Source organism: Rhinichthys klamathensis, unplaced genomic scaffold, assembly GCF_029890125.1.
Source record: "Rhinichthys klamathensis goyatoka isolate OS25496 unplaced genomic scaffold, OSU_Roscu_1.1 h1tg000748l_1, whole genome shotgun sequence".
Classification (NCBI taxonomy): Eukaryota; Metazoa; Chordata; class Actinopteri; order Cypriniformes; family Leuciscidae; genus Rhinichthys; species Rhinichthys klamathensis.
This window is the reverse complement of record NW_026607157.1, coordinates 693661-756456: the sequence shown is the minus strand read 5'-3', so window position 1 is coordinate 756456 and position 62796 is coordinate 693661. Positions and strand designations below refer to the sequence as shown.

At 40.6% G+C, this 62796-nt stretch overlaps 1 protein-coding gene across 1 annotated transcript; it reads right to left on the bottom strand.

Moving 5' to 3' along the window:
* Positions 1-2318: 2318 nt before the first annotated feature.
* ntsr1 (neurotensin receptor 1 (high affinity)) lies at positions 2319-37949 on the bottom strand. Its single transcript, XM_056242737.1, has 3 exons — positions 37143-37949; positions 22261-22462; positions 2319-2407 (listed from the first exon to the last, which is right to left on the bottom strand). The coding sequence occupies exons 1-3, from the start codon at positions 37809-37811 to the stop codon at positions 2319-2321; spliced, it is 960 nt and encodes a 319-aa protein (XP_056098712.1). The 5' UTR covers positions 37812-37949.
* Between the last annotated feature and the right edge of the window lie 24847 nt (positions 37950-62796).

Sequence of the window (62796 nt, the reverse complement as noted above, 5' to 3'; positions counted from 1 at the left end):
GGAATTAATCCACAATTACATATTTAATTAATAACAATTCATGTATGAACTAATAGATTAACCTTACAGACTCTTAATTAGTTCCTAATGTGGTAATCATTAATGAATAGCTTAGATAATCATTAGTTACACATTAATTCAGTATTATCTGTGCATTAGTTAAGCATTAATTAATGCTTATTAGTGCACCCGTATTGTAAAGTGTTACCCATTTTCCTTTCATATGTTCACTCCTCATCTTCTGATTCTTTCTGCTTTACTAAAACATCAAACGTACTACAACATCAAGTACTGCCTCAGCTCACTGGCACACATTAAAGGACTCCTGTAAGAAAAAAAGTAACCCTTGCAGGTAAAAAGTACAGATGCATCTCATACCTATAATCAGCACACCAAACCACTCAGAACACAATATCAACCACATAGCAACACACTAAAAACCACCCTGAATACCCTGGCAACTGCATAAAAACACACAATTACCCCTCAGAACAGCATTGCAACACAGTAAAACTACCAAGACCACAATAACAAACTAATAGAAAGACACAACTCCACATAGCAACACGCTAAAAACTACCCTGAACACTCTAGCAACACGCAAAACGTCTTAGAACATCAAAGCAACCACATAACAACACGCTTAAAAACATCAACAGACAACGACCACTCAGAAGACCATCTCAACCATAGATACGTATACGTAGACCCATCTTGAAATGATTAACATGACGCGGTTCATCACGCACATTACAAATCAATGAATTTTCATAGAGAATGTCACAGGATTGAATAGCCTTTGACTGTAAAAACCATGGAATATAAATTTCAAAATTTATAAATTTTAAATGGCAACAAATAGAATAACCTTATAAGTGAGAATGAGCTGGTGTTTTTTTACCTTTTTTGACAATTGCTAAAACACAGTTCCTAACACCTTCACCCATTTTCTCACAACATTAAACAAAATAACCAAACCTTCAAACTACATTCACAAAACCCCTGACTCTTCTGGCAAAATCTAAAAACCATTTTCTCTCTCTCTCTCTCATTAACCATTTCAGTCGTATCCGACTCTTGGTGATTCTATGGCCATCTCTCATCATACACGAGAGACTTTCCATGAATTTTCTTGGCAATGTTTTCTTCTGGGGTAGGTTGCCAGGTCTTTCCCCAACCCATTACATGACTTGGGACTCACACACATTCACACCTATGGTTTCACCAATGCTTTCAGATCATTCACACAGCCAATATATAAACACTACAGATCATTCATTAGACACTACATAACAAATGGAAAATCTGGTGTGCCAGATACTGCCTTGACAACACTCCACACCTTACTCTTCCTCATCCTCATCCTCTTTCTTCTCGTCCACCACCTCTTACACATACCCTTCCTCCTCTCCCTCTCAGATTGTTTCCATCCATTGTTGGTATCAACATTCAGTGCACCAATGCTCTCTGAGCTGGCTTATATTTTGTACAGTTCACATCATTAGAAACAACAACCACTTAGAACACCAAAGCAACTGCATAGAAACACACTGTAGTTTTTATGGGCAAGTACCATTCATATTTCTAAATCTAGTTGTCATTACTGTCAAAACCAATGCATTTTTGAGCAAGGGTTCAAATGTCATGCTTTTCTGGATATTGGAATTCCACTGAGGTGAACTGTGCATCGAATCATAAAAATGCCCCATCACTCATCAGCATATGGTTTAGGAAGTTCACGCAAGCTATGCGTGACAACCACAACATAAATCTGTGTGCAGTCAGCCACTGAAAAAAAATCACATGTACACGCTCACATTCAGATTAGTTTGCTCCGTGTATGTGGTGCTCTGTATGAATTATAAGATGAGTGCAAGAGCATGTTTCACAGATTTATCGATTCACCCCTTGAATCATAGAAGAACACTCACAGAAATCTCTACCACCACCAGATGCATCATGATTTATGTGCACTGCTGTTGGTGGGCGCTGCCCAGAACAAAGCATTGATTTGTGGAGCTATAATGTGCGGTGAGCTGGCTACAGGCTATAACTTTTCATCTTTTGTGCCTTTGTATGTTATTTATAAGCTACTTTGTATGTTATTAATAAGAAGCTCATGGACTTCAGCAACTCGGTCTCTAAAAACAGAGGGACATCAGTCGTGAATTGCAGTTACACTTTTTGTGCATCTATACTCTCAGCGTGTGTGCATTGTCCAATAAGAGAGTGCAAATCCAAGAGTTGAGAAAATGTTTTACATTTGAAGTTTCATTTGATTTTTATTGTAATGTGTTGTGATTTTTTGAAACTGAAACTCACGGTGTCCATTCAGTTACATAGCAGTACATTAGTCTTCGAGCATGGTATGGCAACCAGCACACCACAAAAGCAATGACCACGGCACCTGTGGAGAATAAAATAAAAGAGAAATAATAGGTAAAACATTCATAATAAGGAGCACTTTCACCTTTGTGCAATTATATATGAAAACAGGTTTTAAGAGCACTGCTGGTGGCTTCAGCATGTAATAGTCACATTTGGTAGAAACAGAATTTGTTTCCTGACAGAAATAATTTTGAACTCTCACTCTTTTCTTTTACCGATCCCATTTCAATCTATCAACCCCTTCAGGTCTGATCCGAGTCAAGCAGGGGTTGATTCACTCATCTCTGTTGTATCTTTGAGGCTCTTGACTAGAGGCACAAGGCTATTGATCTCTCATATAGTGTGAGGCAGTGACAGCAAAATGTGCTTCCACCCTCTGTATCAACTTCATGTCCATTTCAAGGCGTTTAGATTTATTTATTTTGGCTTCAACATTATGGGACTTATTCATGAAACACAAGTATAATGCACTTGAGGAAAGAAATCAATACTTTTATTTATCAAGGACAGTAAAGACATTTATAATGTTACAAAAGATTCTATTTCAAACAAATGCTGTTCTTTTGAACTTCCTATTCATCAAAGAATCCTAAAAAAAAAAAAAAAAAAAAACTGTACGACAGACCAACAACTGTTTCAACATTGATAATAATAATAAATGTTTCTTGAGCATCAAATCCTCATATTATACTGATTTGTGAAGGATCATTTGACACTGAAGACACTGACACTGGTGATGCTGAAAATTCAGCTTTGATCACAGGAATAAATTACACTTTACTATATATTCACACAGAAAACAGCTGATTTACACTGGAATAATATTTAATACTATAACTGATTTTTGTTGTATTTTTAATTGTAAAAATACAGCAGCCGCACTCAAAACACTGTGCAAAATCAATTTACATTTACAACAATTTACACAAAAATACGTTGTATTTTTAATCAAATAAGCGCAGCCATGGTTAGCAGAAGAGAATTCTTTTAAAAGTATTTAAAATCGTACCGACCCCAAACTTTTGAACGGTGTATCTTGCAAAAGCAAACACATCATTCAAAACTATTTTAACTCTTCCAAAAATTGCGTTTTTGCAATTCTCTACACACAAACATCAAATGATTAGCCACATACACACTAAACTATACACACAGATGTGAAAAATGTAAAACACTACTCTCTTGTGTCTTTTGCTTGTTCAGTGTGAAGTGGAGTGTACAGGAGTTTGTCACACATACATGTATGTGCACAAATACTGTATGTATGCACAATTGATGAATGTTACAGTTATTGAACTGAACTGAATTAGTTACTATTGTGAAGCTGCTTTGAAACAATCTATATTATAGCTTGTATGTACATTCAATATATATATATATATATATATATATATATATATATATATAGTGGAGTTAGTTTTTCAATTTCAAACTGAGTGTAAAGCGTATAATGTGCTTGCAGTTTTGCAGACTTGGTTTGAAGATTAGATACATGAGTGAATGGTTTCTCTGAGTGGGCCACCTCAAGTTCCACTTTTAGTGTGTAAGCAATTTGAAAAAACTGTAATGACCTCCATGGTCATTCAAGAGGCAGTGTTCTAGTACAAACTTGTGTTAATTCATATTCTATATTTAGTTTGTTCAAACATGTTCAAAAGCATTTAGTAATCACCTAATGGTTAAAATTGTTAGTAATTAAATGAGAAATACCAATGAAAAGATAATTTCTTCCAATTGTATATTAACCTGTTGACCTATCTTATTTTATTTTATTAAAATAAAGAGTTTAAAGGATTAGTTCACCTCAAAATGAAAATTTCCTGATAATTTACTCACCCCAATGCCATCCAATATGTTCATGTCTTTCTTTCTTCAGTGGAAAAGAATAAGTTTTTTGAGGAAAACATTTCAGGATTTTTCTCCACACAATGGACTTCAACGGTAACCAAATTGTTGAAGTCCAAATCAATGGAGTTTCAAAGGGCTTTGAAGTGCTTCAAAGGGCTCTGCATTATCCCAGCTGAGGAATAGGGTCTTATCTAGCGAAACAATCTGTCATTTTCTAAAAAAAAAAAAACCAATGTATACTTTTTACCACAATTGTTCGTCTTGTGCTGGTCTGCGACGCGCCAGGCATTACATAATCACATTGGAAAGGTCACGCTGGACGTATAGGCGGAAGTACCGCCCCATTCTTTTTAACATCCAGGATACGCACACGAAAGAACCATTTTAAACAATAAACTGACACAAAGGCATACATATGTCATTCAACATACAATACAATTTGAACGATCCTCCTTCTCACGCTTGTAAACAATGGGGCGGTACTTACGCCTACGTCCAGCGTGACCTTTCCAACGTGATTACGTAATGCCTGGTGCATCGCAGACCAGCACAAGATGAACAATTGTGGTTACGTAAAAAGTATATAATTTTTTTTTCTTTAGAAAATGACAGATTGTTTCGCTAGATAAGACCCTATTCCTCAGCTGGGATCATGCAGGGCCCTTTGAAACTGCATTGATTTGGACTTCAACAATTTGGTTTCCGTTGAAGTCCATTGTGTGGAGAAAAATCCTGAAATGTTTTCCTCAAAAAACTTAATTTATTTTCCACTGGAGAAAGAAAGACATGAACATCTTGGATGGCATTGGGGTAAGTAAATTATCAGGAAATTTTCATTTTGAGGTGAACTAATCCTTTAACTTTGGCTGTGTTAGTGGGCCCTATGGTACAATTACAGTTTTTTTTTCGATTGCTAACGACAGTGAGCACAACTGGAGCTACATGTTCAAAACTCTAACTACAGTCTGCACAGCAGCAGTCCCCTGAGCTAAACAGTTCACGTCACCTGCAAAACTCATTCCAAGCAACACAACTCTTAACACACGGCTCAAAACAGGCTCATGCAGACAAACACTATGCACAACCCTCACTGAGATAACACACACTGTCACTCAGAACACACTGAGAGTAAAAACACTAGCATCAAACACCAAAACAGAAAATACTAACTTTTCATCTTTACAGTTTGAACAATTAAGTGACTTCATACAAAGTAATATTTTCTTCAAAGAAAAGAGTGACATTCTTTCACATGATTTATTTAAATTTTTAGAACATAACAATTCTTTAAGGTACATGAAAATTAGCAGTTTGCTTCAATAGTCTGTAGTAATTTATGGAATTACAGTAATGAGAAAAAAAGGTAGAAACTAAAAGTACATACTGTAATAATAATTGAGCCTTTCAGCTGAAATTGCAATCAGCAGTGTTTGAAAGGCACAAGGCTGAAATCTATTCTGTTTTGAATGTGTGGTTTTGCACAGCAGTGTGTTAGCATTTGAACAAAGTGCTGTAAATCCACAGTGTTGTGCAGGTTGTGGTTAAAGTCATGGGATAAGTGTGTAGAGTTTTGAAAACTGTGTTCAAGCACTGAAAACCGAACTAGAGTTTGGTCCACATGAACTGCTGCTGTGCAGACTGTAGTTAGAGTTTTGCACATGTAGCTCCAGTTGTGCTCACTGTCGTTTAGCAATCGAAAAAAACTGTAAACATTTTTTCAGTGTTGTGGAAGCTACTTTGAAACTATAATTTTTTGTAAAAAATGGGGGATACATTTTTACCTGTCGATTGACATAAACCTCCTGATCAAACCAATTCACTAGAATGAACCGTTTAGGGCAAACTTGTTGCATGTTTCTGATGTTTCTGATGTTTCTTCAAAACAGTTCAAAGCACATTCATGTTACTGAAAATGTAAGTTATTAGCATCAGCATCATTACTTTTACTTCCCAAAACTGGAATTTTGTCTGTAATGTTGACACAATTACTGTAAAAATTATATTCCATTATTTGGTGTGCAGCGAAATAGAAAATAATTTGTTGTTACAGTATTTACAAGAATATCAGCTTTGTAGGTGATTTCAAATCAGATTCAAGCAAATCCATTCTGCTCCACGTATTGTTTATCTCTCGGTGCCAAAACAGAGAAGTGCTAAAAACACAGCCATTTAATTTTTTCTGGATCAAACTAGTCACCCATTTGTCACACAGATGGTGATTTAAATGGCTGTGTGTGTGTGTGTGTGTGTGTGTGTGTGTGTGTGTGTGTGTGTGTGTGTGTGTGTGTGTGTGTGTGTGTGTGTGTGTGTGTGTGTGTGTGTGTTGTGTGTGTCCGAAGGAGAGAGATTTACGGAGGGATTCCTCTTCCCTTTGAAATGTCAGCAGAAATGCTGACTCATATAACCTCCGCTTTTGTGAATTATATCAACAACAGACCTTCTGTTTTGATCTGTTTTTCTTGAACGATTAAATCTTGCCCATGGTTTTTCTAGTTACCCAAATCGAATTTGTTTTTCCTTTTTTGAGACTAGAAGTAATTAAAAGATAAAGCCCCTGAGAGGGAGGCTGGAGACAGATAAATGTTGCATGGTCTCAGCTTGATTGTTTTGAAAATCTGTCTCAGTTATCGGGGGTTTCCACCATCAGCAATCACTGGTGTAAGTGTTGCCCTTTCTTTGGAAATATTGAACAGTAAAATAATTACAAGAGCAAAAATTGCTTATCAGAGGTCTCTGCCCCAGTACATTATAAACTTTTTCCTTTGATAATGTAATATTATTGTAAATCCTCCTCTGCTCGTTTCAGCCCACTGCAGTGCAATGCCAACTGATTTAGGCATTTTGGCTGTAACACTTTGACTGCAGTTTATTCAAATCCCTCACCAACACTCTAAATGATCTTGTTTTCTTTGATGAATTTCATTTTCTCCTCATTCCACCTGTCTATCTCCTTATCTTATCACTAATGGAGCAGTAAACGAGTAAGTCACCCTATATCTGAAACCCTAATGTGTCAGGACAATGTTGGTGCAGAGCCATGGATGAAATTTGTGAAATTCAATCACGAATACACTCTTGTCTGATTAGCTTTGAAATTAAAAGCCAAATGAAGTCATTTGGGTACACGCATGATATGATATATGTTTGTTTTTCAATAGTCAGTCAGTCTTTATTCTCAAAGCCCGGCTGATCCCACTCCTCACAAAAGCTTTGGATTTATAAAGAAACATAAATACAGATCTGCGACAGATCGCACAAGAGGATTAGGCTTCTACACAGCAGCAACAACATGAAGTGTACAGCAAACAAACACATTGGTTTGCTTTGCTAAGACCTAATTAGTTCCATTATTATGAGAATGCGTTGGCTATTGAGTATTTTGTCCATTAAATTGTGCCCCCAACCCACTTTAATTCTTTGGGGTCAGTCTCATTTAGCAGATTAAGACTCATTAACAAACTTGAATTATTCATGTAGCTTGTGTATAGCATATTTGTGAGAGAAACAGCAAATTATACAAAATGGTGTGTAATATCTTATCTTATGCGAAGCAATTATTAGCATTTGAAAAGGACCAGAGATGGTACTTCCTCTTCTCAGTCAGAGCAACACTTCCTGCTACAGTTCTTGCACAGGGTCAAGATGAGCACCTAATCACATTGCAAGCCAATGAGAATAGATCTTCTCTTTCACTCTCTTACAAAAGTGAATCCATATCTACTCTCTGTCTGTCTTACTTGTTGTTTGACTCCATCTCTCCTAAATGCTGTCCTACAGTCAGATCCCATCCTTCAGGACATTTGCATTTTTTAAATACAGAGTCACTGAGATGATACGGCAAGAGATATGCCCTCAGCAGTGAAATATAAAGTGGAGTATTGGAAAAAAAAAATGCTATGGTATCTTAACAACATTAAACATAACTTGACATCTGTCACGTTCCGTTTAGTTTTGTTCATGGACTTTCAGTGTGTTTTCAGCAGTCAAATGTTTCTATGTTCATTTCCCTGCTACTCGTCCGTCTCCTTGGTTACCGTCATTATTAGTTCATGTGCGTCAGCTGTGTAATAATTATCCTCTTGTGTTCACTTCTTAAGTTGTTCCTACTCCTGCACTCCTTGTCCGGTCACCGTAATATCTACTGTCGTGTTAATGTGAGTTTGCCTGCCTGTTAGCTGATTCTTGAGTTTTATTAATAAAGTGTTGTTAGGATTTCATCTTCTGAGTCTTCAGCCTGTTCCTGAGTACACAACACTGTTACAACATCAAGAAGAATGAGCCGAAACCAAGCAACTTTATATGTGACACATACTTTTTCATGGTTAGTAATACTTTAGAACTTATTAGCTCATAGCTAACGAATTAGGCAAATACAAATAAAAGTACAACACAATGAAGAAAAGTAAAGGTGCAGACTAATTATAAAACCAGCAGACTCGATTATAATGAAGAAAAAAAGGTCCAGACCATGACAATAGATGGAAAGGTTAAAATATAAATTACAATTTCTATGGCTATATATTTTTTTTGCATTATTTTCTTTTCTCTTCACATTTGACTGAGCACCACTGTTATTTTAATATTATTTATATACTATTTTAGTACATTTATTGACAGTATTTTTTACTTTTATATTTTATAAGTTAACTTTTATGTGCTTTTTATATTTTTTTATAATTTGTTTGTGCTTTTGACATTTTTTTTAGTTTTTTTGGTCCCACTTTATATTACGTGGCCCTAATACCTGTGAACACATGGTGACTACATGTGTACATATAGTATTGAACTACAGTGTAAGTACACATTGGTACATCTACAGCTGTAATATTTGTGTAACTACACATTTGTAACATGTAATGATATGTGTAAGTACAAATGTGTAACTGGACATTGGTAACAACTCTTTTTTCACTTCAGTAAGTACATGTGTAACAGGAATTATGTAGGCTAACTACAATTTGTAACAACAATATGTATTTACACATGTTGTTTCACTTCCACAGTCGAATGCCGCGTTCCAGGCAACCTGTAACCCGTGTTTTTCCAACCTTATACCCGTGAAAGTGCACTGGAACGGCAGTCAAACCCGTGACTTCCCACCCGTGAACTCGTACTAGATCGATGTACTCCCAGTTACGAGTTCTGACGTCACATAGCCCGCAAAACCATACAAAACAACAATGGCAGCCCCTACGGATGCAGTGTTTCTGCAGGCGGTACACAGTGAGAATACACTTTAGGACAATATAACGTTGCAGTCAAATTAATAATAATATAATAATAATGATAATAATACACACAAGATTATGTATTACAATGTCATGTGTCTGAAACAATAAGTATGTATATACACACACGATTATGTATTACAATGTTATGTGTCTGAAAAAATAAGTATGTATATTGCGCTCAGGTAGTTTGGCGTGACTGGCCTGGAATGCTACAAAGTCGTGAGTCGTGGTTTGAAGTAGAGCCCTGCACGGGCCTCAAATCTAGGCCCTAGCCCGGCCCTGCCCCGAGACGCTCAGGCCCTAGCCCGGCCCGTGTCCGACAGCTCATCAGAATGATCAGCCCGAGTCCGACCCGAGCCCGTAAAAAAAAAAATATATATATATATATATAAACAGCCTGACCTATGTTGCAGTCAGTAAACCAGATATATTTTGTTTTCAATGGCAAAGTATTTACCGGTAGGTTTATTTTCATTTCTTTATAAAGTTAATTAAGAAAAAACAAAAAACAAAATTTATGACGACCAAGCAGCCGACAGCGAGTTAAACATGTTTGATCCATTGATTGATTTATAGCCTCTCAAATCAACACTTTACTTGGCTACAATAAAATCCATAGATATAAAACAACTTAAGCATATCACACAGACAGTTAACGTTAGTTTAAACGTTTATTGTCATTTTTGAAAAGCTGAGGCAAACTGCTCTGCTGCTCAGTCGCAACAGCGCTCGCAAACTAAATGAATTTATAATATAGGCTACAATACAGAGAATGCAATCTAAACAAATCAAATAAATTACATTAAAAACAAACATGCAGGTTATCTTACCTCAAAAATCAAGTCTTCACTACAGAACATGGCCATTTCCAATAGTTTCCAACAGACTCATGAAAATAAAGTCCAATCAAACAAAAAACAACCTCCTCCTAACATGGCTAAGAACAGTCTCAGAGCATCGTGAAGAAAAAGCACAGCATCCACAGTGGAAGGTTTTAATCCAGTCGTACTTTTTCCAGCTGCGCTGAAGTCACGCTCGCTACCATAGCGGGACACTAGAACGAGCCGGTCGCGCGAATCTCAGATCGCGCCGCCGGGAAACCTGTGTGTGTGTGTGTGTGTGCGTGAGCGTGAGCATGAGCATGAGACTGTCATGTGTCAGTCTTATGTCAGTGTGATAGGTTATAAAACGTCTTTCTATGTTTGCTTTTCAATCGTCATCTTCTCATGTTTTATTTTAACTAATGTCTAAAATAGGCTATAAAAAAGATAAGCCTAAAACAGGCCCGAGGCCCGGCCCGCGTGTGAACAATGACGTGAAAATTGGCCCGAAGCCCGGCCCTAGGAGCATAAATAAGTCGGGGCCCGTCGGGCTCGGGCTGAAATGCAGGCCTCTAGTTTGAAGTCGGGATTTACGTGCTCAAAAACCTGCCTGGAACGCAGCATTAAATACTGCAGTTACCAGTTTGGAATACACTGAAAAGTTATGGAAACCATGATGATTCCTGTGTGTATACCATGTATTTATGACTGGCATGACTAATGTTGAATTACAACTAAAGTTTAACCTTGTGATACCAGTGTACTTACATGGTCACTCCCCAGGAACTGTCCACTTAATATAAAGTGTAAAATGGTCACAACTTACTGTGTAATATGCAAAACCTAAACATCTGTGTAACACTGTAATAACAGTGTACTTACATGGTAACTCTGCAGGAACTGTCCACTTAATAAAGTGTAATTGTTAAGGTAATTGTTGTGTACCATTAGTGTCGTTACATGATAATTTCATAGGAACTGTCCGCTTAAAAGTAATTTAACAATTGCATGGGTGAAATGCCCAAGTATTAAACCTTGATCACTTCTTAGTAAACATTGTATAGAGGACTGCAAAAAGAAGAAAAAAAAGGCAGTAAAGCTAAACAATGTTTATTAATACACATTACACTCAACAGTGTAACAGATTCTGAAGTAAAACGTACTCGGTTACTAACGTAACCTCGGTTCTCTCTAGAGAGGGAACGAGTACTGCGTAATAGCTTACGCTAGGGGAAAACCTCTTTTCCACGAGATATTGAAGCCAAAAATTATCCTTAATTTTTTATTAATGTAAAACGCTTTGCAGCAGCAAGCAGACACAGGCGAGACAGCTCGCGCGCCTATTGGCTGCTCTTGCGGCAAATGCAGCAGCCTATCGAGAGAGACTCTGCGTGACGTAATGACCAATGGGGGCAACTCGCGCCCATATCGTCACGTCCCGCCAGAAAGGGCGTGGTCTCACTCTATAAATATGCTCGTTAGGCTGGTACAAGCTGGTTTTCATCGCCGAAGCGAACCAGAGCGTATTCCAAGCACGGCAAGATACGCAGTACTCGTTCCCTCTCTAGAGAGAACCGAGGTTACGTTAGTAACCGAGTACGTTCTCTTACGAGAGTATCTCTCGTACTGCGTAATAGCTTACGCTAGGGGAACACAATGCAACACGCCGTGCGTACAGGGATCCAACACCAAAGTCCCAGGGGCCGAAGCCCAGGGCTCATATAGTGCATAATCACCATAAACTCACATAGAGTGGAGGAAGAGAGGCTGGAAGCGTCATTCCTTATAAAATAGCACCCAGCGGGGCTATCATATGACAATAAAACGCGCAGCCAGGGTGAAAGCTTTCAGCCTGATCTGGGTGGCCATACGTGTGTCAACACTCATGGGGCTGCAGTAAACTCAGCATCTGGGCCGCACAGCGGGGCAGATAGCACTGAATTTTTTGACCGCCAAAAGCTTAGCTTGTAAGGCGGGTACCTTCAGGTTATAGTATTTCATAAATGTAGACGGCGAGGCCCAGCCCGCGGCCGTACAGATATCTTGCAGGGAAACCCCGCTAGACCATGCCCACGAAGAGGTCACGCCTCTCGTGGAGTGCGCTCTGACACCCAAGGGGCACTGCAGGCCCTTTGCAGTGTAAGCGAGTGCAATGGCATCCACTATCCATCTGGATAGGCTCTGTTTTGAGGCGGCAAGTCCCTTGGAGCGCCCGCCAAACAAAACGAAAAGCTGCTCAGTCTGTCTGAAAACAGACGAGCGCGACACATAAGCTCTTAATACCCTGACGGGGCAAAGGAGACTCGCGTCCTCCTCCTCATTGAGAACCGGAAGGGCGGACAGGGAAATTACCTGGGCCCTAAACGGTGTATTGAGGGATTTCGGCACATACCCGTGCTTAGGTTTGAGAATGACCTTCGAGTCATTAGGCCCAAACTCCATACATGACGTGCTTACTGAAAGCGCCTGCAAGTCCCCTATGCGCTTCACTGAAGCGAGAGCCATGAGAAACACTGTTTTGAACGACAGGTGTTTCATGTCCACCAGCTGGATTGGCTCGAACGGGGCGCCTTTCATGGCCTCCAGGACCGTGGAAAGGTCCCACGTCGGGACTGAAGGGGGCCTGGGAGGGTTTAGCCTCCGAGCTCCCCTAAGGAAACGCACGACTAAGTCGTTCTTCCCCAGCGACTGGCCAGACACCGGTTTTGCAAACGTTGCTATGGCCGCCACATATACTTTGAGCGTGGATGGGGTCCTGCCCTTATCCAGTAGCTCTTGAAGGAAGGAAAGCACTTCCGAAACCCCGCATTCCACAGGTGAAAAACTCTGGGCTTGACACCATGCAGAGAAAACAGACCATTTCGAGGAGTAGAGCCACCTGGTAGACGGAGCTCTAGCCTGCGCGATCGTGTTTAACACTCCTTCTGGGAGGCTAGCGGGTACCCGTTGATGGCCCATGCGTGCAGGGACCACAGCTCCGGGCGAGGGTGCCAAATCGAGCCCTCCGCCTGAGAGAGGAGGTCTCTCCTCAATGGTACAGGCCATGGGGCAGTGCTGGTCAGCTGCATCAGGGCAGGGAACCACGTCTGGTTTGTCCAGAGCGAAGCTACGAGCAGCACTGGGCATCCGTTTTTCCTGATTCGTTCCAACACCTGAGGCAGGAGCGAGACAGGAGGAAAAGCATATAGGGGGCAGCGGGGCCAAACATGAGCCAGCGCGTCCTTGCTTTTCGAGAAAAACTTCGGGCAATGAGCGTTTTCGTGGGACGCGAATAGGTCCACCTGTGCTCTGCCGAATGTTTTCCACAGCAGCTGGACCGTCTGCGGGTGCAGCGACCACTCCCCTGCTGGAACATTGTTCCTGGACAGTCTGTCTGGTCCCACATTCAGGTGACCAGGCACGTGCGCTGCTCTCAGTGAGAGCAGGTTGTGCTGAGCCCAGACCAGGAGGCGTTCGGTCAGCCTGTGAAGGTTTCGTGACCTGACGCCGCCCTGGCGATTTATGTATGCCACCACTGACATGTTGTCCGACCGGACCAAGACGTGGTGGCCTGTTACCTGGGGACAAAAACGCCGTAGCGCTTTGTCGACTGCTATCATCTCCAAGCAGTTTATGTGAAGGAGCTTTTCCCGTTCTGACCACAGGCCAGCTAGCGGTCTGCCCTCAAGCAGCGCTCCCCACCCCGAGGTGGAGGCGTCCGTAGACACCACCTTCACACTCGAAGCGGTCCCCAGACTCACACCTGACTGATACCAGTCGGTTATTTTCCAAGGTTCCAGAGCTGAAACACACTGTAGGTCGACCCTGAGGCGAAACAGACCCGCTGTCCATGCCCTGGGTGGAACCCGCGCTTTCAGCCACATCTGCAGTGGGCGCATGCGAAGCAAGCCCAACTGGAGTACAGAGGCCGCTGAGGCCATCAGCCCCAGCATTTTCTGAAACCTTTTGAGCGGAACTATCGAGCCGTGGCGGAAGGATTTCGCGACGCGCTGAATATTTAGTCCGCGCTCTGGTGACAGGCGTGCCGTCATGGATAGCGAGTCTAACACTGTTCCCAGAAAGGAAATTTTCTGACTGGGAGACAGTGAGCTCTTCGCCCAATTGACTGTGAGGCCCAGCTCCTCGAGGTGCTCGAGTAATGCGGCCCTGTGTTCTATGAGCTCCGATCGTGATCGAGCTAGAATCGTCCAAGTAGTTCAGGACTCGCATGCCCTGAAGTCTCAGGGGTGCGAGCGCCGCGTCCATGCACTTCGTGAATGTACGAGGTGCTAGGGACAGGCCGAACGGCAGGACTGTGTATTGATATGCCTGGCCCTCGAAAGCGAATCTCAAGAATCGCCTGTGATGGGACGCTATTTGTATTTGGAAATAGGCGTCTTTCAGATCTATTGACATAAACCAGTCCCCGTGGCGCACTTGCACGAGGATTTTCCTGGTCGTAAGCATTCTGAACTGGCGTTTCACAAGCGCTCTGTTCAGCTGTCGCAGATCTAAAATGGGTCTGAGACCTCCATCTTTTTTCGGTACCAGAAAATATCTGCTGTGTAGGCCCCCTTTGCTCTGAGCTTGAGATAAAGGTTCTATAGCACCTTTGCTCAGTAGTTTCGCTATCTCGGCTCAAAGTAGATGAGATACTTCGTTTTCACCGTCGTCTAGCCGTCGTCGAATAGCCTCTTTTTATAGTGTTCAGCACCCATTCTGATACCCCAGGAAGCTGTGCCCACACTTTCGCGTGAACAGCTAGGGGTAGAATGAGATCTGGGCTCTGGCCGAGACATAGTGACGGCAAGGGAGCTCCGGCGTGCTGTAACGCAGACACTGTGTTTACAGTGTGTGAGGCGGGGGGCGCGCCGATCGCGGCGGGCAGCCTGGCCGCGCTCAAAACCCTTATAGCAGTTTGCTGAGGGAGAGAGAGCGGGGTGAGCCCCGTGGGGCTTAACATGTCTGTGAGTGAATGTGGGCGCAGGACAGCGGGCACATTTACTGCACTGAAAAACACCTTCGGCCTGAGCTGACTGAATGCGTGTTGGTTTCGTTTTTACAGAACCCGTGGGACATGTGGTGTGTAGTGTTTGTGGGCACTGAGACGTAGGCACATTCACTACATTTAGTGCACAATCGACATGAGGCGATTTTGTTTGTGCGAGCCCTGCAACTTTGCGGGCTGTGTTTGTGTGTAGAAATGAGCCCTGCGCTGTGGGCATTTTCAATACACTCATAACACCATCGGCTGTGGCCGGAATACCAGAAAATACACCGTTTATGTGATTTATCTGGGTCGCCGTGGGAACAGCATTTGTGTGCAGGCAAGCGGGCATGGTACTGGCTTGCTTACTGCAAAATACACTGGAACAGTCACATTTTCTGGAACTGAACGAGCGAAAATTTCAGTGGAAGTCTGGCCACGGCGAGACTGAAACACCGTCGATTTCCTAGGAGGCTAGGAAGACTTGTTTTGGTTTCGTTTTACAGAAACCGTGGTAGTGTTTGTGGGCACTGGGTTGTGGGCACATTCACTACATTTAATGCACAATTGACATGCGTCGATTTCATTTGTGCGAGCCCTGTACCGTGGCGGGCTGTGTTTGTGTGTAGAAATGAACACTGGGCTGTGAGCATTTTATTACACTTATAACATTATCGGCTGTGGCCGGAAAACCAGAAATACAATGATTACATGATTTTTCTGGGTCGCCGTGGAAACAGCCTTTATGTGCAGGCAAGCGGGCCGTGGAACCAGCTTGTTTACTGCAAAATACAATGGAACAGTCGCATTTTCTGGAACTGAACGAGCGAAAAGTTTCGGTGGAAGTCTGGCCGCGGCGAGACTAAATTTTGATCTGCTGCGAGAGCCGGGATCGAACACGGGTCTCTCGCGCGAAGGCTTCAGGTTCTGCCACTGGGCCACAGGGAGAACTACATTAGTGCAAGCAGATAAGAGATCGTCATCACAGTTTTGTATGTGTCGGCGTTTGTATGCAGGTGTGCGTGTTATACAACAGGCTCATTGCTGCAATAATGACATTTTCAGCCGCTCAAACTAGGAGCTGAGAAATTTTTGAGAAATGGAGATTAGTCCGGCCTCGGCGGGGACTAAAATACACTCTTTTCTCATTTGCCGGTGACGCACGCCCATGGGGGGCGGGGTAGATTTCTTATAACGTAAAGAAAGCTAGCCGCGGTTTTAGGGCTCGCGGTCTTGATGCTGGCCCGTTTCCCTGACGACTCGCGCGGCGGTTGCGCGGGCGCCTCCCAGTCGAGGCCGATGCTTTCCATGGCCTGAGAGAGCAGACGCATCAGCTCAGTCTCAATGCCGGCTCTCTTACCAGTGGTTCGGCGGGAAACGCTAGCGGAGGGGAGGTCGATGGAGCTCGCCCAATCCTCGCTATCAGATGCCAGAAGAGAACAAGCCTCGGTGGGTTCGTCGAACTCGTGGACGGACGCGGCGGCAGGCGGCGGCCGTTGTCCGTCAGTGAGCGACTCCAGCGAAGCCGGCGAAGCTGGCGGGCGAACCGGCGAGCTTTGGCGGGCTGGAGAGAGCTCGGGAGCGCGCTGGGCGCGGCGCTTCTTGCGGCCCGGCACCACGGCGGGCTGTGGTGAAGGCTCGGAGAATGATGCCAGGCGAGTCCTCAGAGTCACCATAGGCAAAAACTCGCAATGAGGGCATCCGCCGTCAGCGAGCGCGATGGCCGCGTGATCCTCACCCAGGCAGGACACACAGATGACGTGACGGTCCCCGTCGCTGAGTGGGGCGCGGCACGAGCCACAGGATGGCATCTTTAAAAAGACACAGCTCTTTTGTGATGAGAAGTGTGAGTCGCGTCAAGTAAGCGAGCAAACACTCTCAGCAGAGTAAGGATACAAAGTGATATAAAAGGATATAGAACGCCGGAAAGCGCAGCAGGTACGGCAGTTGAAGGCGGCGAGGCCAGCGACTCCAGAGCTCGTCCCGTTGAAAAGCTTGCTTCGACGGCGCGGCTTCTCACTCCGGATCCAGCGATGCGTGTGCTTCGCTGAAGAGATGAAAATCAGCTTGTACCAGCCTAACGAGCATATTTATAGAGTGAGACCACGCCCTTTCTGGCGGGACGTGACGATATGGGCGCGAGTTGCCCCCATTGGTCATTACGTCACGCAGAGTCTCTCTCGATAGGCTGCTGCATTTGCCGCAAGAGCAGCCAATAGGCGCGCGAGCTGTCTCGCCTGTGTCTGCTTGCTGCTGCAAAGCGTTTTACATTAATAAAAAATTAAGGATAATTTTTGGCTTCAATATCTCGTGGAAAAGAGGTTTTCCCCTAGCGTAAGCTATTACGCAGTACGAGAGATACTCTCGTAAGAGAACTTCTGTGTACCTGCAGCTGGGTTAACACTAGAACAGCACAGGGTCCTTTAGACTGCTTAAAATAAAAATAGAAAAACTCTGCCACTGTGAAAGGAAATCTGCTTTTAACATACTGACATGGTTGGAAATTAAACACATTTATCCAAACTGGTAACTGCAGTATTTAAGACTGCGTGTGGAAATGGAACAACTTGTGTAAATACATATTGTTGTTACAAAATATAGTTACATAATTCCTGTTACACGTGTACTTTCTGAAGTGAAAAAGTGTTGTTACCAATGTCCTGTTAGACATTTGTACTTACATATACCATTCCGTGGGTTGTTACATATGTGTAGTTAAACAAATATTACAGCTGTAGTACCAATGTGTACTTACACTGTAGTTAAATATGTACACATGTAGTTACCATGTAAGTTCACAGGTATTGGGGCCACTTAATATAAAGTGGGACCTTTATTTCAGTTAGGTTCAAAGACAACACTTATACTTTTTTTTATCTAATATTTTATTTCATTTTATTTTTATTTCAATTAAAAAAAGATTTTTACTAGATTTTGTTTCAGTTAACAATAACAACACTAATGAGCACTTATTTTTTTGTTGACTACACTAACATGGAGTTTTGTATAGAATGTGCTGTGGTTGTATGGCCCTAAACCAGCATACAAAACAATATCTTTCTCTCTTTCATTATAGAATCTAGAGCGTCACCATAACTTTGAAGAACTTGACTTCTCAAGATGTCTCACTAAGTGCCTGCTTTGGATCCAGTTCAAGAATGAAAGTGAGTAATTCTGTTTCTGAATTTTAACAGCACTCGCACAAATTCAAATTCAGTTGACGTAGAAGCGAGTTGAGCCAACGTTAGATAAATTGAGAAGACTGGATAAAAGTGCTGCCAACACTCTCTGACCCTGTATGAACCTGCTGGCCACAAGAAAGTGCCCTCTGCAGATTTGCCTAAATTAGTATTTTAGTCTGCAATTTGCAGGCTCTTACATCAACCATGGATCACCTCACACACTCATGCTGTCACAGTGACAGATTGTGTTTTATGGACAAACTCTGCTAGATCTATCAGTGCATGATAGGAAACGGAAATGGTGAGGATAGAAGGTGAACAACCTATAATGGTATATGGAAATGATTGTTTGAAGTTAGGTCAAGTGTGAGAGAACATGCATTTCAGTTGGGAAAACAAACTCCTAAAGGGGTCCTATTATGTTTTTTCCACTTTGTTTAACTTTAGTGTGTAATGCAAAAAAAAAAAAAAATCGGCAAGTTTACAAAGCTCAAAGTCCTCTCCAAAGGGAGATATTTTATTTAATAGAATCCACTTTTCAAGAACTACAACGAACGTCTCATTTGGACAACAACATGATTAAATGGTGGATAACATTGTATCTATAATGTATAAGATAAACATACACCTCTGAAACGTCCTGTGAAATCCGTGCCTGCAAAGTCTGTGCGTAAAATCCGTTCTGGATGATCCTCTTGTTTGTTAAACATAACATTGTCAGGGTCTGAATCGGGCTTGAATTGGTTTGAAATTGCTGCCATCCTTTATTTACACTAGAGTAGAGCTTGCTGTTATGGAGGGGTGGGACATTTCCTGAACACACGCTAAGCGCTGCCAATCACAACACACTAGGCCAGCTAACCAATCACAGCACATTTCATATTTCGGAAGGAGAAGCTTCATCGAAAAAGATGCGTTACACCAGATAATATTATTATTATTACCAGCTGTAATATTGTCAAATATGTGAAAAATAAAATCTTTTTTGAACAATCAAGCATGAAAGCATATTCTAGTACACCCCAAAAACAAAATCAAGACTTTGTAAAAGGGCATAATAGGATGTGTGGATCCACAGACTGTATTTCATTACTGATATAACTGAGCTTTTACACATACTCGCACATGTGCAGAAATGAGAGGTGTCTTTCATTTTTTTTTTTTTTTTTTGAGGAGGCATTAATGGCAGGATATGGCATAAACGCCTGCTTTTTTATTTATTTATTTATTTGTTTATTACAATCACTTACAGTATTAATTGGAAGCTGCATTAAAAATTCACTTCGTAAAAATTATAAGGAGACTTGAGGTTTGAATAGACATGGCACTATGGGACAATAAATCTGTCGATCGTTGTGGTGACAGGCTGGGCTCTGGGTCGGGTCTAATGTAAACGTAGACCGGACACTTGAGAACTGAAACAATATACTTATATAGGCAGCTGAAACAAATGACAAATCATATTAGTAACCATGATGATGACATACAAAGGGCCAGAAATTGAACAAAGGAAAACCAACACATTCTCATCCCAAGGCGTCATCTAACTGACACTTTTGACCATGCGTCAACATGGCGACGCACATGGTACCCTTTAAGCGTCAATATGAGACGCTCATCCTCGGGCGTCATCTAACTGACGCTTTTGACCATGCGTCTAAATCCGACGCACATGGCACCCTTTAGCGTCAGTTAGATGACGCTTCCGTTATGGGTAGGTTTAGGTCTGGGGTAGGGTTAGGGTTAGACCACTAGGAGGCGCGTCTCATATTGACGCTTAAGAGGTACCATGTGCGTCGGCATGTTGACGCATGGTCAAAAGCGTCAGTTAGATGACGCCTTGGGATGAGTATGGGCTGAGAAAAACAGGAACAATGAATACTGACTAAAAGTCCAAGAAAGTGAAACTAAGAACAAACATAACTAAATATCCATAACATTTCTGACCCACTTAAATAGGACTTAAGTACATCTCATCTTAATGGCCCGATTTCACAGACATGGCTTAGACTACACTAGGATTAGGCCTGAGTTCAATTAGGGCATTCAAGTAGCTTGTATATGTGTTTATAAACACAACACAAATATACTTTATGGTAAAACTTTTAATTTGCTTTTTAAAAGTGTACTTTGGTGTGTTAAGAAACACTGTCATGAAACTGTACTCTATTTAAATACAATTAAAAGCCTTTTATTTCATTAATACGGTATAATCTACAAGTTCAGTTTTTTATATATAATTTTAAGATTTGCACATTAACACACTACAAGGGAAGGAAGTGATGACTATACATTTTATTGACGATATAAAGCCCCTTGCTTTTGTCTTTTTGTGTTTGAAATGCATTGCAGTGTAACTGCATTTTGTCATGAAATACTGCATTTCATGTCGTGTAATTCCCTCAGTCCATTCAATTATTCAGGTTACACTTAGTACCCTTAAGGGGCTTCTGGCAGAAAACAACATCAAACAGTCTCTTATGATGCAGTAAATTATATGAACAGTAATGATTGTCTCCCCCATGGTGCTGAAAGCTGCTGTGAGAGCAGTCAAAAGTCTTACACCGGTACACTGACCCTTTAATGGAGGCTGCAGTCAACTGGCAAAACAAACTAACTCTGGATTCTTCCCCGGTGTACATCTCAACTGCATCTCTAATGGAAAAATACATGTTCTTCCTGTTTAAGTGATTTAAATGACTTTGTAAATTAAGTGAAATTGAATAGCTGTGGCAGTACATATTTTTAGCTCCCATCTTTCAAACCCTTGTTAGACCAGCACAAAACATTTTCTAAATCCAAACAATGGGATACAAATCATAATTTTTCAATTGCCTGTAAAATTAAAAAATGTATAAGTGTGTAGAGAAAATAGCTGTTTATAAAAGCAAGTGTACAGAGCCTTGCAGTGTATTCTGAGCATTAATAGGTGTTGTTTGTGACTCAGCCTTGTATTATCTATGAGGATATAAATACAATGCTTTTCACTCTTTCTGGTCATATTCAACCATAGAGAGACTGCATTGAATTAAATGAGAGAACCAAACTCTTATTAACTTTCTGTTCATTGATCAATACACTCAGTGGGACTCTGCACAACACTTGTCATGATAATAAAGACACACACACACACACACACACACACACACACACACACACACACGTTGGTGCAACAGCATTATGAGGACTCTCCATAGGCGTAATGGTTTTTATACCGTAAAAACTATATATTCTATCCCCCTACACTGCCCCTATCCCTAAACCTACCCATCACAGGAGACATGCAGCATTTTTAATTTTTTAATAAAACATTGTTTTTTATGTTTTTTAAGCCATTTGATTTATGAGGACTTTTGAAATGTCCTCATAAACCACCCATAAGTTGTAATACCAGTGTAATACACATGTCATTATACAAATTTGTGTCCTCATAAATCACATAAACCAACTCACACACACACACACACACACGCACACAAACATTCTCCAACAGAATGAAACCAGATGGCAAGTGTTTGTTAAAGGTTTCGACAGAATCTCTTTCATATAGGGGTAAATTGAAGCTGTTGCTCATGAAGCTGTAGCTCTAGCCATGTTCTATGTTTTAGTGGTGGGGATTTTGCTGGGAATCTGTCATTCAATTAAATTGGAAACCTCCACAGACTACAAAACATCCACACCTGCAGGACAAACAGTCTTGACTGTCTAGTGAAGACTGTTTGTCCTTCAGGTGTGGATGTTTTGTAGTCATTGTAAAATTATACATTGTAAATTAATTTATAATATAATATTGTACACTTGAAAAAAAACATAAAGGTACTCACGCAGCACCATGACTCCATGGCGCATTGATTGGGCACGGTTGGGTTCAACAGCAACACTAAGCATAGTAGCGTTGCCTCCGCTGATACAGATGCGATTGTCCTGGGCAGACTCCCGAAACATGCGCAGCAGCTGACTGGCTATGACTCCATTTAATGCAGAGATCAGTGCCATGGGAACCACAAAGGACAGGAAGGCATTCACCTTGAGGAGTTATAGGGAACAAAGGAAAAAGAGGGAATAAGTAGGCAAGTGGCTTTGACTTTTATGATGCTTTTTTGTTTGACGCAATGACTCTCTCTCTCTCTCTCCCTCTCACTCTTTTTTTTATATTTTTTAATTTTTATTTAATGTCACACTGTTTATGGTGTGCCTTTTTTTTTAGACTTGTGTAGACCCTGAAGAACTGCACAATTCTATCTCCATTTGACAAGACTTGCTAGGGAAATGTGTATGATAAAAGCCAGTCAGTTGAATCGAATTGAAAACAAATATATCCATATTTTTTATCAAAGCAGCACTGCAATTATTTCATGCATTCAAGTTATTCAGAACATTTTATCATTTCTTGGGAGTCGAACCAAAGTATGTCGAATAGGCCTAATGTTTTTTTTTCTTTCTTTTTTTTTCTTTTTTCTAATCAGTTATGTGTGCACAGCGTCATAATTTTTTTGATTTATTCTTCCACCTGGATAAGAAGGTTCTCTTGATACTTCTTAATAAACTCACCTACCCCAAAATGCGCGCACACACACACACACACACACACACACACACACACACACACACACACACACACACACACACACACACACACACACACACACACACACACACACACACACACACACACACACACGCACACACACACACACACACACACATATTGGTGCACCTATTATTATGAGGACATTCCATATAGGCTTAATGGTTTTTATACTGTATATTCTTTCCCCTTACACTAAACCAACCCCTAAACCTACCCATCACAGAAACCTTTCTGCATTTTAACATTTTTAATAAAAATTGTTTAGTATGTTTTTAAGCCATTTTAATTACAAGGACTCAGGAAATGTCCCAATAAATCACGTTTACGTTGTAATACCAGTGTAATACCTATGTCATTATACATATTTGTGTCCTAATAAATCATATAAACAAGCACAGACACACACACAGACACACAGACACGCACAATTATTACTGCAAGGTATGCAGGGCTCTTTTCTTGAACTGGTCACATTCCTAGATCTGTCATTAAACTGGTCTTTTGTTCCTTTCCTTTTTTTTTTTTTTTTTTTTTTTTTTTTTTTTTTTGCTGTTGCCAAAGCAAGTTAATCTCATGTGATCTGACAATTAAGATCACAGAGATTAAGCCAAGACTATTGAAATACTCCTCAGCACTAATTTAGAAGAACATAGTGTTGGTTTAGGCAGTCATGTTAAATTGGTGTTGAACAGATGACTGGAGTTTAAGAGTCCAGCACTGTTCCTTCCAGACTGAGAAACATAAAAGAGATCAGAACGAACATATCAAAAAACCATTGAAGGGAAAGAATATGTGAATATTTAGAGTCTTTTAATGAGGAAGGTCAGAGATGTTAAAACTGAAAAAAATTTTTTTTTTAAATCCAGAACCAGAGCTATTAATTAAATCCAAACAGGACTAATGCAAACACTCTTTAATCCATCCAAGTTAGTACACACACATTTGTAGCAGTGAGTATTGAACACACACAGCCGAAGCAGAAAGCAGCCATTTGCTGCGGTGCCCAGGGAGTGATTGGGTTAGGTGCCTTGCTCAAGGGAACCTCAGTCGTGGGTATTGAGGGTGGAAGAGATCGCTGTTCATTCACTCCCCCCACATTTTCCTGCCGGTATTGAGAATTGAACCCGCAATCTTCGAGTTACAAGTCTGACTCTAACCATTAGGCCACGACTGCCCCACAGAGGATGGGAATATCTTGTCTTTAATGAGGAAAGTTATAAATGTTAAAACTGTGTTCAAGCTTACAAGATGAGACAAGTATAATGCAATTATCATGACAATTGATGTTTAGACACATACAGATCAATATATCCAAATCACCTTTATTAATTTTAATAAATAAACCCGTTAAAGATGCCTACTACAGTTTTTTACAATCACTTTGTTACTATTTTCAGAACCTTGATGTCATTTTTCACAACTCTAGACACAAAACTCACAACCAATGATCAAAAAGCACATTTTTCAAAACTCTAACCCTTTTCTCAATTGCTTGGATACAATACACATAAAACTTAGATCATTTGTTCATTCAACAAAGATCACCTGTTCAATATGACACAACTTAACATCAAAGTACTACTATTTCAAAAGGCAATTCACACATTACATTTCAAATGAGTGTCTATTCATTTCCTTACAATGATCTAACTATCAATTGATACAACTGCTCAAAATGATAAGTAACTGTTGCATTACTCTTAATGCATAGTTGTATGGAAACAGACACACAATCTTCCATGTTTACAGTAAATCATGAAAGTTTCAAGATAATGAGATTCATTGTCACCAATTAGCATGGCATGAACCAATTAGACTACAATATCCATGGATGTAGCCTAATATTTTATCATACTGTAATGCTTCATCAGACACTGTGTCTATGGTGCCAAAAACTGTACCACCTTTTCAGACTATGTACAGTATTGACAGTACAGTACTGTATAGATGCAGGCCCTTGTAACTGCGTGTCCAATTCTGCCAATCACAGCAGAGCAGTGTCAGGCCTGGACTCGCCATGCCAAAGGTTTTTTCCAAGATGTCATTTTCCAACATCCATTGTGATGTAGATGAGAACCTGTGGCCAAATCCACAACACAGAGTTGATGACAGTGTAGAAGTACAGTAATCACTCCTGTTTAGTTTCTTACAGCAAGTTGAGGAACACTGCATTTGATGTTTTACAGTACTGTCTTTTCTTTTCTATTTCATAGCTAATTATTTTTGCTTTGATTCAAAAAACCATGTTGTGATTGTACTGTAGTGTTTTGCATCAATATATTACAAACTTTGTTCACAATGATTCCACTGTGTCTGTAATATTCTCTCTACTACTGCAGTACTTTTACAGAGATGTATTTACTGTACATGTAGTACCATAATGAAACCTGTATCACCTATTTTGCTCTACAATATTTAATGATTGTACGAACAATGACACAGTGAAACTATCGGTTGCTTGTGTGTGGGTGATCTATAGTCATGTTTCAATGGTATTTCACAGTTAATTTGTTTTTTGAACCAATGATTGTGCAAGTGCAAGATTTCTTTAAAGATGTGAATGCACAATGCAATGTTTTGAACATTAGACAGCCTGTGTTACAAGTGATTATCGTTTTGAGTTTTGTGTCTAGAGTTTTGAAAAATGACATCAAGGTTCTGAAAATAGTAGCAAAGTGATTGTAAAAAACTGTAATATATAGGGTAATATATATATACATTTTTAAGTTGTGTGGCTTTAAGAACCTTAATGGGATAATTATTTATGTATTATGTAACTGCAGGCTGTCTTACTAATCATGTTTGTAAGATCAGTACTCCCACTGAGCAAAAATGAGAATGCAGAGAAGAATCCTTTGTGTGTTTATGAAGACACACAAACAGAAGCAAAAGTAAGATTTCGGTCTCCATTATGTAAAGAACCTATGGGTATATTGGCAAACAAATGTAATTTATTTAGGGATTCAGTAAGATGCAAAGGCCAGACCCAGCATAATTGATCAAGTCAAAAATGTATCTATTATTCGGTCATGGCAAGAAGACAGTCACGGAAACATCATGCTTTTATATTTATTGATTTCCTAGACATCATAGATGGAATGCTATGCTGTGATTGCACAGAGCAATTCTTTAAAACTCCCCTGCAAAGACCCTATCTCCATGGAAACCACAGAGGCTATTTAAAAGTGTTCAACCACCTTATAAAATGTCCGAAAAGGGTTTTTTGAGACAGTTGAGACAATTTTTCAAGTAACACTGACCACATATTTCAATGCAGGACTTATTTGCAAATACACCTACAGGTATAAGTGCAAAGTATTATTGTTGTTGTGATTCATGTTTAATTATTAATAAAATATGACCTCATTGTTGACTCCGGTCGGTATGCTCTGTATATAAATTCAAGCTGTGTCTAAGAATGCCCAGGAAAATGACATTCCAGTATTATTTCTCCATCAAAGCTTTCCAGCAGGTACATCTCACTTAGGCACAGTGCACATGCACTCTCGAATAAACAAACAAATCATGTGGTAAATCAAATTCCGCTCAAGTGTCTGCTTGTGAAGGAGCCTGTTCTCCGGTTCCTGCAGTCCTGCGTGGATTATCTACACCTTGACTGAAGATGCTCACTGTGTTTGTATTTCGCCTGGAAACTGAAGCAGCAGAACAGCATGACCACTGCTCATCTCTTATTTTTCAGACATATGTCTTAATGCTCATGTCCTAATGTTCCATACATAATAGTTTTTCATAAAAACATATTTAGAAAATAATCTAAAATAATTAGGGCTGTAGAACAATAGAAAAAAGAATCCAAATAATTTCATGAAATCATGATGAATTAAATAAATGGCAAATTATGGTATTATTGATGTACATTTTATGAGAAATACACATTATTGTCCAAACACATTATTGTGGCGGATAAGTAAACCAGACATCACAAAAAGTCAAATTTCTAATTCAGTTTAGTTTTTTTCTCTGAGCAAGTGCAAAAGGTTTTTTAAAGATTTCAATGCACTGTAAAGTACTAGGGGACAATAAAACAAGTTTAACGACTCTTCAAAATCCTAGAGGTTTGCTAGAGGGGTGTGGTTTGCAGAACTTCGCACACTGGATGTTTTAAATAAGAAAACATTTCAGGATCCTCCATTATAAATTTGTAATGCATTAAAATTGTCCCAAATCCTTGTTAATGTACATAAAGACTTCATCCTAGTTTGTAAGATTGTAGATTTTACAGTCATACTGTACATTATAATATTAGAAACGGTTCTACTAGTTAGATGCTATATATATGATATATTCTTTAAAGGTTAATTTATGACTCTATTGACTCTGATAAACTGTTTGTTTGTTTTTTAGAACAGAGATTACTGTTCTCCCACGATTCTGAAAACAAAACATTAGACAACCAAATATAAATGTCTAAAATGTTATAAATGAGTATATTAAAAAAAAAAAAAATTATTATATAAAAAATCATTTGAAAATAATGAATGAAGACTTGTTTTGTCCAGTTTTTGAACCAATCTCTTGGTTCTTTACTTTAATAATTTCGGTAACACTTTACTTGAAGGGGTGTGCATAAGACTAACACGACACCTTCATAATCATGACATGACACATGTTATGAATATGAAGGAAGTTTTATGCATGTTTGTGAAAACTGTCATTAAGTGTCATTCCGCTCAATTATGACATTTTTTAATGCAAATATGACATTGTTTGAGATGTCTTTGTTATGACACCTTGATATAAACCAATACATCATAACCTGTCAGTGTCTTTGTCATGACAACTTGACATTACTAAGACAACACAACATGCCATAAATATGTCATAAACATGACATAGCAGATTAATTATCAAACTTAAGAAACCACTTAGCTTTATTGGTTAACATTACATTAAACTGTCAGGTGGTTGGTTTTGACATTGGGCCATTATAACTGTTTAATGACAAATTCAATTTGTACCACTGTAGTTGAGGTCACGAAAAATATTCATGACACAGTTATAATGGCCTTATGACAGCCAATGTCAAAACCAACCACATGACAGTTTAATTTAATGTCAAGTTGTCATGACAAAGACACTGACAGGTTATGATGTTATGGTTTATGTCAAGGTGTCATAACAAAGACATCTTAAACAATGTCATATTTGCATTCAAAATGTCATTATTGAGCGAAAGACACTTAATGACAGTTGTCATAAACATGCATAAACCCTACTTCATATTCATGACATATGTCATGTCATGGTTATGAAGGTGTCATGTCAGTCTTATGTACACCCCTTCAAGTAAAGTGTTACCATAATTTCATTATCATTAAATGTTTGCAACACAGAAATAGCAATAGAATACTGTAGTTGAAAAGACTGTTTGTGAAGCTGTTTCAAATATAAAGCTTACACGAGTGCTGTTCTCTCTGGCTCAGCGGCAGCCTGAGAGCAGGTTGAAATATTCCACTGTAATCGTAATTTCAAAGGTTTAATAGACATACCGGAATCATTGTCATTTAAGAATAAGATCAGGTGTGTGTTTGAATTGAGATTGCAAACTTTCAGCGATTAACTGTGCATACATGTAGCAGTCCCGGGCGCAGCACAATCATTTTTCTGCACAACAATAACTGAATCTTTGACGACTGAATAAGTGCAATTCACCTTTATTCAACAAGGTGGCGATGTCTGATACACAATGATGAAGTGATGTTTCACTTATAGTTACCGCAGGCAGAAAACAAAAAAAAATAGGAAGTATCATCAGCAAAACTTGAAAATTCAAATGGTGGCTCTGGTGAAGAAGCTGTCAGCGATCAAAATATTCTCAGTCTAAACTATCATTTTCAACATCTGCAAAATCAATATGTTTGAGATCGTGAATATGAGCCAGATGCTGAATGTACTGGGAAATGAGCTCTGACGAGGACAGTGATGATTTTATAAAACATCATACTGAACCCTTTCAAGCTCCAAAAGGTAACAAAATATGCTTTATTTCATTCTTCTATAATTGTTACTCTATATCAGGAGAGTTTTATATTATCGCGACGTGTTAGATATAATTGATTGGTAAAACATTCATGCATTTAAATGGTAATTTTGAACTTTTTCCACCTGCATTATTATGGTGGTTATCAGTATATTGCATTTTAAACATTTATTTTATTGAGCAGGTTAACTTTACTGATATGGTTATTTAAAAAAATTGTGAGACCACAATCGGTGGAATTGATTACACAAGTTTTGAGGGAGATTATTAGGCAAAAATGTATTCAAATTCAGCCAGTCAAAAAACATCCACAAAATTACAACTAGCTAATGCAGCTTATCCATTGACTAATGCTATAATTTTTCTGAAATGTTTTTCCTCCCTTGTTTGTTAGATTAATATTCTGATTCAGTTATTATTCTGTTAGTTCCGTGTGTCCAATGTGAGACCACCTGAGCAGAACTCATAATTAAATTCTCTCTTTATACAGTTACTTTTAAAACGGCAGGAAATGCATTTTGAGGTGCTAAACAGATCAGCTGCCAGTTCATTTTTGTTTTTACCATCAATAGATTTCTAAGCTATACCTCAGTCAACACAGTCTGATCCCAACAGGCGACAACATCAAACTGAAAACCCCACATACGGAAATACAACAGAGAGAGAGGAGAGGTTATAAAAAACGGTGATAAATAGATTAATGGAGCAACATGCACAGTGGTGTGTGTTAATAAAACACAGTTGTAGCACTGTAATAGGTTGGAGTTCAAATGAGCTCTTTGTGCCTTGTACACATTTGTTCAAGGCGTGCAATGTTTGATTTAACCAATTAATGACCCTTGGGCTCTAATGAAGTAATTAGCTAAATCTTTGGCCAGTGGTGTGTAGCTGCAATCTGCACGTGTGGTCCTTAAGGGTTATGAGCAATGCTAATACATATTTGTTCACTTCAGATAGCAGCATATCCATTGTGTGTGTTAAAGCTGAGGCTGGATTAGTGAGGTTTCTATGGTTACTAACAGCACACTGTTTGCTTATTTGTAGTCTTTTGTCTCTTATACAATGTTCTTCTCATAATCTTAATATTCTCTCTTCTCAAATACACACTTAATGTCACAAATGAGCCAGTGTTTCTGCATTTAAAATAGGGCGATTCTACATTAAAGTGACTGAAAACATGTTCTACAAGTTTACTGTCTTCTGACATGTTCCTGGTCATTGGATTGAACAGTAGCTACATTGCTTCAAAGAAAAACTTTGTCTTTGTAATTTTGCATTATAATATAATAACTTCTCTACTCCTCCTCTGAAATGACTTTTTCTGCTGCTGTCATTAAGGCTGTGCCGGCTATTTTTTGTCATCGTTCATGGCATCATATCTTAACAAGAGTTTTAAAATTGTAGCATTTCTCAAGCACACTGCAAATTATTTGTTTTTTTCTTGCTACATCTGGATAGAACAAAGTCAACACAGTTTCCTCTAATTTCTTTAGTGCTGAGCAAAACCAAATGCTGAGCCACATTTTGAACAAGCTTTCATGGCAGGATTAACGATATTTACCAAACTATATAGTATAGTCAAAAATGTGACTTGCAACATTATATCTGGTTTTTAGAGCAGCACTGTGGCTCTTGGTAATTTTAATTGTGACAAAAATGAGGAGGCATGAAAAAGACAAGCTTCCAGGCCTTTAAAAACATTCAGGACTATATTGCCACCCATGATGTAAGGTAAGAAAAAGATTAAACTTGTCAACACTTGTCATCTTATTTACTGTCTGAGAGTTATAATTTCTCTTCTTTCTTTTGGCCTCAATTACATCTCTCCTCCACTCTTCTCCTCAAAATCTTGGCTGACGTTTCTTTTATCTGCCAAACATCTCTCTGCCTGTCAGTATCTGCTGCCCTGACGTCTGTGAAGGGGTCTGGAGTAAAGAGTTGATTGCTTTGAAGTACTTGGACTGTGCACAATTCACACTTTGGATAGGATGTTGGTCAAAAGTAACAGCATAACTTGCCACTCAATGCCACTGAGAATTAACTCAAAATGCAACTGACTGACATTTTACAGGTTCACTGAAAGTATAGTGTATTGTGTCGCTTTCGCTACCACCACAAATTCACTTACTGTAAACCAAATAAGTTGACAAAACTCTAAAAGTTTGAGGTAATCAGTTGTATTATATTTTCAGTTAAGAAATTCAAAGTTTAAGTTAGCAGGACGGGTAGATTTTTATTTTGTACTCATACATTTTACTTGCTCTTAACTTGAAATATTTGAGTAAGCTAATTCACATTTACTTAAAATTATCATGTAATCTGGAAACTTGGCTAGCTTAAACTAGCTAATTGGTTACACAATGCTTTGGTAGCATTAGCATAGCATAGCAATTACTGAACGAGTAAACATCTGTTCTCAAACTAAGCTCATGCCCCCCCCCAAAAAAAAAACATCATTACAGTAAAATATTAAACACTACTAAATCTCTCACTAAACAATAATCTTGCACAAAAATATAATTTAGCACTTAGTTTTAGCATTTACTCTCCCTTTCGAGTGTTATGGCAAAGCATGCTGTGATATAGAAATCCCAGCCCAGTTTCAGTTAAATTTGAGTTTGTCTAAATTAAAAGAAACATTTTCATAAAACTCAAAACAATTAAATAATTCAGATTACTTAAAATGTGTCAGTTTTGTTAACTCAAAAGAAAAAGAAAGTTCAAATACCCATAAAAGTTAATTTGATTGAAATTATTTGTTTAATTTAAGTTTACTCAAACCAATAAATTATTCTTTTAAATTATTGAGCATTAGGGTTTACAGCTCTCAAGCACACAGGCTGTTAAACTGTTTTCCTGGCTGACCACTGCTCGTGGCAGACAGTAAATATCCCTGGCAGATCTATATGAGGGACACAGATGCTTCACAACATGTGATTATAGCTTCATGAATGAACTGTTGTGCAGAGGAAACATTAATTAACAAAGTGTATTTGTCCTGACCTACACTTGCCTGGAAACCACACACCAAAAAAAATCCAAAAAATGCACCAAAGCCCCCATCTTACACAACCGTCTGTCTCTCTATCTCAACAGCATATACCCGTCACTGTGAACAGAGACATCACGTCATCTCTATCTTTGCTGATTGCAGAGCTCACTGACATGTGTCATATAACATTTATTTCCGGTTGTGCGCGCAAATATATATTTTTGTGTTGGCAGCCTGGGCTAGTTTTGATATTATTGTTGATACTGTTGCATCAGACAATTGCATTCATTATTTGTCTTAAATAAACCATATTTAAATAACATTAAATATTTTACAGAGTAGGCTTTCTTACAACTGAGCAAGATAAAGGGAACAGTGCGTTTCTTGCTGAAAAATGCAGCATCCAGGTACAGTATATGTTTTGCATGCCGGTTGCTGGTTTGCTACACCAGCTCAGTTTTGCTAAAGAACAGCATGTTGGTCCACCAGCTATACCAGCACTATACAAGTATAAACCAGCCTAGACCAACATGCTGGTTTATGATGTATATTTCAGCAGGGTTGCAAGAAAAAAGAGATAATATTTTATTTTAATAACACATTTGTTTTTGTTTTTATTTCTTACTGTTAAACACTAGGGCTCTCAATAGAATAATGACCTCTGGCAAGCGTTTAGAAAGCAGAACAAAATAATACAATAATATGTAAAGTCAGTAAATGTTTTCAAACTTATTATATTAAAGATATTTAAAATGTTAAGTTAATGCATTGACTGACAGACCTAAAATAACTTCCGGTCAAAAGTTTGGAATCTTTAATGTTTTTGAAAGTCCCTTTTGCTCACAGAGCCTGCACATTAATTGATCAATTTTTAGCATCATTACTCCAGTCTTCAGTGTCACATGATCCTTCAGAAATCATTCTAAAATGCTGATTTGTTGCTCAAGAAACATTTCTTATTATTATCAAAAAATGAAAACTACTTAATATTTTTGTGAAAACTGTGATACATTTTTTTTCTGTTACATTTACTACCAAATTTAATCTCCCTATAAGAAGTGTTTTTTGCAGGTGTTTTGTTGAACCCAGAAAGCTGTGCTTTATGAATGGTGTTGCACTGTTGAATGAAGGGGTGAAATGTCAGAACATGAAATTTTCAACTCAACTTCAACTCCATCTCTCCCTCTTTTTATGGCTAGAAGAGCTCTAAACACCTGCCAGAACAAAGTGCCAGTCTAATATCTACTATCAGCCAGTTATCCTCGCCAACATCATGCACTGCCTGCTGCTATATATATATATATACATATGTCGGTCTTACTTTATTTGTATACACATAATTTCAAGTGCAGTACTGGATTATTTTCAGACTGTGCAATAGAAAGATCAAAATAACAAACAGAAGGCGATGAACCATTAGAAAGGCACCATGCTCTTATTCCAGAAACCATTTCTGAACCGAAAGATGCAGTAACACATATTTATGTCAGTTTACACTTTATGTGGCAAGGTTATATCACATCACAAAAAGCAATAAAAGAACATTTGTTTTCTTTCTGCAATCATTTTGTGTCCCACAGAGCACTGGAATTTCAGGTATTGCTATAGCAATGTATACTACTGGATTGTATTTCATTGTGAAACCTTCTGTATATGAAAGAGGACATCTAGGGGTTTTCTGTGGTAACCAATTTGCCAAGACTTAAACATGATGAACCGTTTGTCCTGTAGCAATAAGCTGCTATTGCAACTATCATTCTTTTGACTGGAAAATCTCAGGATGATGCACACACTCAGCACCGACTGATGGAATTTGTCAGGACCAATTCATCTCGTATGCAGCTTTGCCTCTGTTTCGGTGTGCATTCATATTCTCCTTCTCTTTTTTCTGTCTGATTCAGATTGTGACTCACTGACTGTTTCCGCCGTGCTATGAGTTCCGATTATCCACAGGCATTTCAAGCACTGAATGCTGTAATATATGCCATTTAAAATTAAGGATAATTTTAATACATTATGTTGCCTCTTATGCTACTCCACAGGTGTTCTCGTTTTCAGTCTAACTCTGTTGTTGTTGTTGTTTTTTCAAATGTAGAAAGATGGAAAGCTGAGTGTTACAAGCAGGAGACCTTCTGTCCATGTAAATGGATAGTGTTCCAAAATAAATTAGATTCACTGGTGTAATAGAAAAGAATAAGGCAGGCACAAGGTTAAGGTCTACACTAACAATTTTCCAAGAATCAAAGCATAATGTCTCCATTTCCAGGCAATTAAGATTTACTTTAGGGAACGGTAAGATAGTAAATCCTTATTTTGGAGCAAATCCTGGCACTTGTTACTTAAACTAATATACAGAAAATCCCTCAAGAGTCATATTGGTTGTAGGCTTGTATTTTCAAGAAACTGAGTAGTTAAATTCATTAGAATCACTGATTTATTTAGACTTTCATGACCATCAGTGCTCACAACAGAAGCAATACAGACCCTGCTGCTCCTCATTTTAACGTGTTTGACTAATGAAGACATCAACATTTAATTTGCAATTCCAACAGAATCAAAGGGGCATAATACATATTAATTAATTTACCCACTGCTCGGTTTAGAATAAAATACACAGCAAAATGTTTTCAATTCAACTGAATTAATCCACTACATTAGTTTAAACCAGCAAAAGTTATTTTTTAGGACCAGATCCTTATTTATGCAGAAATAGCTACTTAAGGTAAAATTAACGCATTGTAAAAGTGTGCTTGGAACGTTTTTGTTTATGTTTGCCTGTTTTATTTTTTTTCCAGTGGTTTTGGACTTCAGGGCGGCTTGTTTAGACATTTTTATTTTTCCACTCGTTCTGTTTGGACTGGTGATAGTGAATCAACATGTTTGGACTTGCTGACATTTTGTAAACTTGGAGTCAAATTTTACGTTTGACTATGTTGTTGTGTTGCTGTTTGGTTGTTGTTTTGTGTCTGTAGTATGCAAATTGTGTTTTGTTTAGTTGCTTGTTTTGTTTAGATGTTTTTTTTTTTTTTTTGCTTTGTTAACCCTTTGGGTTACACTTTATTTCGACGATCCACTTTAGGCATTACCTATAACTTTGCAACTACATGTCAAGTAACTCTCATTAGAGTATTACAGTAGACTGTCAGGTTAGGTTTAGTATAGGTTGTGGGTTCATGTTATAAGTTGACATGTAGTCAGAGGTGGACAGTAACAAAGTACATTTACTTGAGTACTTAAGTACACTTTTTGAGTATCTGTACTTTACTTGAGTATAATTTTTTCTACAAAATTTTTACTTTAACTTCACTACATTTGAAAGACAAATACTGTACTTTTTTACTCCACTATACATTTCATTCAAGGTCCTTGAGTAGAAATCAGTAACGTCAGTCAGGGGATGATTTTGGTTGCAGGGGTTGCATTTTGGTTGTAAATGAAAGTCGGTTGACGTCATAAACCGACGTCAACATCCAGTTAGTTAACAGGTAGTTAGTTAACAAAGTTACCTAAAGTTAGGAGAATGTCTAAAGTGGACTTTCGAAATTTAGTTATATAATGCTTTGTACAATAAATTACCTAGATACCTGTCTGGAAGCTTGTTTCCATCACAGAATAAAAAAAAAAGGTAATTGTTACTTTTTATCTCACAATTCAGACTTTTTTTCTCACAATTGCAAATTTACATCTCGCAATTCAGAATTTTTTCTCAGAATTACATGAAATAAACTCACAAATGCAGGTTCTAAATTCAGAATTGCGTGATATAAACTTGCAACGAGTTACTTTTTTTCTCAGTATTTTGAGATAAAAAGTCGCAATTACCTTTTTATTTTTTTATTCTGTGGCAGAAATAAACTTCCATAGAAAGCAATAAAGTAAAAGTAAACTTTTATAAAGTAAAAGTTATTATTATTATCATCATCATCATCCTTTTTTTTAGTAGCTGTGATGCTGCTTGTGTGATCTTGCCCATGAGGGCGCAACCCGCTCCATAAAGAATAAAACAAGATTTGTATAGTTATTATTTTTTTAAACTGATATGAATGGAGTCTTCATCTCACGACAGCCTATTGCATTTACATTTATTCATTTAGCTGACGCTTTTATCCAAAGCGACTTACAATTGCTATATATATCAGAGGTTGCACACCTCTGGAGCAACTAGGGGTTAAGTGTCTTGCTCAGGGACACAATGGTGTCTGCATTAGATTCGAAACCGGGTCTCTCACACCAAAGGCATGTGTCTTACCCACTGCGCCATCACCACCCATTGGCAAGATCACGTGACCAGCAGCATCACCGACTACTAATAAAAATAGTAATGATGAAAATAGTAATGATTATAGTTATAGTAGCTTTTACTTTATATAGTGCTTTCAGACAGGTATATCAATGCAATATACGGCACAAAGAATGGTATCACTTTATTTCGATGGTCCACTTTAAAAGAAAATGTCCAATATCCAACACGAATTTCCACTAGAAATATTAGGCTGATTTAACTATGGCAGTTCAACATCGTAAAAAGTGTGCATTCAGATTTTTTTTGGGTAATACAAAAAATACTCCGAACTTTTGATAAGCAATATACCTGTCTGAAAGCACTATATAAAGGAAAAGCTACTATAACTATAATCATTACTATTTTCATCATTACTATTTTTATTAGTAGTCGGTGATGCTGCTGGTCACGTGATCTTGCCCATGAGGGAGCGACCCTCTCCATAAAGAATAAAACAAGATTTGTATTATTTTTTTGAAAACTGATATAGGCTATATGCTATGAATGGAGTCTTTCTCTCATGTGGAACGGCATTATTTATCAAAAGTTTATTAGCAAAAAAGAAAAGAAAAAAAGAAAAGAAAAACCAACCCACATATTTACAATGTTGAAATTCGTGGTGGATGTTGAGAATTTTCCTTTAAAAATTATTAGATATTAACCTATTAGCGACGCTACGCAACAGGTTCCTTTTGATAAGACACTTTTGCTTGTAGTAGGCCCTAGCTATTAGAAAAAAATTAATCCAACGTAATACAAACAATAAACAAATCAGTACAGAAATATATAAGGAAATAAACCACTCGTTGCAAGCAAGGAAAGAGAGCTGTGCGCGCTCACCTGTAGAACGGTTTTAGCAGTTATCGGGGACACAACTGTGGTGCATATAAATTCATCCTGCATCAGTCGCTGTCCCATGGTGAAAAGAATCGGAGTAGCCAGGAGGAAAGACGCGATCCACATGGCGCTGATGAGTTTCTTGGTGCGGCTCCGCGACATGATACTCTTCGCCTTGAACGGGTGGCAGATGGCCATGAAGCGCTCCACGCTCAGGCTGGCGATATTGAACGCCGTCGCATACGAGCAGCCGTCCCGCAGAAAGTAGTACCCTTTACAAACAGCCTCCCCAAAAACCCACGGGTGATGAACCCAGATGAAGTTGTATAACTCGATGGGCATGCAGAGGATCAAGATGAGCAGGTCGGATATGGCCAGGCTCGCCAGGTGATAGTGCACCGTACTCTGGAGGTTTTGGAGAGATTTTTTCGTGAGAAGTGTGTACAGGGTGATCGAGTTCCCCAAACACCCGATTACAAACAATAGCACGTAAATCACAGTGACGAAAACTTTAGAATAGATGTCTGTATTCACGTCCAAATCCTCTTCGGAGACGTGCTCCGTTTCATTGTCCAGAAATGTCTGAGACCGGTTCGCCGAAGAGAGAAGTTTCTGCGTTAAGATGCGCAAGTCTATGAAGTTGCGCCCTGGTAGCGTGGTATTAACCTCCATGGTAGTCGTTAAATATCAACACATAATAATAACGAATGCCAAATGAATAGCGCTTTCCTTGCAAAGTGTTTCACATTCGTTCATTTGAGGAGCTATGCGTAAAGCTAGTGAAATACTAGCCACTGCTCTAAACTTACTCTCTCACAGGTCTGTGAAAGCGAGACGTCCAGACGCTTTTATGAGGAGGCGTACGAACGCAAACCTTGAGCAATGACGCAGTGCCATTTAACGATTGGTGTATTTCTATTGTGAGGCTGAGATACCTTGAACACATTTATAGAATCTCAGATCTGACTGAGATTTATTGATTTATTGAAATGTCCCGAATTTAAGCATAAACCAAGTGGTTTTAAAATATGTTAGATGCTGATTTGACATTTTCCTTGGCTACAGTGTAAAATATTATAATGATTATTTTCTAGAATTTTTGTTTCCATTTTTCCATCCAATTTGTATTTCCTGTCATTTCCACTCCAGTTTATGAATTTTCAGTGTTTTCTTAATTTGTAACTGAATTATAAATGGCCAAAAAAACAAACCATTATTCTGTACCTATATGGTTGTCCCTTTTGCTCCACTTTAATTTTGGCCACTTAAAAATTAAGGTATCAGGCTTGAGTTCTTGGCTTGAGTAGCCTAGATTGAAAAAATTTCTGCGTCCGAAATCGCATACTCTCTTGAGTAGGTTATTGAAAAATACTTAATTCACGACTGCTAAAGAATTATGTTCTATGTATGAGTGTGTGTGTAGTATGAATGTAATCTAGACGTACAACATTCGCCATGCTGTTATTATCATGTGACAGAGAATTCGTCAGTTGCATCACTTCACTGCCATTCACAAATCCTCTCCTGTGGCCTCATGGGATAGTAAAGTGTCCATCATATGCAGGCTTCAGAATCTCACCGGAAGAAGTATGTCGTCCGGGTACTTTTTGCCTACTCTTTTATGAGTACTGTGAATTCGGACATACTTTTGTCACACTGTTTTTCGCCTACGGAAGTATGCGATTCGGATGCAGCCACAATCAAAATTATGACTATGAAAATTATGACTAGAAAAAGTCTGAAAATTATGATTTTTTATAGAAATTATTATATTATCTCATTGATGAGACAAAACAGGGGCCCATGTAGTAAACAGGTTTCCTGGATGATTGGTCAAGTGTAATAATTTAGAAATATGTGACTGCTAAATGTCGTGATTGACCAATCAGAAGAGGAATTAAGTAAAGTGGGCAGTGCGGTATCTGAGGGCTTATTTTGTAATCTTGTTCGTGACGGGAACCTCCAAAAGCATCTGTCAGATTGTAATTGTAGGTACAGATTGTGTTCTGACTGTGTGACTGGTGGGTGGGTTTGTAGATAACATTTGAATATTATTTGGATATAAATAATGAAGGCATATTCATTTGTCAGCAGCCATATCACCCTGTAGCCCAAGACTGGTGGTTGCCCACTGAAGCTAAGCAGGGCTGAGCCTGGTTAGTACCTGGATGGGAGACCTTCTGAGAAAACCAGGTTGCTGCTGGAAGAGGTGTTAGTGAGCCCAGCAGGGGACGCTCACCCTGTGGTCTGTGTGGGTCCTAACGCCCCAGTATAGTGACGGGGACACTATACTGTCAAAGAGCACCGTCCTTCGGATGAGACGTTAAACCGAGGTCCTTACTCTCTGTGGTCATTAAACATCCCAGGATGTCTTTCGAAAGAGTAGGGGTGTAACCCCGGCGTCCTGGCCAAATTTGCCCAGTGGCCTCTGTCCATCGTGGCCTCCTAATCATCCCTATATATATATATATATATATATATATACACTGATTGGCTTCATCACTCTGTCTCCTCTCCACCAGTAAGCTGGTGTGTGGTGGGCGTTCTGGCGCAATATGGCTGCCGTCGCATCATCCAAGTGGATGCTGCACATTGGTGGTGGTTGAGGAGATTCCCCCTTCCATGTGAAGCGCTTTGAGTGCCTAGAAAAGCGCTATATAAATGTAATGAATTATAATTATTATTATTTATTAATTTGACTTCTCTCAGCAAGTGCTACCATAATTAATGATAAAAGATAGATAAAAAAGAAAATGTTTAAAGGTTAATGGCATTTAATTCTTTCTATACAATAACTGTCTATCGTTGTGAAATGAAGTTGAATAAAGACAATGTTTTTATGAGTCAAGGCTGTCATGAATCAGGTGATTGCTGGGAATAAGCAGGCATTTGCCATCAGACTGTTCTCAGTGTTGTGATCTCTTTCGTCAGCTCCGTCTCTTAATGGTCTCTGAATGTCCTTTGATTAATAAATCTCTTCACCACCCTTAATTCTGGCTGTCACAAGGAGGATGAAGATGAGCCTCTTCCTAATCCCATCTTCGTTACTTGACATTATGTAAATCATGTTTTTATGTATGCCCATTTTCAAAATGCTCTAGCAGACCACTAGCCTCGTGAGACCATCCTGATCTCGCGAGCTTTCAAGGTTTCACTCGCAGATCAGTCTGGATACTTTCCGTTAAAGAAAATTTGGGAGCAGTTCACCAAACGAACGTCCAATCAGCGTTGGCTTTGAGGCGGGTTGAGGTGTGACGCAACGAGAAGCGCGACAGTTCAGTCTAAAGAACATGTCGGCTTCAGCGGATGAAACTAGCATCAGCGTGGCTATCGAGCAAGTTTTATCGGAATTACAGAGTATTTCTTCACTGAAAGAAGAGCAAAACACTGCTCTGGAGGCTTTTCTCAGAGGAAAAGATACGCTCTGTTAGTACGTCATATGCTTCGTTGATCTGATTGGTTGATTTGGCCCGTCTATCACCAACATAGGCCAATCAGCTAACCAGTATTTTCGCCCCTTACCAAAACTACTTCAACGGAAGGTTTCCAGATGGATATGCGGAGCAAATCCATCTGGCGGAGTCAGGTTAGCAGACCACAGCAGTTTGTTGGAAATTATTTCAATTGAATGCTTCACTTGTCTTAGCATATAAAACATTTGAGTTAAAAATAAGTGATGTTTTAATGCACATCAATATTACAAAATGACAAAACTGACTACTTATAAGAAAAGTATTATGACTTAATGCAAACACCCCAGGTGAATAGGGTAAAAAAAAATTAACTAACAGATATCACCTTCCCCAGTTGATTGATATCTTTAAGAATTACAAAGATTAGGGATGCACCGATATGAACTTTTTGGCAGATACTACAAGCAATAATTCTATACATTTGAAAGCCGATAACCGATATATTTGCCAATAAATCTAAATCCAATTTTTGATATAGTTTTTGAGAGCCTGATTACAAAAACAAAAGTTTCACCATTAAAATCCATGCCCCAAGCACACAATTATAATGATGTCTAATGAACATCAAATTATATTACTTTAAATGTCACAGATATGATGTCAGGATGTAGTTATTAGAACTGTCAGAAGTGATGGCTACAATTACAACCAAAAATGTTAAATCCAGATTAAGACTAAGAAACAGCCTCTCTAAAAGATAGCTTGCCAAATGTTGTTATTTTTGTCACAATCATACATCATGCAGAAGCAAACAGAAGAAGAAGAAAAAACAAAACAAACAAAACATTTCATTAATTGATGAAAGAGAAAGAAAGAAAGAAAGAAAGAAAGAAAGAAAGAAAGAAAGAAAGAAAGAAAGAAAGAAAGAAAGAAAGAAAGAAAGAAAGAAAGAAAGAAAGAAAGAAAGAAAGAAAGAAAGAAAGAGCATTCATTTTAACCTGTTAATGTCCCATCCATTGCATCCATCATGTCCTATGAGACTGTCTGTCTATAGCACTTTCAGTTCACCAAATGGGAATCCAGATGCTTTAGGCAGTTTATAGCTACTTTGTGGTTTGGCTCAGTTCTGTGTAGATTAATTACCATTTGGATGTAAATGTAACCCCCTTTCTCATGTTAATTAGATTTCACAGTGATCAAGTTTGTAATAATTCTCAATGGTCCATCCTGATAACCATTTTATAATTTATGGCCGTTATTAAAAGTAGAGTAATCACTTGATTTTCTATATAGAGCCTGAGTTTTTTTTTTTACACAGCAGAAACTTTGCCTGCTGTTGTAGTTAATACCTAGTTCTGGCATGAAACTCTAGATGATACGGTGCAGGCTGATAGGTCTTTAACTCATTCAGTAGCAATCACGTCACGTGTAACGGGTGTCTGTAGTATTTAACAATTAATAAAAATTTTATTGGTGCAGATAATTCATCAGAAGATTCTTTTTTAGCTCGTAAAGGAGGTAGCGGGTTGTGGTGAGAAACAACAAACGACACAGGTTGAATACGAACTGGTATCTAATTTGGTTTCCAATGAAAATAAACCGAATCAGAAAGGGTAATTACAATATCAGTCAATTATACACACAGTTCAAACATGACAATTCCCCTAGAGTGCACTCTTCTTTTGCCCCAAAACATACACAAATAATTGCAATGACAGAAGAAAATAAAATAAAATGAATAAAATAATGAATAATGGAGTGGTGTCTTTTTTTCCTTAAACACTCTTCTCTCAAAATATCACAAATGTCAATCATTTGATTGAACAAAAACCTCAATATTAATCAAATTTACCAATCAATTTTAGCTATATGTGACCATACACCCTCACAAGTATTTAATGCTTTTCAAAGCACATATCAGTTTTTTATCAGTCTCTGTACTCGTCTGTAAATCTTGAAAAAAAAACTCAATAGTCTCTAAATGTGAATTGTCTCGCTACAGCAAGACTGGAGCAGAAGGGAAAGGATATTGTCCTCTTCTTTACGAATTGTTGTCCTTTCACCGTAGTAGATTCTTTCACCGTAGTAGATTCTTTCACCGTAGTAGATTCGGATGGCTCGCCATCAAACTTGAAATTTCTTACAGGATGCAGATCATCACAATCCGCAGAACCAAGGACAAAATAGAAATGCAAAGAAGAAAAAGAAAGAGAAAACAAAACAAAAAAACCTGGCCTGATCACAGACCAGAACATTCATTTAATGATTTCAGAAATAATTTCACATCACAGACCAAAACAATCAAAATAACAATTAAACCTACAAATATCATTTTTCAAGAAGAGATATTACACTATGTACCTCTAGACCAGGGATGTCCAAACTCAGTCCTGGAGGGCCACTGTCCTGCAGAGTTTAGCTCCAACCCCAATTAAACACACCTGAACCAGATAATCAGATAATTAGGTATACTAGAAACTTTCAGGCAGGTGTGTTGAGGCTGGCTAGAACTAAACTCTGCAGGACAGTGCTCCAGGACTGAGTTTGGACACCCCTGCTCTAGACGAATCCTACTTGTCTTTCTCACAACAAGCGCATGTGACCAATAATGGCGCCAGTGAACTGAAATGGAGGAATAACCACGCGGTTCACTATGACCACACTTATAATCATTTAGAATGAAATAGTAAAATTAAACAATAGAACAAAGCAATATTTCTCCACAAGAACTTATATATTACTCATTACCTCTATATTAATCGCCTTTTGCTTTCACCCAGGCGCGTTTCACAGGTGATTCGTTGTCGTTGCATCAGCGTCCAATGACCTGCGGCTCAACATTCAAACAAATACCAGTAGTGTTGCTGTCAGCAGTCTCTAGCTGGCTTTAAGAAACCCTCCACCTTCCCCAGCTCCACCTGTATAGATCTGCTACGGGGGTTATTTCATGTATGTTACATATGAAGCAGCAGAAAGCAGCACCATGTCTTACATGCTCACAGCAATGTCTGTGAATTCATTGGCAATAGCAAGTTTCGATACTTGCTCTTCAGCAGCAATCTCCCGAGAGCTGTCATAACAGAAATATGGCTTTTCTCATTCACTGCTTTTACATGTGGTTGGTTTTACATGTATGATTTAAAAAAAAAAAAAACATCATTATAACATCCTATTATGATTCATACACTCTACTCAACTTCACATAAGTGCAGCCTCTTTCCTCTTGGCATGGATGGGAAAACATTGCAGTGAAACATATTTTCATAATTAGACAGAACTTAAGAAGACTACAAAAGTGTTTCTCAATTTAAAAGTAAAGTGTTCTCACCATTATTAAGATTCAAATTTCATCAAAATATCCGTCTCAAGCTTTGAGAATGGTTGATTGCTTGAACATTTGTCAACGTGTCGCCAACATGTCATTTTATTGGTTATAACTGAGTTGAAAGGAAGGTTCCCAATGGGAGATCTGTTTCCACCTGAAGTGTCATGCACCATTGAAATGTTTTCTGAGACTAACGTGGCAGGCATATTGGATTCTATTGCTGATCTGTGAATAAGTGTGGTATGCAATGTATGATCGTTCTCATGCACTGCATCTCATGTGTATATGTTTACCTACTCATAGCCTTTTTAATATTGTAGCAAGGGACATCATGGTGGCTTTCACTATATATAAAAGTCAATTTCATCAAAAACCCTTTCAATAATTGAGCACTGCACTGGTAAGACATCAGCAAAAATATAATTAGCAATTTATATGTGCAGGACCATTAGTAGCTCAACAGCACAGTGCAAGAATTTGTTCTCAACCTTAAAGAGGATTTTCTCTGGTCAGCGATGAAGCATGTTGCACTCAAGAAAGGCCCACTTGATAAAACTCTTTTTTGAGAAGTCTTGACAAAGAAATGCAGAAATTAGTGGAAAGAACATGAATTCAGTGAAATGCAGACGCCTCCAACTCTACTGACTGTAGAGGTTTACTATTTTTATTATAGGGGAGGGGTATATGCACCCGCTGTGTTGCTTTTTCTGTGCATGTTGTGGGTTACCTAAATATTGTTGTGCAGTGCATAGCAATTGGATTAAATACATGTGGGAATTTGGCCATATTTATAGTGTTTATAAATGGCATTTGTCACTTGCTGAGTTTGTGTTCTCTATTGTTTTCTCCACCTGGCCAGTCAGCCTTGACCTACTGGTTTGTACCAAACGTTACTTCCAAAAATAGATCTAATTTAAGAGATGGAGCATTTCAAGGGTCATTGAGATAAAAAACAAGCCTGTATCTGTGGGTCATTCATCCATAGCTATAAAAGTAATTGCCATAAGATAAGAAATATTTAAAGCATATATTTTGTGCTATAAATATCTTGTTCTCTTTTAAGCAGTCCTTGAACAGGAAATTAACAAGAAATTTGTTATCAGGGAAGTCAAAATTTCTGCCATTTGTGAATGATGAATTTCTACATGCATACAGAATTTCCATTACCACAAAAATCTCATAAGTCTCACAACCATTCGCAAAGCAAAAGTACAAAAAACACATTAATAGCAATTAGTTATTAATTTACAATGCTTTCTTAACTACATTACCTTGCAAATGCAGTACTGTGCAAAAGTCTTAGGCATGTTAGTCACCCCTCAAATAATGTTTTAAGCCAGTTATCTTTTGCTCTAGTGTGTCAGTAGGAAACATCATACATTTCCAAGCATTCCTTTTGCCATTTATTGTTATAATCTAGTGAGATTTTTATATGCTCACAGAGTCTGACAACAGCCGGTGCTCCACACGGAGATCTGATCTCACCATCATTGAGTCTGTCTGTGATTACATGAAGAAATAACGCTTGAAGAAACATTCCTGCAAAGCTATAGTACTGTGAAAAGTTTTAGGTACTTAGGTAAAAATGCTGTAAAGTGAGGATGCTTTCAAAAATAATGTCATAAATAGATTTTAACTAAATCAAATCAATATTTAGTGTCACCAGCCAAGTGGTGTTAGGGTTAGGGTTAGTGAACTAGACAAAGTAATTATTGTTTTGTCTTGTTAAATTGTTAATTAATTAAAGCAATTATATAGGAAATGAATGAAATTAAATCAATAGGCAGTGTCTATGGCTGCAATGAATCATTAGAATTTATAATAATAAATTCACCCTTTGAATCAGAATGACTAACATGGCTTTATCGTCTGTTTTCATGGTCACATGTGTTAAATGCTACGACATAAAGGACTATAAATATAAACACTTTTGTCTGTCTCTCCTGGTTGTTCTCTGTTCCGTCCTCTGAATGAATGAATGAATAAATCTCCCTCAGACAGACATTAGCTTAGGTTTGCCTTTGCTCTTTGACTCCCTTTGTCTGAATGCTTCCATGATTTGGCATTTCCTCCCCCTGAGTGGTTTACGGGTGGCATGAATAATTCATTTTGGTAACATTTGGTGGATTGGGTATTTTTCTTTTTCATTTGTCCACACAACTGAACTGTTGAGGTGTGAGATGCACCACTGCATTACATGTTAAACTAGCCTACTTTACTCGAAATCAACTGAAGATCAGGAGACGATAGAGAGGTGGGGGTTTAGATGTTAAAAGCCAACAGTCCACCACTCAGGGATCACTTTAAATTGAATACTTGCTGTGGCAAACAGGACGAGGCCGAGTGACGTGAGAGCGGCGCGAGGCCGGTGGCGAGAGTGGTAATGAGGGACACCTGTGAGACACACCGGTCTCGCATCTCTCACGGAGGAGCGGAGGCATAAAGGAGGAGTGACGACAGTGAAGATCGAGAGAGGAACAGGCCTTATTTTATGTTGTGTTTTGTTTCTGTGGCCAGCAGTCGTCCGTGAGGGGCTGCTAGCTTTACTTTCATTTTGTATTTGTTTATTTTATTATTAAAGTGTTGAATGTTCGCCGGTTCCCGCCTCCTTCTTCCCATAACATCTGAACCCCGTTACACTTGCTCTATGTGTACTTTAGTGACATGTATTCACTTAGTGAAATGTTTAACATTTATGTATAGCTGTCTGATCATTTCTTCTTTCCAGAGGTCTTTAGATTTAAAGGGATAGTGTTCACCCAAAAATGAAAATTCTGTCAGCACTCACCCTCATGTTGTTCCAACACCGTAAGACTTTCGTTCATCTTCGGAACACAAATTAAGATATTTTTTATGAAATCTGAGAGCTGGATCACTCCTCCATAGGCTTCTAATGGATCGAAACTTGCCGGCCCAGAAAAGTTATGAAAGACATCGTTAAAATAGTCCAAGTTACTACAGTGGCTCAACCATAAGTTTATTCACCACGACATTATTCAACTATTCATTTTCTTCTGCTTGGGCCTGAGTGAGTTCACGTAGTGTAACAGCGCAGCAGTTCTGTGTTGTACGTGACCAAGTAGGCTCACTATTGGCCAACGCTGGTCATGTGTGTGATGCGTGATTCATAATTCATGACATTTAAAGGGCACATCACTTCTGGAAATAGTAGGTATACCCTTCAATTACTCTGCAATTGACAAGTAAAGGAGAAATGCTGCATGTTTGCAGATATTAACGTCTGTCTCCAACAAGCCTTTGTTTTTGTCATTGTTCAGTGGAAAAATAATAATAATAAGAGAGCTGTGATTATATCATGAAAGGAAATTCAAATTAGAGTACTTTAGTTTGGACTATTAGATAAATACAATTTTAAAGGTTACCTGCGTTTCCATGATGAAACATATAAAATGACCAACCACAGTTAATTTTGTTTTTATGTGTAAAAGTTTGGCAGCAAAAGCCTGTCAATTTCACCTCTAAAATGCTTCTCAGTTTACTGATTTTATTTGGAGCAAGAGATACTGGGGGAGTGACTTCATTACACCAGATATATCGCTTGCCCAGAATAAAACCTGATGTTACCATGGTGATGGCCACCGCTAAAATTAATTTTTTGAACCTTAAAAAACAAACAGAATATGCTCAATCTAAAATCAAACTTACCTGAGTAGCCACTGAAACCGGCTTAATGAAATAGGTCAAGGATGCGTTTGTGTGATTGAAAACAGTGTGGTGAATGCAGGGGTCTTGACATGAAAAAAAATATTGCAGATGGAATAAAAGGCATTTTCATTGTCATTTCATAGCAAACAAAAAAAAATACATTATTCTAATTTAATCTTGTGATTGATTGATTGATCGATTGGTTGATTGATTGATTGATTGATTGATTGATTGATCGATTGATTGACTGGTCGATTGATTGATTGATTGATTGATTGATCGATCGATTGATTGGTTGATTGGTTGAATGATTGAATGATTGATCGATTGATTGGTCGGTTGATTGGTCGATTCATTGATCAATTAGTGTTGCGATTATTTTTTTTCCACCAGCATTTAAATGCATTAGATGCTCTGGATGAGAATCTCATTTGCTAATTGCAGCTTCAAGACACTTCACTCCCCTTCCTTTCTAGTGTGCTATAGCGCACCTGTTCATAAATCAGAAACAAACAGCATCTTTCCATTGAGCTGCAGAGCACCCTCTCCATTATTACAGCTACATAACCATCACTGTCATCATGCTAAATCAGATCTGCAACTGGCCTTTGTGTGGACTGTTAAAATCCGAACCATCAAATTGATAAAACACATAACTTCTGACCATAAATCATTTGATTGAATTAGAAAACTCATTAGACAGATGGATCACAAAATGTGTAGCCCTACCGCTGTTGTTAGAAGACAGCGATAATCTATTTTAGTGGGAAGTATTTTGTGGCAGCCTTCTGTATGCGATTTGGAATGGTATGCAGAAAAAAAAATCCTACTCTCTGAAAGAAATTACATAAATAGAAAGATTGTTTGTTTAGTAAATCAGAAAGCTTGAAAGAAAGACTTTCTTCCTAACAATTATTTTATGGTGGATCACAGCAGAAAATCAATATATGTGACCCTGAGTGTTATGTTCCACAAAGGAAAGAAAGTTGTGCAGGTTTGGAATGAGATGAGGATGCGTATTTGATGACAGAATGATTGTTCCTTTAAATCTGATGGAAGTTCTCAAATGGCGCATGTCATATTTTTAATCACAACAATTCACTAAAATTGTTATACTGGTACTGCAAGTTGTTAAAAAAAAAACATTTCTATTCAATCATTAAATGCAAAATAGAATAACATTTACACAGCTCGCTCCTTCTTATGTAGATTGCAAATTTTGCTCTGCTACTATGTCAAAATTCTAATCATTTCTCAGAATGCTCTTTTATGTCCCTTTATTCCATCATGCATCAAAGTATCTTTGAATGAGGACTGACAGTGCTTAGAATATGTACTGTAATATTGACTGGTGTGTTGTGATAGAAGTATTTGCATGTAATGACAAATGAAATTAGGTGGTCTAAAACCACATAACTGTAGTATAAATATTTGTGGCTTAAGATAAGACAATATGCAAATATCACAGAAGTTTTCTTTTAACAGCAAAAATCTCTGTCCTGAACAAGCGATACAAGACTGAACTTTCTTTTGCTTTTTTCTGCTCTGCACTTAACGGTCACTTAGGGACAGTTGGTAACCTTCAGAGAAATACATCTACCGTGTTAATGCTCTACAAAGAGAACGTCTCGGTTACATATGGTAACCCTCGTTCCCTGAGGGAGGGAACGGAGACGTAGGTCAGACTGACCAATAGGAATCTCGCTAGAGAGGCCAATCTACTTCGAGTGAAACTAAAACAAGCCAATGCACATTGGCGTGCAATCATTTGCATCAGCTGTGCAGCCTCGCAGCGCGGGTATTTAACAAGCAGCTGTTTAATTGCACACTAGTTTTTTGCTGAGGAGCCAAACCTGAAAAAGCTGGCCGCCCCGGCAGCAGGCAGCAGATGTGGCGACGGGACCTACGTCTCCGTTCCCTCCCTCAGGGAACGAGGGTTACCATATGTAACCGAGACGTTCCCTATCGGTCAGTCACTACAACGTAGGTCAGACTGACCAATAGGAATCCCTACCAAAGCGCCACAGCTGCTGCACCCCATCCAGCGCCCCGTGCAAGCCTCTACACCTTCTTGCCTGGAAGGACGATAGAAGGAGGCTTTACACAGAGTGTATCTGTCACTGTTGTTCCGTAATAACCCATACAGTGAGATTATTGGATAACACTGGGAAAGCGTGCCCTTCAGTTAGGAAGGAGGACGCTGCGGAAGCCACTTACTTCAAGGAGTTATGTGGGGAATACATATGGACTAGCCCGAAGGCTGTACTACATATGAGATAGTGGGTGACTTAGCCCAAGGGAAAGACACGGGCTTCCGTTAGGAGCAGCCGTGGAAAATATACACATATGGGATCCCCGTAGGGTCACACATATGGAACCCAGCCCAGATCCGGTTCTCAAGGATTCAGCGGATAAAGGCCTGGCACCTGGACGCTCCGCCATGTCCGGGCCGAGGGGTTTTTGGAGGACTCAACAGGTTTTTCACTCTGGAGCAATAAGGGTGCACAGTAGGGTGCAGCAAGCCGACAGAGCCGGGCCTCTCGGTGCTTCTACCCGTTTAGGGTGAGAACACGGGAGGAGACCGGCTCTACACGTAGGCTATAATATATAGCGAACGTGTTAGGTGTCGCCCAGCCCGCAGCTCTACAGATATCTGTTAGCGAGGAGCCACGTGCCAGCGCCCAGGAGGATGCAACGCCTCTCGTGGAGTGTGCATGCAACCTGAGCGGGCAGGGCACGCCTTGAGCTTGGTAAGCCAAGGCGATGGCATCCACTATCCAGTGGGCCATCCTCTGCTTGGAGACAGCCTTTCCCCTCTGCTGGCCTCCGTAACAGACAAAGAGCTGGTCTGAGGTCCTGATGCTTTGAGTTCTGTCCACGTACATACGCAGAGCGCGAACGGGACAGAGCAAAGCCAGGGCTGGGTCTGCCTCCTCCAAAGGCAGCGCGAAGGGAGTGGTAGGAACCTTGGGCACATAGCCAGGCCGGGGTCTTAGTACCACATGGTTGTCACCCGGCCCGAACTCTAGGCCCGATTCGTCGACCGAAAATGCGTGCAGGTCTCCTACCCTCTTGACAGAGGCCAGTGCAACCAGTAGCAAAGTCTTCATGGAAAGAAGCTTTAAGTCTACTGACTGCAGAGGCTCAAAGGGAACATCCTGAAGTGCTCGAAGCACCAGGGAAAGGTCCCAAGAGGGTATGGAGGGGGGTCGAGGAGGATTTAATCGTCTCGCCCCCCTAAGAAACCTGACGACCAGGTCGTGCTTCCCCATTGGTTTGCCATCTATGTGGTCGTGATAAGCTGAAATAGCGGCAGCATGTACTTTGAGGGTGGAGGGAGACAGCCTTCGCTCCAACCCTTGCTGCAAGAAGGAAAGCACAGACCCTATTGAACATCTTCATCTGACATGTACTGCTAGCAACTCGAGGCAATTGATGTGCCAATGCAGTTGGGGAGCCGTCCACACCCCTGACACTGCATGCCCGTTGTACGTGGCACCCCAGCCGGTGGCAGAGGCATCTGTGTATACCACAGCATGCCTGGAGACCTGTTCCAAGGGGACTCCTGCCCGAAGGAACGAGAGGTCTGACCACGGGCTGAAGGTCTGGCGGCAGGCCAGTGTGATTGCCACCCGGTGAGTGCCGCGATGCCACGCCCATCTCGGGACTCGGCCGTGAAGCCAGTGCTGAAGCGGTCTCATATGAAGCAAGCCGAGCGGAGTTACCGCTGCTGCCGCTGCCATATGCCCCCGCGCCACCCCGAGATACCAATCGTCCAAGCTCGAGGGTTCGGGACACGGTGGAGGATTCCACACGAGCCCGACCCCGTTGGCGGCCCGGGAAAGCATGGCCATCATCTCCGGGTCCGTCTCAGGCACCGCTGGCACCCCCGAAGGAGGCAGCGGTGCCGAGTCGTCGTCCGCAGAGAGGTCTGACCCACCCTCCGATGCAGCGATCGACATCTGGTCTTCACTGGGAGCCCCAAAGGAGACAACCGGTACACACCTCGAGGATGGTCCAGCTTTCTCCAATGGAAGCTCAACTGGCTGCGGAGCATGAGAGGGGTGAGGGCTCCTAGGGGGTTGGTTCCCCGAAGGAGACGCGCTCACCGTGATCCTCAGGTCACCCGCGCCACCGCCCGAAGCAACCCTCTGAGGAGGATTGGATCGAGGCAGAGGCACGGGGACTCCGCCCCTTTGCAGGAACAAGAGTCTCGACCGCAGCTCCGCGATGGTCATCTTCCCACAATGGGTACATGACTCATCCACAAACGCTGCCTCAGCGTGTTTAATGCCCAGACACACGAGGCAGCGTTTGTGACCATCCTGTGAGCCCAGGTAACGACCGCATCCAGAAACACACAGATAGAAAGTCATCTTTAAAAAGACGCTCTCTATCTGTGTAAGCTCTTTTAGGGACTACTCTCACTAGTGCTGAAGCACGCAGGGGAACAGTCACGCGAACACAGACGGGAATGTGCACCCGTCTGCGCGCCGTCTCTCTCTCTCGCTGGCAGGTCTAACCGGCTGTGAGAACAGCCTTTGAGCGCTGAACTGCGCACCTTACCAGCTGTTAAAACAGCTTTTTGAAATTTGCTCAAACACAAAACAAAAAGTCAGAGACAGAAAAGAGAGGAAGACTGCTCGCGCTGCCGTGCTGTAACGCCCGCACCCGAGAGATCCAACGAAGAGGCTCGTAGAGTCACACTCTGTAGTCAGCATGAAGTGTTTGGCTCCCAAGCAAAAAGCTAGTGTGCAATTAAACAGCTGCTTGTTAAATACCCGCGCTGCGAGGCTGCACAGCTGATGCAAATGATTGCACGCGAATGTGCATTGGCTTGTTTTAGTTTCACTCGAAGTAGATTGGCCTCTCTAGCGAGATTCCTAGGTCAGTCTGACCTACGTTGTAGTGACTGACCGATAGGGAACCACTGATTCATTCAGGAATGGAACACCACTATTGTCTGTTGAGACACTGTGGCTGATGCTTTGACTTCGTTTGGAACTATTTTCACAAATGGAGCATAAATACATGAAGAAATTAGCAATATTTGTCTGTTCTTTGGATATAGGCACATTCAGAAGAAGTCATCGGCCAAAGAAAATACTTCCACACATGCTAGCATGACGAAACTTAATGTATTTACTAGTTGCCATATCAACAATTTATAGAGAAAAAATTGCGCCAAAATTCAGAAATCTTTGGAAGATATCACTGAACATTTATTTAACCATAGCAATAGTAAATTTCTTACTTACTGTATGTTCATTTTTCATCTGCATTTTTTGTGTTTATTTAAAATTAGACAAATCTGATATTATTTTAATCTCCAATCTGTTATTTAACAGTTGTGGCGAGCAGGACGAGGTCGACGGCCGTGGGAGGACGGACGCGAGGCCGGTGGCGTGATTAGCCTACTAATGAGCGACACCTGCGCGACGCACCAGTCTCGTATCTCTCACGGAGGAGCGGAAGCATAAAAGGAGGAGCGATGACAGTGCGATCGAGGGAGGACAGGCCTGGACTTGTGTTTTGTTTGTTTTATTATATATGACAGCAGTCTTCCATGAGGGGCTGCTGTCTTTTACTTTCATTGTGTATTTATTTCATTTATTGAATTAAAAGTATTTGAATGTTCGCCGGTTCCCGGCTCCTTCTTCCCACAACAACGAACCTACACTGGTGCCGAAACTGGGAAGAGGGAGGAACGCGCTGTCAAAGAGTCCTCGCAGCTGTGGGAAATCCACGGTGCCATCGCCCATGGCCCATGGCGACGGATGTCCCTCGACCTCGTCCTGCTCACCACAACAGTTGATCAGTTCTTTAATGCTTCGCTAGCAGAAGACACTCGCCGGGTTGAATCCCAGTTGCAAAGGTGGGGCACGTTATAACACTGCGTTAAAATGATCCCCTATTAGAAGTAAGCTATTCTATACTTTTATGCAATCTATTGAGAAAACATGAGAAAAAAAGGGAATAAAGACTGAGTCAATGTTCAGAAATGATTCATTATTATTATGTTTTGAACTATGTTGTAGCTGTGTTTTCTGGTGCGTTTGTTGTCAAACTAAAAAATTTGTTTATTTTTAATTATTAAAAAAAGGCATTATTTCATATATAATATAAAATAATGCTTACTTAGGGTTCAGAGTATTTATTTTTTTCCACATTCATTTCTCACATGTCTAGTACAATTATGTACTAGACATGTGAGAAATGAATGTGGGAAAAAATAAATACTCTAAACCCTAAGTAGGTCAAGAAAGTCAAAAAGCGTTACGTTGTGCCCCGCTCTCCCCTACACATCGGTATGGCATACACAAGATGGAAAGATATGATGTTGGAGAAAATACTTAGTAATTCCCAAGTTGGACAGGTAAGGGAATATATTAATATGTAGATCACTCTCTTAAACTCACTAGTATCAGTATAATTTATATATTACATCATGCATAATCAAAAGGGGGTTAAATGTGTGGGTTTTGTGTTCAAGTGCAATTGTGTGACTTTGAGGTTTTATAAGGAGATCCTTAACCCTGGGTGAAAGAGCCGTTTTAAAAAGCTCTTTTGGGAGTGTAAAACAGAAGATGTTGGCATTGTCCAAAGAGAAGGACCATTGTAAATGAATGATGATAAGAAGAGAGCAATCACTGAGAGAAAGGGGGGAAAAAATGAGAGAATAAGAATGAAAAGCTCATTTTGAGTTTCTTTGTCATCCCCACACTCAGCTGTTTTTCTCTTTCATCCTAATATCTCGCTTTCCTTTCATGCCTTATATCTCTCTTCCCACGTACTTTTGTTGATGCATAAAGGATGAAAACATAAGGTGGACTTGATGTGCTGACTAAAAGACCAATTTCAGGTTACATATTAAACATCAACAATGGAAGGCATTTTATCAGTTGAAGGATGACAATGTCCATATGCATCTCAGAGGTTCGTCTGGACTCTAATAGCTCTATTGATTCAGGCTTCCAAAGAAGAGAATTTATTCACACACACACACACAGCTTTGTTTTTGTGATATATGAGGACATTCCATAGGCGTAATGACTTTTATACTGGACAAACTGTATATTCTATCCCCCTACACTGCCCCTATCCCTAAACCTACCCATCACAGGAGACATGCTGCATTTTTACATAAAAAAAACCCCATTGTTTTTTATGTTTTTTAAGCTATTTGAAATATGAGGACACATGCAATGTCCTCATATATCACGTGTAAGTTGTAATACCAGTGTAATATGCATGTCATTATACACATTTGTGTCCTCATATATCACAAAAACAAAAGCACACACACACACACACACACACACACACACACACACACACACACACACACACACACACACACACACACACACACACACACACACACACACTATATGGTACATTACATTTGTGCTTTTTTACATGTGTGTGCTATACAGAAAAATTAAGGGAGGAGGGGGATGTGGCATTTCGATATCATATTATGAAAAAATCCCAAGAACAGACATTTCTCTCATGAGTGAACCTCTTTTTCTAGTTTCTAAACCCAAGGTTTAGGCATTCAACTCTTTTATTCTTTTGCTTCAAATCTCCAATTCTCATCGAAAATGAATGAACACCCTGTTGCTTGATGGGTGCAAATGTCTGTCAGAGTTAATGCCCCATTATGAGCAGCCAGCAAGTGTGTGTGCCACCACTGCAACACAGCTTCCATCTCTTCTGAAGAATTAATGAGTGAAAATGTGATTTGTACAGCAAAGTATTACAGTAACACACTGGCAGCCAGCAGTGTGTTCTGTTTACTCGTACTGCTGCTTTTCTTGATAATGGCATATCCATTAAGCTACTCTGAGGCATGCAGGTTAAAATAAAAAAAAATCATGAAAATCATTACGTGTTGGTTTCTTCTTAGAGAGCTTCAAACTCATCCTATAAATCATATCTGTAAAATGAGCCGATTGATCAGCTGAGTTGGAAGGCTGTTGGATCAATATTTGCATCTGGAGCTTTTAAAAGAGGAACAGTCTTGAAAATAAAGGTTCTTTGTTGGCATTGATGGATCTATGAAGAACCTTAAACCTTTAACAAAGGTTCTTTACTGTGGAAAAGGGTTCTTCAAGTTATTTAATTGTTCTTCAAACTAAATACTCATTCACATTGCACTGATAGGAAGAAACAAACTGTCACCAGCGTTGGACAAACGGTTACTGAAAATGATAAATTGGCTAAAACATGTGAGTCAGATTCATGCATAAAATAAAAATAAAAAATAAATCTGTTAAAGCTATAAAAGCTTCTGTATTTACCAGTGAGGTAACATTTTTGTTTGGTTGTTTTAAGGAAATGTAAGGATGTTTAGTTAGTTTGTTTGTGTTTTTTTTACAGGAAAACGTCTCGGGTTATGACTATAACCCTTGTTCCCTGAGAAGGGAACGAGACACTGCGTCGAGAATCGACTCTTTGGGGACGCTCCCTTAGCGTGCGCCTCTGAAGTATGAATGAAACTATTCCAATCCTGATTGGTGTTGCGTCATGACGTAACATGTGACGGCATAACCGGATGCATAAAAGCTACGCCGGAACAAACACAAACTAGCCTAGCGATGAAGCAAGCCGCTCTCAGGCCTTAAGGGGCGTGGCAGAACGACGCAGTGTCTCGTTCCCTTCTCAGGGAACAAGGGTTATAGTCATAACCCGAGACGTTCCCTTTCGAGGGAACTCTACACTGCGTCGAGAATCGACTCTTTGGGGAACGAGTGCCCACTAGGCCACGCACCGAAATAGGCCTGTCCCGGAGTGAAACTGTCTAGGCACTCAGCAAGGACTGAGCACGTGTGCACCAGGCGTACTAGGAAGGTGGAGACTGTAGAACCTAATAAAAGTATGTGGAGTAGCCCAACCGGCTGCCTCACAGATCTCCTGCAGAGGTACTCCCGAAAGAAGGGCCCTAGAGGAAGCCATGCCTCTAGTTGAATGAGCCCTCACGGCTAAAGGTGAAGGCAAATCGCGCACCTTGTAAGCCTCAGTAATAGCCTGAACAATCCAATTACTAATAGTCTGCTTGGATGCCGGGAACCCCTTCTTAGGTGACCCAAAACATACTAACAATTGCTCCGACCTTCTCCAAGAAGAGGACCTCTCAAGGTACACGCTCAGAGCTCTAACGGGGCAGAGCAAATGAAGCTTCTCTTCTTCTGCCGACACATGAGGTGGAGGATGGAATGCCTGAAGGACTGTAGACCGAGCCGTATTAGATGGAACTTTAGGCACATAGCCCGGACTCGGGTGCAAAAAAGCTTTTACTCTGCCAGGGGCAAACTCCAAGCAAGCTGGTGTCACTGCCAGGGCTTGGAGATCTCCCACCCTCTTAAGTGAGGTAATAGCCAAGAGAAATACCACTTTTAGCGTTAAGTCCTTAGGCGAAGCCGACTGCAAAGGTTCGAAGGGGGCCAGGGATAACCCTTCAAGAACTATTGCCAGGTCCCAGTTGCCGGTCTCATCCTCCGAGTACCACGGAGAAACCGAATGACCAACTGGTGCCTCCCCAGAGGCCCATCACTCAATGGTGCATGGAAAGCCGCAATGGCAGCCACGTACACCTTAAGTGTGGAAGGGGAGAGACCCGCAGAGAAACGATTTTGAAGAAACTCCAGAACTGATGCCACTGGGCAGTTAACTGGATCTAACTCCTGTTCTCTACACCAAGTGGAAAAAACATTCCACTTGAGGCCATATAATCTCCTAGTAGATGGAGCCCTAGAGCTAAGTATGGTTTCAACCACTCCGGCTGATAGACCAGCATCTAGGTACTGAACCCCCTCAGAGGCCAGACCCACAGCTTCCACAGCTCTGGGTGAGGGTGGAAGACTGTGCCCTCCGCTTGAGACAACAGATCCCTCCTCAGAGGAATCTGCCATGGCGGAGCTATCAGGAGTGATATTATGTCTAAAAACCATACTCGGGTCGGCCACCTCGGGGCAACCAGAAGTAAACTGATGCCCTCTTGACGGACCCTCTCCAGGACTACCGGAAGCAGAGCGATCGGGGGAAATGCGTACAGGCGAAGCCTCGGCCAGGCCTGTACCATGGCATCCAACCCCAGTGGGGCTGGATGTGAGAGGGAGAACCAAAGTGGACAGTGGGACGTCTCTCGAGACGCAAACAGGTCCACTTCCATCGGTCCAAACCTCTCCCATATTAACTTCACCACCTCTGGGTGAAGTCTCCATTCCCCGGGCCTCAGCCCCTGCCTCGACAGGATGTCTGCTCCCTGATTCTGAACCCCCGGAATATACATTGCTCTGAAAGACAGTATTTTCCCCTGGGACCAAAGAATAATCTGATGCGCCAGTCTGTACAGAGGGCGCGATCTGAGTCCCCCTTGTCGGTTCAGATAGGCTACCACTGACGTATTGTCTGATCGTACTAAGACATGGTGACCTTTGACGTCTGGGAGGAAGCTCCTCAGAGCCCTGAACACAGCCATCATCTCCAGGCAATTTAAATGCCAAGAATGATGATGGTAGCCCCATGACCGCGCCCCAGCCAGTAAGGGAGGCGTCTGTCGAAACGGTTTTCCGGCGACATGACACTCCCAACACTGGCCCTTGGGATAGGAACCAAGGTTTCTTCCATATTTGTAGAGAACGAAGGCATCTGCGCGTTACTCTGATCATACGAAACGGATTTCCCTTGGGAGAAAACCCCTTGGTTTTTAACCACCACTGAAGGGGCCTCATGTGTAGAAAGCCCAAAGGAATGATGTTGGATGCCGCTGCCATGAGGCCCAGCATTCTTTGAAATTGCTTTACAGTGATGGCCTGGCCTAGCTTTAACCTGGATACCATCGCCAGAATTGACTCGATACGTGCGGGAGACATTCGTGCCTGCATCGTAATCGAGTTCCACACGACTCCCAAAAACATCGTGCACTGGGATGGTTCTAGCACACTCTTCTTTGTATTGAGTCTCAACCCCAATTTCTGAATGTGGCCAAGGACGACATCTCGATGCCGAACTGCCATCTCCCGAGACTGAGCCAGAATGAGCCAGTCGTCGAGATAATTCAATATACGAATGCCTTGAAGTCTCAGTGGAGCAAGGGCTACATCCATACATTTGGTGAATGTGCGGGGAGAGAGTGCTAGGCCGAACGGAAGAACCCGATATTGGTAAGCTTCGCCCCCGAAAGCGAACCTCAGGTATCTCCTGTGACATGGAAGGATGGAGATGTGAACATAAGCGTCTTTTAGATCTATCGTGACAAACCAGTCCTCGGATCTGATCTGACTCACGATTGCAGGAATGGTTAGCATTTTGAACCTGAACCTCCTCAGAGACCGGTTCAAAACCCTGAGATCTAAAATTGGCCTTAACCCCCCATCCTTTTTTGGAACTATAAAGTACCGGCTGTAAAACCCGGACTCCCTGTCCAAAGGAAGAACACGTTCTATGGCTTCCTTTAGCAGCAGAGTCTGCACCTCTTGTTCCATCACCTGAGCCTGCTCTGGAACCACTGTAGTCTGCACTACCCCCGAAAACCTGGGGGGGCAGTGCGCGAACTGCAGTCTGTACCCTGATTTTATTATATGCAGGACCCATGCAGATATGTTGGGAAGATGATACCATGCCTCTACAAAATCTACTAGGGGTACCAGCCTCTCGAGACTGGCCTCTGGTGTTTTTCGAGCATCTTTCTCGACTCCCTGAAGCGGAATACCGGCAGGGTGTAGTCGATACGGCTTTTGTGACCATAATTGATGCTTTTTCTTTATTAGAATATTTTCGCTGGAAAGAGATGTGGCCCGAAGCGTCGTTGACGGCGGGCAACATACATCGTTTCCTAGAGGGCTCCGCTGCGAGAACAACCTCGGTTGCCCTACAGCGGAGGGGACAGCCCTCAGAGGTCCTACCACTTCGGTTAGGACCTCTTCCCCGAAGCCCTCCTAGCCTGAATGACGTCCCTCAGGTCGCCTTTCTGGTTGGAGGACTTCGATTTTTGAGAGTGTTTCCTCTGTTGCCAAGCTCCAGGAGGAGGGGCTCTAGAGGAAACGCTCTCTCTCTGCTCTGCTCGGTGTGAGGAGCTGGCTGATGGCTGGGGCTGATCTTTTGGCCCCACCCTACTCGATTTAGATTTCGCCTTACGGGGGAGGTACTGCTGGAACGCCGCAGATTGTTTCTTTGCCTCCTGAAACCTGTCGACGACCGATGTAACGGCGTCGCCGAACAGGCCAGAAGGCGAAAGCGGCGCATCCAGCAGAAAGGATCTATCCTTCTCTTTCATACCGGATAGATTTAGCCACAGATGTCTCTCCGTGGCCACCATAGCTGCCATAGAGCGGCCAATGGCGCGGGCCGTCTCTTTTGTGGCCCGAAGAGACAGATCTGTGGCTCTCCTCAACTCCGCAATATCCTCAGGAGTTGGCCCCTCCCCCTCATCTAAATCTTTCAGGAGGTCGGCCTGGTATGCCTGCAAGAGTGCCATAGAGTGCAGACATGAACCAGCCCGACCTGCCGCCATGTAAGCCCTGCCTATTAATGCAGATGTATCTCTGCAGGGCTTACTAGGCAGCGCCGGAGTTTTTAGGGAAGATGCCGACTCAGGGGAAAGATAACCCGCTAGAGCCTCCTCCACTTTAGGCATCTTCCCATAACCCATATCCCGTGCCCCCATAACATTGCTATAATCCACCATACTGGGATTGGAGACACGGGATGAGTGCGGTTTATCCCACGATCTCGAGATCTCTTTGTGGAGATCGGGGAAAAACGGCAAACCCCGGCACTGAGGTTGTGATCTGTGCTGCAGGAAACGCTCATCAAGCTTGCTTCTCACTTGCGTTCCCTGCTCATCATGTGGCCAGCTGATGTTAAGTCTGGCCACAGCACGAGTCACAACCTCCACCAGCTCCTCATAACCTTGGCCGTGAACTGGCGCGCCTAGATCACGGTCATCCGCATCAATACTGAGCACATCTACTTCCTCGGAAGCAGAGAGCTCAAGCATTGGGACCTGATCATGGGCAGGAGAAGCCGCGATGCGGGCTCCTGCACCACTCTCAGGGGCTACGAGATCCTGAGATGAAGAGTGAGAAGGTGCCTCAGCAGTCTCAATCTAATCAACAAGATCCCGCTGCGAACCCCACGATCTCAATCGCCGCGCCACCTCAACGGACGCGGGACCAGAACCATGGGGAACGCGAGCCTGACCGTGCTCATCAAAGCACGCCAGCCGGGAGCGCAGCACTCTAATGGGAAGTGCTTCACAGTCTACACAAGCAGCTCCCTCGAGAGCTGCTCGTGCATGCTGCGCTCCCAAACAATTCACACATAAAGCATGTGTGTCCCCACCCGTGATGAAACGAGGGCAAGGGTGCACACAAGCTTTAAATTGTTCGCTGGCCATAATATCAACTTTCTGAGACAAACAACACCAAATAAGACAGACAGTTTTCAACACAGAGCGCTTGCTGAAGAGCGAAAGCTAGTTTGTGTTTGTTCCGGCGTAGCTTTTATGCATCCGGTTATGCCGTCACATGTTACGTCATGACGCAACACCAATCAGGATTGGAATAGTTTCATTCATACTTCAGAGGCGCACGCTAAGGGAGCGTCCCCAAAAGAGTCGATTCTCGACGCAGTGTAGAGTTCCCTCGAAAGGGAACTATACTGATTAAGAATTTATATATTTGTTTGTTTGTTTATTTTGCAATGTAGGAAGTATTGAACTTGATTTTATTTTTTTTCTTCTTCTTCATGCTCATTGCCACATATTCAAATTTGGAATTGCTTTAATAATATTTTGTACAATTTAATGGCATATATTGTTTGTACATCAGAATTGAACTGTCACTTTGCAGTGATCTTACAGTCTCTCTGTTTCTATTTCTAATTTCTTCTTGCTCATTTCTTCTCCTTTTCTCTCTTTCATCTGTAGACGGTTTGATTGATTTAAACATGGTGTTACTGCATGAGCGTGCGCCCATTCTGTAAGAGTCAAAGAACTGTTATTGGATTTTCCCCTGCTTTTTGTTCATAGCTGATATCCAGTGATTTCCTAAGACGCTGTCCTCTTATTGCACAGAGTCAGTCATTCACAAGGACATTTACCACCATCCAACTGTCAAGCAGTACCACGTCTCTAAAATCACCATAGGATATAGCGGAGTGACAGCTTCAGGCTTGTCACCCATTAAAATGCTTTTGTTTGTGTGTGTCTCTGTTAGCAGCTCGGACACAGCAGTGATTGATCCCATCACTTGATCCAATTACGTGACTCTTCTGCCTCAGAGAAAGGCTGTGACACAGGAGGTCCAGAAGCAGCAATCTGATGCTCGGAGCGGTCAATGAAAACATGACGTACCTCCAGCAGTATGACTCATGATGCTTTTCTGTCCCTTCAGATGACAGGTTATTCATCCATGCCAGAATCAGATGTGCTGTTTGAGTTGGCTTACTTGTTGGTCTGTGGGCATGCATGATAAATATCTTAAAGTCATATGGGACACACCATAAAAAAAGTTGCTGCCTTGCATTTTTAAGTACAATCAACTTGGATGTTTAAGTATTTTCAACTTAAATTATATTAAACTGACTTAAAAATTGAGTTGAATCTTGTAGAACTTATCTTTTTTTTGTTGAAAATTGCTTAACTTATTTTGATGAGTTAAAGCAATGTAAAAACATATGTTGTCATAACTTATTGATCATATATTTGTTTACAGTATACAAACACCTGTTGCTTTTTGCAAAAAGTGAGATTGATGTTGTGACGATTAAATATTTCTGCTCAAAAGGTTGCTCTTCATCTCTCGGGAGTTCTTAATTATGTATTAATTATCAACTTTGTCTCTGTCACGGGTGTGTGCGGGTTGAAGACGATGGTCGACAGGTTCCAATTTAAACATAGGGATGGCTGACGCGAAACAGTCGTTCCGAAGCTTTGCGAGATCCCGAAGCGCAGATGATTCGAAACACTGACCCGAAGCGTGATTCAAAACACCCACGTCACGTGACTACGGCTAAATGAAGCTTCTGAGTGTTTCATCAGGTGGAGTGCTCCGCCGAATCAGGGTTTGATTGACAGGTCGGTCGGGAAAGATCACACTATCACACACAGTATAAAAGTGAAGTCAACGCATTTTCACATCGTGGGTTTTTGTGAAAGGAGTTTGGTTTTGAGGTAGCGGATTTTTGGTGATATAGTGACATTTATAGTGCGATTTGTTTAGTTATATTTAGGCTTCCATTTAAATTT

Bases quoted from the DNA above. Each gene is read 5' to 3' on its own strand.
- ntsr1 (XM_056242737.1), bottom strand. From the start codon at position 37,811: ATGGAGGTTAATACCACGCTACCAGGGCGCAACTTCATAGACTTGCGC. The intron at 22,463-37,142 runs GTGAGCGCGCAC...TAACTCCTCAAG, and splicing joins CTGCTAAAACCGTTCTACAG to GTGAATGCCTTCCTGTCCTT. The intron at 2,408-22,260 runs GTGAGTACCTTT...TATTCTCCACAG, and splicing joins CCATGGAGTCATGGTGCTGC to GTGCCGTGGTCATTGCTTTT.